Genomic DNA, 60,948 nt, shown 5'->3' with positions numbered 1-60,948 from the left:
ACCCATCCAAATTCAAGGAGCGGGGAAATAGCCCCCAACTCTTGATGGAAAAAGAGACAAAATCAATTGCAAAGGGATGCATTCGAATGGAAGTAATTATATATTAGGGAGACTTTGCAAACAATCTACTCTAGTTTCCTTAAGTCCATTAAGTCTTAAACAAATTTAATTTGGTTTGGTGCAGATAATTTTCCCAAAGAGGATTCAAGAGAAGAGAAGGAGAAGTTGCACTGACAAGGACAAAAGTTAATCCTGCTTTTTGCCTTGTAAGCATAGTCTTCTCCCTCTAGTCTTTGGAGTCCCAGAGCAGGGCAAAAACACCGCCTGAGAAATTTCCATTTAACTTAAACAAAGAGGAAGAATCTCCTCTGGCTGGATGCTATTTGCTATGGTTTTAATGGTGTCAGGAGATAAGAGGAACAGCTACAAAATTTGCAAAGCACAGTGCAAAATTAAAATGTGTGTTGTCAAAAATGAGGAATTTCATATTAACTCTCAATAAAGTGGAAAAAAGTTAAATATTAAGATGATAGCTACTGACCATTAAATGAAACACCTTCCCTCCGAAGGGTAGGCCCTGGAGTGGAGTTCAGCTCGTGTTACTGAAATAGGCATCTCTAGGTATATTGATCATATTGCTTATTCCCCTCAGACACAAGCCAGGAAGGAAGTTGGTGAGACTCTTCAAAACTTTCCTTTTTATTTTCCTAAGGAGTATGTAACTGAAAGGATTATATTACTGCCTTCCATTCTCCCAGACTGAGACCATTTGGCTGAAAATTAATTTTTTCCTTACAAGGCACAATTTCTTACCTAAAACAATATGTCTTTATGCTCACAATGGATATGGCTCTGCATAATAATTTGAAGCAACAATGTGAAGTGCTGACTTCACTTTTAAGGAGATGCCTTAAAAATTATGAATTTAGGTTTGAATTGTGCTAGCCCTGAAAATTAATATTTGTCCTTGTGCAGAAATATGTGTGCACATGTGTTCTGTTTATCTGCTGGGCAGAAGAGAAAATGTAAATGTCCATCCGCTCTTACACAGCCCAGAAGTTCCCAAACAATAACCGGTTCTGAACACCTATGTCCATCAGAGACTTTCCTGAAGAGTGCTGGCTTCCTGGGTGTGCACACTCTGCAGTGCACAAGACCCCACACTTGCAAGGGCTTCATGCTCGAAAACTGTATATTATGCTGTTGTCCCTGTTCTGCTAAGATACTATGAATCCAAACATCCCTAAACAGCTCCCCAGTCCTTTCTCAAGCGTCACTTCCAGTGTTCACACGTCAGAGGGATTATATCTATCCTAATGAGGCCCCTGAGGAGTCAGTCTACATCAGTGATTCTCAGAGGGGGCAATTTTGCCCCCCTGCGCTGGGGACATTTGGCATTGTCTGGAGTCATTTTGTTGTCAGGACTGGGGTGAGGAGCTGGGGGACATGGTTGAGCAGATTGCAGCCAGAGATGCTGCTTAACATCCTGCAGTGAACAAGACCACCTGTCAGGACTAGAATCATCTGGCCCCAAAGATTCATAATACTGAGATTGGCAAACCCTGTCCTAGATTAACTCACATTTGCAAAATTGTTGGGACAAAGGGGAGGCAGAGATTCCGAGGTAAGCACGAGCAGTGAGTGGGTAGAGCTGCTGTTCCTGAGAAGCAGGTGAGGGTAACACAATGCATGGCAAGGTGCTGCACCACAGACCTGTGCACAGAAGGAGGAGGCTGGTGACGTGATATTCGACTATGCATGTCTGGCCCGGATGGAGACAGGAGTGCAGCACGCTCTGTGTTTACCAACAGTGGGAACTGTGATGAGAAACTAAGCTCTACCTGACACCTGCCGCTGCAGGTTTTATTTCATAGTGTTACTAACCATCGTTGCAGCAACATAAAATAAATAAAAGTTGAGTCCTCTTAGGATGAGTGGGCCTTAGGAATAAGCTCCTTTGTTATCTGCAAAGGGGATCAAATTGACTCTTCCTTTTCCTCCTAAATTCTGAGCAATTCTGAATGAAGACAAAAGGCGGTGGTAGTCAGGAACACCAGTCTGGTATTACAAGCTGGCTTCTGAGCTAGGAGCTTGCGACTCCTGACTCTGGACGCTGGTGCTAGAATGAAGTGTCTGTCCATCACAGCAGGGCTGGGTGTGCAGAGGACAGAATCGACAGGTGTAAACTCTGTGACTTAGAGAAGCAGAATGGAGGGTTCTCTGGGGGTTCAGCTCAGGTTGGAAGAGAGGGGGACTGTGTGTGAGCCTCCCTTACTCAATCCATCTGGTCACCCTTTGCCTGGCAGGAAGGAATGTGTAGTTCAAGGACTGACCTCCCTCCATGGGGAAAGAAAACAAAAAGGAGGAAAAGACACCCCCACCCATTTACTTTGCAAACTTTATCAGCAAGCAGCCCCTGCCCTCCAGCAACTAGACAATCGATTGAGTCCTTGTTGTAGATGGTGTTGATAAGGCGCCTTCTCTTCAAGAATCTCTAGTTTTATTCCAAGGGTAAAAAGCACACTTTAACTTACTAACAAACATAGGACATTTTTTAATTAGAACACTTCATTGATAGGAGAAGGTATACCGACTTACTCAAAAGTTGTGAAGTGTCGATTTCATTTTAACAATTGATATTTACTTTTTTCATTCGCCTAAGACTAATGGAGGGAGTGGGTTGCTTTGCTTTTACACTCTGAGACTGTCCCCTCTGCCTTAGGGAAATTGCTAGTGGGGAAATACTAGTAAATACTAGTAAATACTGTTTTACTAAAAAGCAGCGTTAATGCCTCACTGTATATAAAGAGTTTATTCTATAACCAAAAAAAAAAGCATCTAAATGCATATTATTCATGAAGACATCATAAATATATACAACTGAGATACTTGATAAAACAGATATACTTGAAATCACTAACTGCATAGAAAACATTTTAAGTGAATATGCTAAAGTCTTATTTCTATTTCAAAAATATCTACTAAAGATTTTTTTTTTTAAACGCGATCTTAATGACTTTGGAATTACATACAATAACAGTTTATTTTCCCCTGGGTCTCTGGAAACTGAGAGGAAAGGAAATAGGCCCCTGGGATATTAAAATCATGCTCAAAATATGTTATCAAAATGTGATCAATTTATAAAATTCATCAAAATATTTTCCTCCGGTTTGCACAGAGTTGTATCTTGATTGTCTTTTTTTCTAGATCAAATGCAAACTACAAAGGAAGCACAAAATTAACATTTACTCAAGTACAATTAAAGGGGAAGAGAATAAACCTATCATTTATCATTTTCTACTGCCCAGATCATTGAAATAGGTCCCAGGAGCTCTTTTCCAGTTAAATATGAAGTTCATTTTCTTCCATCAGGTATCACCTACGATCCACAATTTCTGAAACGGAAGGCGGCTAGAGTAATATGCACAGAAGGAGCCAGGAGGGACCCTGACAGTTTTCCTGGAGAGGGAGGCCGTCTTAGGATAACCAGGTTCTCAACATCACAGTGGGAGAACAGCAAGAATTTTCAGTCTTAAAACTTCTGGAACAGGTTCGTGTGATGTAGTGGGGTGACTAGCAAGATCTTTGCAAGGAGGGAAGCATTTTTCTTTATGAATCGACTGTTCTGACAAGAGCACATTCAACAAAATGGCTTTCTGAATGAGAATCACCTTTATTACAGAAATAATATTACTCTTTTCTGAACCATACTCATATTTTGTATTCATATAAAAAATACAGGGATAAGCAAATACAGTGTCCAAAATTTAAATGTTGACCCATTATTTATGGAATACAGACTTTTTTTTTTTTTTTTTTTTGTGGGACCCTCGCGGCCTGGGAACGAACCGGCGCTGCAGAGGCTGCGGGCAGCCTCGCAGCCCAGTGCTCAACCGCTGTGCCACCAGGGGAGGCCTGGAATACAGACTTCTTAAAATAGAATATGATAAAAAAAATTTCAATAAATGTTCACACTTATTTCATTCTAAAAAAATGAAGAACTTCTCATTTTGTTTCTAAATCAACAAGATATATTGCAAGAGCTTGTAGTATATAGATACTTAAAATGTGCTATATGCCAAGGACAGTAAAAATGCACAAAACAGTAGAGCTAACTAGTACACTTAAAATTTAAACTGTTATTTCACCACGTTACTGGGTATCCTCATAGTCACTTTTCCCCCATGGTTAGCATATCTTAATGTGAAATATACTCTCTGCAGATGAAATAGAAAGTTTTGATCTTCATGGTATTTGGAATTAATATACTGCTTTATCGGTACTGTAAGAAATTCTGCAATAATGTTGGCAGCTGGAGTTGTGGGATAAGGTGCAGTCTGGGTCTCCCGATGCAGCTTCTGATACAGAGTCGACAAAGTTGGCAGAGAGAGCTGGGGGTCGCTGCAAAAGACACCAGGGTATTTTTATAAGTCCACATGGATTTTTGTAAGTTGTAAGATACATGAAATAAAAGTATAAAAAAATTGCAGTACTTTGCAATGAACTAGGGTACAGTGACCACTATAACAGGGACATTTATAGGATCATTTATATTGATTTGATTTATAAATTCTTATTATAATTGAGGTATATATTTTGTGCATGGTCTTTAAAACTATAATCTTTAGGCTTGTGAAACTGCTGTGGTGTTTAAAGTCGCAGATATGTTTTGTGCTTTATGAAGAAGGTCTCAATCAAAGGCTCTAGGAAGCACTATGCCATGAAAGGAAAAAAATGTTAAAAATAAATATACATTTCTCAAACTAAGTTTACTATTTAAGCCAAAGCAAATTTTATTCTAGTCTCTGGACTACACTTAAGAATTTCTTTAAGAAAATTTTTAGTGTGATTATATTTCTAGAATATGTTATGGAAGGGCATGCTCTGATAAAATGAGGAATGTTTTCTAGTACTGATTAGCAGATACTAAACAAAACAACATATTATGTGTTCTCAAACCAAAGTAAGTATAGTTAGCGTCATCAAAAAACACATAGTTTAGGTAAGATTTTTAAATATCACGCTATCTTTTTGAATTATACATCTAATGTTAAAAATTAGTTACGGTCATAAAAATATTCCAAATTATATGTCATTATCATTTTACATGCCAACAGAAAAAGCCTTTAAATTTCATCTACTTTAGGCAAAAGCATTTGGCTATTTAAAAGAGTACAGGTATTCTTCTCACCTTCGTGTTGAAGCAATAATCTTTCCACCAAGCTGCTAGAAGTAGCTACATCTATAGGTCGCAAGAGCTCTGTATTTTTGGCATTGATATCTGCTCCAAATTCTAGCAATAAGTTTACAATCTCCACACTGGATTGTTGAGCAGCAGCATGCAATGGAGTATCCCAGTATTTGCCTTTTTGTACATCAGCACCTATAAGTAAGTAGGGAGTGGGGAGAAATACAAATAAAAATTGTTGGGTTAGTTACTGACATCAGTGCAGGAAGGAATGAGAAGGGAAAAAAGAACACAAAGGGACCTCAACTCTACCTGTATTGAGGTACATCTTTGTAAATGTTTATGAACACACATGCATGTGCATGTTTCATAGACACATATATTAGATAGTAAAACTTGGTATATGTGACTAGAGTGTTCACACACTTTCCTCTCATTTTTCTGTGTCCTTTAAAGGTCTCATAATAAAATTTCTTCTTAAATTTGTAAAAAGTTCTAAAAGTAATCATGCTAAATAGTTGATAAACAGTGCACAATTAAATTGACTGATAACCATTTTCATCATGATTGATCGCTCTTAGGATTATTCAAAAGCTTAGTGTGCTGAATCTTTTCATTGATTTTAAGGCAACAGAGCTCTGGTTTTTTGGAAAACTCGTATGTCTAGATATGTGAGCTCTTTAGATAAAATATATAGAGATTTTCTTATCATTCTTGTAATTTACTAAGTAAATCTATAAAAGCACTGAACTTCTTAAAAGTGAAGACACAAATTTCTGTATGCAAAGTAAATTATTTTTAAAGTTACTATTTTTAAAAATCTTAAATGTTAAATTACCTATCACATAGTTATTTTACTTTAATGCAAAACCTGGCTCATGGTGGTCATTCAATAATGTATAATAAATAAATGTTATTTAATAATATAAATAATAATAACCCCATTTTCCAGCACAAAGAGGGTTACAACACCAAAAAAAAGTCTATGGATAAAAATGCACTAACCTTTTCAACTCCACTTTCAGATACTATCAGTAACACTGATGTCTGCAGGAAACAGTACCCTGAAGGGTCCTCCAGCTATTTTCAAGTTTCAATAAATATAATTACTTTCAATATTTTATTTTGAACCAAATATAAATGCTTAGAGGGAATATTATATTCCATGACAAAATTTCTGTAGCGCTTAAGGGTATAGACAGAATGAAAGAGGATTTCAAGGGCATTACCTGCATAAAGAAGCTTCCGGACACAATGGAATTGCTGGGACATGCAAGCCACATACAGAGGAGTTCCCAGATGAGGAATGTCTTGGTCAACATCTATGCCCCAGGATATGAGTATTTCCAGACATTCATGGTGACCTGCCAACACAGAGCAGACATGAATTTCCTTTTCCTTAATGACCACCCCCTCACACACACACACACACCTTAGCCCATGTCTTTTTTTTTTTTTTGCATAGAAGAACTGGGGTGTTTGCCAGAGGTGAGGGGGTGAGAGGATTCACCAGAGACAGAGCGGGGAGCAGAAACAGGCTGATGTACTGAAATACACTACTGAAGGGAGCAGCAGGCGAGATAGGAGAGGCCTGCTGCACCATGTGGGTAGCTCCCTGGCTGGGGATCGAACTCAGGCCATAACGTTGATAACGCTGCGACTTAACCCCCAGGCCACCATGGAAGCCCCAGCCCGAACCTCTTGCAGTGTTAATCATTGAAATATAAATGGATACCTGCATGTTAGTGAAGGAACTTTCTCTGCTGGTCACTTAATCCCAGATTAAATTACCTTTACTGGCAGCCTCATGGGTGGGAGAAGGAAGACACGACTCCAGCTGGGCTTTGGCGCCATATTCCAGGAGAAGCTCCACACAGCTGGTGCTGCCTTGTGAGCACGCGTTGAACAGTGGGGTCACGCCATCTATTGTGATTGCGTTTACCTGAACCAAACCCACAATCTAAGAATTAGAGTCACAGAATGATTAAACTAACTTAGGCATTTTAAAAGTTATGTGATTTGCTAAAGGAAATCCTTGGGAAAATGTGCACGGTAGATAAATAAGTAGAGATATATGGCAGGTAATTCACAGCAATGAACATATAACTGGTAAAATTCATGAAAAAAATACTCAGGAAAGACGTGAAAAAAGTAATGATAACGAAAATTGTGATGAAGCAACTTCGCTAAGTGGCAAAATCATTTAGTAAAACTGGTAATTCTAATTCTGAGAACTTATCTGAGGAAATCATCCAAAAGATGGACAAATGTAATGAGAGAGCAGTGGATTCAGAAGATGTGCTATATAAACACAATAGAGTAAGAAGCAGCTATAAACAGAAGATGAACTCATGTCATTTGTGACAGTATGGATACAGCTGGAGGGGATTATGCTAAGCAAAATAAGTCAAAAGGAGAAAAACAAATGCAGATGATCTCACTCATATGCAGAATACAGCCACCAAATAAAGGTAGAGACAAAACTAAGCCAAATCAAAGTGAGGGGGGATCCAAGAGGTTATGGTGGAGGACTGTGGGTACCCTGGTGATGGGTGTGGTGTGTTCTCACACATCAGAACAGGTGTGACCCTATACCTGTCAATCATATACAGTATTGCAAACCAATGTTACCACAATAAAAAAATTAAAATAATGATAATAAATGAAAAGATAGCAAATGTGACAGGCATAAAAAGGCTCATCTATTGTTCTTTGGTGACATGAAAGTGGAAAAATAACCTAGAGAATATTCTATATTATTATGCTACACTTTTCTGCAATGATTAGAAGGTTTTCTTAGCGCACCATGAAAAGGCTAAGACAATTTGAGTTCTATTTTTATTACAAGAAAGAAGGAAAGAAAAGTTAAAAGAAAACTTTGCTTGATTTTCTTAGTAGATGTGAAATTGCCAATGTTTTTAAAAGGTACTTACATTTGCTCCAGCTTCTAGAAGGGTCCTGGCACATGCCACATGATCTCCCAGGCAGGCTTCATGCAATGGGGTGACATGGTCTAAGGTTACTGCATTTACATTGTAACCCTAAATGTAATAGGAATAATTTTGAAAGGAAGCAAAGGTTATATAAAATCATCTCCCTAAATGTCACCTGGACATTTATGAAAGCGTTCAGACACTCTTAGGCAAATCAGTTTTAAGTTTAGCAGGAAGGATCAATTCAATTGCCAAGTCAATTAGTTATCACAACTCTTTAGACCCAGAATGGAATAACCATCATATATGAACCTGATACTGCTTCAAGTATTCTGTGCAATTTTTTTTAATGTTCTCTTTGAAATTTGCATTAACTTTTTCTGCCTTAAATTTTATGAGTTGGTTTGGTTGTTATTGTCATCTAGTTTTTGTTTTCTAGAACTGAAGGCTGTTCACAGTCTGGATCACTTGATTGGATCTGTAAAGTACAGGTCAGGCCAGACTGGGGGTGGAGGGAGATAAATTATAGCAAGCTGCTTTGTGAATTTTCATCACTAAGTAGGTATGAATAGGTTAACTACTGCTAATAATTATAAGTTCTGTTTATGGAATCAGACTGGAGTTTGAAGCTCCTTAATGCAACAATTACAACAATTTGGAGGAATATCTTAACCCTTAAATTTTAGGATTACCATGAGAATTAAGTGAAATGATGCTTGAAAAGTAATATGATCAATGTATAGAAATGTATCATTTTATTATGCAAGCAAACAAAATAAACACTTAAACATTTTATTCCAATTGAGCTAGTCATATCAGACTAAAATAAAACTTATTAGGATGTAAGATTATTAGCCTTGGTATTTCTGGTAATTCACTATCTATTGAGAATCACATGAAGCATTAACAGAAACACTTCCATGGTCAAATCCCCATGACATAAACAACACAATCACCATGATCACCAACACAATCACAACAACACAATAGCAGAATGGACATGAGGAATCTTAAAATGAAGACAAGAAAATAAGCACCCCAGATCTTTGTTGCCCATGTGGCAACTCATAAGATCCCTCAAATGATCCTTTCAGTGATTTTGAACCTGTGAGCAGCAATCAGGACTTGGAGAGCTGGTCCTAACTGGTCCTCACTGCACTGCACTGGAGTGACCAGATGACCTAGTAGCTGCGAAGGTCAAGGTTCTCTTTCAGGTCAAGGGAGGGGGTGCTGGGGGGTGGGCAGCCTCTGACCTGTTGGCTGGCCAGTTGGTGGATACGAGATAGATACATGTTGAGAACTATCCCAAGACTGGTCTCCTCTCAAGGAAATGCCTGTCACTCTCAGAGGAACTGCCCTTTAGAAATCACTGACCTTTTTACAGGCTGTTGTTTTTTTTTTTTTAAATATCAAGAGATGAACCAAGTAGTCCTATGGTCCTCTTGGACCTGGAAGGCTGGAAGGGAGTGTCTCATCCGACACTTCTTTTCCAGATGAGGCCAGGGAGGCTCAGATAGACCATGATTCAAGTGGCAACATGAATCCAGGTAGCGTTGTCTAAACTGAATGATACTATCCTTCCTTCTGTCATACCCACCTGGGAAAATCCTTTCCCCTCAATACAGACAAGCCTCAAGTTAGTGACTTCTGAATCTGAAAGCCCATTTGGCATCACATTGGGAAATTTAAAAATTCACAGGCCAAGCCAGACTGCCTTCTACAAGAAATCTGTGTTTTCTATTTTTCCTCTGGTGTATCTGATGAGCAGGCAGCTGTAGAAGGAATTGCTCCATAGCTTTCACAAGCAACTGTCCATCACATGTGATGGGTTATTGTAACATAAAAAAAGATGTGTTTTTTTTAATGCGCCTGGTCTGATGACCCCCTTTTGGATGTTGTATACCCCTGACTAAGTCGCCATTAACTGTACATGTCATACAAAGTTAAACATATTTAGAATGACTAATAAATTAATGTCTATTGACAAGCAACTATACTATATGAGGAATTTGAAATTCTAAGCATTTGAAAGACATTTCAAAGAGAAATGAGAATTTCAGACTTGACTATGGATGAACTAAAATAAGATAACTAAAATGTATGAGACAGTTTTGATGCTTGTGAATGGAATTGATAATTGACATTCTTTGCTCGTGGGGCAGGGACAGGCTTCAATCATTGGGCCAACTCACCTGTGACAACAATGTCCTCAGAGCTAGGAGACGACCTTGGCTTGCTGCTTCATGCAGTGGGGACCTGTCTGCCCAGGAACCTGCCAGAAAAGAAAGACACAAGAATCTGAGTCAAAGTAAACCCTAACAGGCACAATCAAGTCCCATGGTTTATAAACAGTGCAGATTCTGTTGCATCAGGGGACCAGGTCACCTATGCCAGATACCAGGAAATTTGGGTCTTGTTTAAAGGAAGCAGGCCACTTCCTCAGGCCTGTGCTGCATGACCTAGAATCAACCGACCCAAGACTCCCTGCACCTCTTGAAATATCCTTCAAAGAAGAGGAAGATTAAAATCACCAGATCTTCCTCTTTCCCCCAAAAAATAACTGAAAAATAACCCTTTCTTTCAAGGTTTTCAGACAGAAACCAGAAAAAGAAAAAAATATGGTGTGTTTTTTGTTTTGTTTTGTTTTGTTTTGTTTTAGCAAGGGGAGCAGCAGGAATCCCCATATGCCCCATCCACCCTTTTGATCCCCTTGCTCTCTGCACCCCCAGAATGCCCTGATCCTGAAGTAGAGGACTGTGAAACAAAATCAAGGAGGATGAGTAGCTGATCCCCAAGTCCTAAAACGTGAAACAGTCCAGGAAGGCCCTACAAAGGGGGCATGATAGGCTATAAGAGACAGACTGTCATTGATGTTTGAGATGGTGCCAAAAATGCCAACGACTTATCCACAGGTCACTGATATTCTGCATGCCAGGATTGGTGGATGGTGGCACAGAAACCTCCAGCCCCATCCTGTGCTCTGGTGAAAAAAACACTGACCAGCCATAAAAGACACATCAGAAGTAGAGGAACTGACACTCTAAGTTCCAGCTCTGAGCTGTCATCTCTGTTTTGCCCTTTGGCTTTTGCAGGATGACTTCAGTGCAGGGGACGTATGAGCTGCTTCCTGGGACAGTGACAACACCTGACTTTAACTATGACGATATAGCAATAGCATATTCGTGGGGATGTGGGGCTAGGAGAACCACACTGAAGACTCAGCATTTTGCTAATGTCACAAAGTTAGCATAGATTGTATTTATGTTAAAACTGGTAAAGAGCAGCCTTTCAGAATGTAAACTGTCTTGAAACATGCATGGATTCATTCATGCAGAGACTCAGCTGAATGGCGCTGAATGTTGCCATGGTGTCTTCTAAGCATTAGAGTTTTGAGATATGTGTTCTCAGAATCCTCCTGGCTCTCCAGATTTCATTTCCAACATCTGCAGTCTGTGCTTTTTCCACAACACTATTTTCTGTTCTTCCTTTAATCTCAAATACATTAAGTTTCATTTTTTGGGGAAAAAGTCAATTTTCCTATCATTTTGAAAATTCTGGCATCTGTAGGAAGAAATTGGTTTGTGCCATTAGAGCTTACTTTCAAACAGCGGGATTGTGTCCCCATCACATGGGCGTCTCTGGGTCAGAGAGACCCGACTGTGAACAGACAATACAACCAGCCTCCTCCAACAGAGAGAAAGCAGAGCTGAGTACATTTGAATTACTATTTTTCAAAGATAGATGGTGAATAAAATATATTCCTAGGACGGATTGTTTTATTACGATGTCTTTTTCTCCTTCAAAAGATACTGAAACTCGGGGCCACCCTGCTGGTGCAAGGGGTTAAGTCACAGCACTATGAAGCTATCAGCAGACTCTGCAGCATGAGTTCAATCCCTGGCCAGGGAGATGCCCCACATGGTGCAGCAGACCTGTCTTGTTTCACCCACTGCTCCTCTCAGCCGTGTATTCAGTAGACTTGTCTGTTCTGCTCCCCCAATCTGTCTCTGGCGAATCCTCTCACCACATCCCACCCTCACACCTCTGGCCTGTACCCCAGTTCTTGTATGCATAAATAAAAAAAATAAAGTTAAAAAAAAGACATTGAAACTATAGCTTCCATCACCTGAAAACCCTCAAACTTCTTTAAAAGGGGACCATCATAGACAGTGCATAGAGGTTGAGAACCAGTGTTTAAAGAAGCAAGTGCTACTGGAAGTCTCTGGAGAGACAGTGGTGGTATTGAGAAAAACTAATTTTTTAGTGATAACATGTTTGCTTAAATAAAAATACAGATCCTTAGGCAGTTCTCACCATATGTGAGGTCCTGTACTAATGGTTGCATTTAAGTTTAGTTGTTTTGATCCTCACAATGATCTTTTGAGGTATGGACTACTCTTTTCTAGCAAGAGACCGAGACTCAGAAAGATGAATTAACGTTCCTGTGGTAACTTAGCCAAAAAGATCAGTAAATTCAAACCCCAGACTCAGCTTCAGAGAAAATATTTTAAGCTCTGCAATCTTGTCTCTCAATACACACACACACACACACACACACACACACACAAATACACACACACAGAGTACTCTAAGCATTTTTGTAAATGGTAATGCAATACATTTCTGTAGGGAACTACTTTTGCTGCTATCAGTTATGCCATTCACATATTTTCTTTTCTAATACACTTCCAAAATAACCCCCTCTAATCTGAACAGTGGTGTATTTCATTTTTTTCTTAGCAACTATAGGCAATTGCTGTGACGGGGTAGACTTCCCGTGATGGGCACTGAGTGATAGTGTAGGGAAGTTGTGAAATGCAATAACTCAAGTCAGAGAAACTAAATTTACAGGTGAGTCTCAAAATCATCATTAACTTGGTGGCATAAAAATGAAAAGTTATTTTTCTCATATTTAGTTCTGTTTCTTAGCTATTCCTAGAACTGTAATTGTGCCCAGTCCTTATTAATCATCTCTTACAATTTTCTAAGCCTATTTCATTCACTCAGATTCCTCCTTACCAGATTTTTTTTTTGCACTTTGATTTCCAGAGAAAATGGCAATGAAAAGGAATCTTATCAAGTATTTATAAGAATTTAAAAAATACCTGCCAGAATTTGCCCTGGAGATGGTACAATTGCCACCTAGTTTCTTCATTGTGTTTACCTCTACTCCTAGAACAAGGGTAATTGACTTACAAAATTGTGAGCTGACTTCCACTCTTGCTCCACCCTCATTTTCCCTAGCTAAGCTAGTTAAGGTAGCATCTTAAGCCACATGGGCAAGTTACTCAGTCATACTGGGTCTCCAGGTATACAAGAGGTATATATGTTATTGTTAAGCTTCTCCATGGCTTCCTCACTTAAAAAATAAAATTATGAACAATTTAAGCTCAAAAGAAAACTAAATTGTATCTCCCACTTGCCTTCTCTCTATATATGTCCCTCTCTGTATGTATCTTTCTATGTGAATATATAAAAGATACACATATATATGATAAATACATAATATGTATACATATGAGAAAGATATAGGTAAGGAAATTTCTATAACATATATTAAACTTTCCAGCTAGCATTATTTCTTGCTAATTCCAAAAAAAATTAGTAAGCTAGACTTCAAATTCTTTAAATGTTCAACTGAACAAGAGCTATGGTTAGTAGTTCTTGTGTATCTGTTTTTTTTTAATGCAACACTTATTATTTTTAAAAGCAGAATTGAAATAATACACATCAATTAATATTTGTTGGCAGGACAAGACTTGGTAGCACGAAAGTATTGCCATAAAATTGGAGTATTATGTTTTCACTAAAAAAAATGCAAAAGTCACATCATAAATATTGTTTGGGGAGGCGACCATATTTTGAATCCCAGCTTTTAAGATAAAATTTAATGCTTTGAAAAATCACACACATCTGCTTGTTTTATCATGAAACAACTTGATTGTGGAGTGAAATGCTGGAGGACTTCAGAACATATATCAATTTTCATTGTGAATATTTAAATAAGGAAATGATGACAGTAACTATCCAAACAGATTGCATATGTGAAACCACTAAATTCAGTTTAATCAGCACAGCAGCAGTCAATTAATTGACTTTAAGTAATCAATGCTTAAATATATGCTTGAATATAAATAATCATTTATAATATTTATAATGATCAGATTCCCCCCCGAATAATGCCTTAATACATTTCATTATCCTTAATTTATCTCTAAAACATGTATGCTGATTATGTGATGCCTGTTCATTATCACTGTTCTGTCACTGTCACTGAATAACATGGCATTTAAACAGAGGTTGGGATTGCAAAAATGTCTAGAGAGATGGCCTCTTGGATTCATTTTGGATGCATTTATTGTATATTATGAAGACCTTTGCAGGGCAGTAGAGCTAACCCTATTTGCAGCTAAGTATATTCCTGTTTTGCATATTAATATGGCCATCAAAATGATTGCATTAGTCTTCTGAACAATTTCAGAGTGACTTGCTGGTGTTCGAAGCAAGAAAAAATGAGAAAAGGGAGATGAATCATTTAGAAAACAGGCCACGCATGGGCCAGATTATAGAAATGTAAATATTCAAATTTACCACCCCATAGCCCATCCCCCAGATTTCTCCCCAGACTGTCACATAGCTTTCTGTCCTCACTGTCGTTTTCTTTATCACCAAGTCTTCTTCCATCATGGTGGGGAGAAAAAAGCTGAAGTCAGATTCCATGCATGTGCATTTGCCATTGTTTCTATTAACATGACCTCCACTGGCATAAAAGCTATCTGCAGGAAAGATAGCTATCACAGCTATCTGCAGGAAAGCGTGGGTGGGTGGTCAAAGAAATAACCACTGAAAACACACAATGTTGGATGAAGGATTCCTTGGCCCATCAGTCAGGGGAGAGGCTTTATAAAAGTGTACCTTCCTCGGTTTTGCTTGGAGGAGCTCAGCTCCCCTCACCTGCCTGGGATCGCTGCTGGGCCATTATGACTTAAAGAAGGAAGAAGCAGTAGGAGGAAGAGGAAGGAATAGAGACTAGGAGGAAATAAGAAATGAGATGGGGTCTAGAGCCCAGAAGCTCATAGAGAAAAAATGGCTGAGGGGCCAGGCAGGCTGCATTTTCATCTCGACATCATGCAGTCATCTAACCTCTGAGATTCTCGTTCCTCATTAAAATGGGAAAAAGCACTGGATTGAGGGAGGTTTAGAAATGAGTGTGCAAAGTACCCACTATATAAATGCATAACCTATAATACCTGGTATTCTTTGCTAAACACAATGGATAAATAAGGGAGACTTTAATATGAATCTTAGGCAACAATGTTTTACCTCCCAAAGGAGACTTAAGAAATAATAACAAGCATCTATTGACAAGTGTTTTTCAGTCTATGAGCTTAACTAAATAATAAAATAATCGAATGCTTTATAAATGTATTTAAACCAATAATGAACAACTGCTCCTACATTCCTCTAAGTAAGCAATAAGAAATAAAAATATATTACTCTGTTGAAGGAGTCATACTTCAGACTAGTCAATGAAGATATTTTTGTTTGTTTTGAATTCTGCTTACTTAACTCCCAAGCAACTCTGCCTCATTTGCTCCCTTGTAGCTCCTTAGGAGGATTTCTGTAATTAATCTGGTAACATGTGAGAAGTAAAAGATACTATATCATATTCCAGTTTCTGTTTTGACTTAAGTCCTCATCCCTCTCCACAAATTTCTATTCAAATATGTTCAGGATTAAACATCTTATATCTCACGACGGATATGATTTCTATTAGAAAGATTTATGTCTTCCAAGACTAAAAAATCTAAATCTCTCCATATAGAACAACTCCTGTAATCTTACAGTCTTTTTAGACTTTAAATGGATTTCTGAGTTTTAAAAATCAGTGTTCAATTGAACTCTTTAGGATAAATTATTCATTATGGAAATTGTTTTACAAAATATCTGCAGTTCACCATGCTAATCAAATGCCTACTGTTTCGGTCTCTGCAGCTACACAGGAGGTAACTCTGACTATATTTAGAAACAGCCCTGGTTCCCAGACATCCTGGTTTATGATTTACAGGGAAAGTCTGCCCTGTTCCACAAACATTGCATTGCTAGAGTAAAAACATTCACCTTCTTAGATGCATGCAGTTTTATAAGGTTCTATAGCGTACCTAAATCACCATCTCCCCAAGGGGCTTCAAGCCAGCCACTGCTGAGGTAAATCCGACTCATTTCTTTTTTCTATCAGCATAAAAAAATCCCTCGTCATTGGCTAGTTATATTCGGCCATTTTAAGGAGCTCTAAGCTCCTTGTAATGTGATCTTTCACCTCTCAAAGAAAAACAACTTAAGAAAATCTGATTTGTTTTCAGAACTGTCTTTTCTTATTGACCACTCTCTTCTATCTGAGAAATTGCTGCTGTTCACTTATTTTTTTCTCCTGATGTCATGGGTCCTGCAATGAGATAAAAGCATTAACAATAAAGGTCTCTGCCTTGGCTCTGATGACACCATTTTAATTTTGGTGTCTTTTCCTGCCCTTAGTCCGTGGACACAAGAGGGAGAGAGACTCATAGCAAACTCACTTAGAGGTGCTTTCTGAGTTTGGGTCACACCACTTTCCCTAGTCTCTCAAAATGGGAGAGGCTCAGCACTTTTCTCAAATGGAATTACAAGAAAGGGTGAGAACAAGGGGCATCTTCCAACATGAATCAGAGTGTAAACTACTGGCAGAGCTCTCTCAGCTACCAAAGACGCCAACAGTGAAGTGGGTTTGCCATAAAACCAATAAAACTTAAGCTCACAGCCCCTAGCTTGTACGGACACTTTCTAATTTCATATTATTTTTCTTAAAAGAAGGTTCCAGGGGCCTCCCTGGTGGCGCAAGGGGTTAACATGCAACCTATGAAGCTGTCCATAGCTTCTACAGCGCGAGTTCGATCCCTGCCAGCCGTGGAGCAATCCACATGGTGCAGCAGACCTCTCCTGACTCGCCCGCTTCTCCCCTCAGCAGTGTATTTCAGTCAGTCTGCCTGTTCTGCTCCCCACTCTGTCTCTGGTGAATCCTCTCACCTCCCACACCTCTGGCCTGTACCCCAGTTCTTGTATGCATAAAATAAATAAATCTTTAAAAAAAAAAGAAGCAGTGCTGCTTTGGGGAGTGATTACTCAGTCATCCCAGTTAGCCATTCTTGATCATTGGTGTTGTGGACAGAACACGGAGGACAAGGTCAGACAGACCTTAATTCAAATCCCCAGCACAGATACTTACTATGTGACTTTGAAAGTTATTTAACCTCTTGAACCTCAGTTTTTTTTCTGCCAGGAAGCAGAGGATAATTCTATCTACATCATAGTGTTGTTGAGTGTCAAACTCTTAGCAAACAAATTGAAATATGCCAATATAATCAAAATTTCATTTTAAACAGTGACTTTCAGACATCTGCCCCATGAGCTTTAACTACACGTTCTAGCCAGGAGGCAGAATAACTTTGATTCTTGGTTCTTTGGTTATTGCTCTTCCTCCTTGGCTTTACAGCACCTTATAAAAACCCAACAGCAGAGGACGCATGAAATCAGCTTCTCTGAAAAGGTAAGTTCCTGGGGCCGTGGGATGACAGAACAGGGGGCCAACTGGTAGGATGAGAGAGGAAAGCGAAAAGGAGAGAAAGAAGAGGTGGGACGTGAGAGGGGAAGAGCACAAGGGATGGAAAGAGGAAGAGGGAGAGAGGAGACAGGTTTTCAGGCCACTCCTAAGAAGCGGCAGGACGTGGTTCTGCCATGACCACTACGCTGAGGGTCGTGGTGTGATGGAATCTGGATTGGTATTTCATTTTGGCCGCCTGAACCAACCAAGATAGACAAAGTGATTTGCCTCGTTATAATCAGTAAAGTGACAAAAGCAGGAAGCAAACTCAGTTTTTTCCAATGATCAATGAAATTTCAATCCCAGAATTTACAGTGTACCTGGTAGGCTGTTAATCCATGGGTTTAAGTAAATGTTATGTGATTAATTAAACTAATTGACTCTTTTAAAAGTTACTTCCTAAAATGAAAGGAACTGTAGAATTCTGTTTTCTACGTTTTTTGTATATTTGAAATAATAGCAGCTTCCAGTAATACAGCAATGTTAGCTCTATTGTTTTATCTGACTATAAAAGTGGCAGGTGACATTAAGACAATAAATTGTGAAACACAAAAAGTGATAATGCATCTTCATAATGCTACATTTTATTATATTTAAAGTATATCCTTCCCAACTTTCTCCTAAATACACATTTTGAAATCAAGATGTTACCTCTTATTCATATTGCTTATAATATTTTTATTTAAAAATATCGTATGGTCATTGTCCCATTGTACAAAATTTTAAATTATTGCTTTATAATATATGTCATTATTTACCCTTATTTATTTAGTAAGCTCCCTATTAATGACATTTGGGTGGTTTTTACTTTGGGGGGCTCAACATTTCTTATCTTTGTGAATGTATCTAATTATCTGCTTAGGGTAAATTCCTTAACTTTTGATATGTCATCAAATTACCTCCAGCAAGATTGGGCCTACTCAAATTCTCATTAGAAGTGCAAGAAATCTAAATCTAATGAGCGTTAAGACTTGTTCTTTCTTTAAAATCAAAACATGGAGCATCTCTCTTTTCTGGTATTTTCAGTATGGTTAAACTATGTCAAAAAAGATTGAATAAATCTGTTTTTACACAAGATTAGATTTGCAGAAGAATTCTATGGATTATTTCGACCTCCTGGGGAGCAGCGCTGCACTGCTCCCCAGTATGTGATATTCCCCCAGAATTAACTTAGTTTTTGTCACATGATCTTACTCTGTTAAACTACTCAGACCTGTAGTCACATACTTATTTACATATTTTAGTCCTCGTTTTAAAAAATGACAGAAAACTGTCTATTCCTGCAGTAATTGCCTGCATTCTTCCTGGACTTTAAGAAGCATGAGGTTCCTCATGAGTCTAATTATATTGCTTCCAGACATCTGCTCAGTGATTGGGACATAGTAATTGCTCAATAAACACTGCTGACTTGCTCAATTATCTTCAGAGTCAACCACATTTTATCCATGCTGACTTGCTCTTAATTTTTATTGATCATTGTATTAGGAAAAAATAATGAAAAGGAAATATACTTCAGGACAGGGGGGAGCAGGCAGGTTGCTCTCTCAATATTTAAAGAAATGGTGGTATTTTAACGTATTTTAAAATAGGTTTTGTATGTTTCTAACATTTACAGTAAATTAAAAATAATACTTTTCACACTCCCAACTATTATATGGGTAAGAAAACATCATGGAAAGTAGAAACTCACTTTTATCTCTGATTCTGCATTCCCACCATTTAACTCTGCCACCAACCATTCTGGTGGTCTATTGCATTATCTTACTCATTTATAAAAAGATTTCCTCAGGTAGTTCTTATTTGGTACTGTACTCATTCTACTTTACACCTTTTCTATTTTTTTATTAAATTAAAATGAATAACTTGAAGAAGTGTCAGTGCACTTTAAGAAAATTGTTCATTTTCTCCTAAATCATGCTCTTATTTTTTGATCCAATTTAAATGAGTCAAAAGTTCCCTATTTAATTGCTCCCAACCAGCTTTATTTCTTGCTTAATATCATCTTTCCTTGTTTCCATACCAACATAGAAACACCTGCTGAACACAAATGTATACAACCCAGAGACCAATTACCCTCATGTTTAATATACGATCATAAAAGTGAGCCTGCAGAGGCATTTTCCAACACTAAGAGTGCAAATACACTGATGCTATATATTTACAATCCACATTCTGGAAAGCACCCACAGTTTAACGTTAGCATTTGCAAAAACAGGTCAAAATCGTTTATTTCAGGCTACCAAGAAAGATGGCAAGGGCTGTCTACTAACCTTGACTGGTCAGAATAGCCCAGCTAGCTTTTCGTTTAGAAGAACATTCTTCTACACTCGCTAGCCTTCTTTTGGTGAGGATCTGCTTAATGCAGTTCCCTTCAACAGCAATATCTGCGGGCATAACGTGGTTGATGTTTCTGTCTGCAACACCCAGCTGTCCTAAGAGCCCTAGCCAGGAGCAATATCAGCAACTGGATTTCTACCACCTTTCCCCTTCCCTTCAGACCTTCACAAAGATTGCAGTGTGCTGACTGGCGATGGCCTCGATATTGAACTCTATTCAGAAACACTGGGAGCGAGGCTGGTCGGAGCCAGTGGGGGATGGGCCAGAAATGCAGTAGCCTTTTCTATTTTTAGAACCGTGCTGGCCAGCAGTCGGAAGTATTTAACTATTTGCATGATCCAGAAAGGATAAAAAAAAATGGGTAAAACTGTTTTTCCTACTGGGAAACAGAACAGAAATGCTTATCTTTAAGGTAGGAAAGCCTATTTGAATTATCTACAAATAGATCCATTGTAAAATTGCTCCTTGATAAAAACAGAATGTTGCAGCCAGAAACTCAGCAGTGATGAGAACCTGATGAGTTAGGCTTTTTCCTTCATCCTCAGTATTAGTGTATGTGCATTAAACCTTTTCCTCTTGCAAGGATGGAAGTTGAGAATTAATTTCAGTACAGAATCACCATCCTGTTATTGATGCAGGCACAGCTCACTATGGGGTTTTTCTAGCCCTGTCTCCTATAGCAAAGGACTTCAACAGTTCATTTAAATCCAGCTAACTTTTTACCCTAAAAGGCAGAGGAAAGAGTGTCTGGAGAGAGGGGAGGAAAAACCAAACGTGCGCCTGGAATTTCTTGCTGGCATGCGGAGCTAAGGGAGGTAAGCCACCCCAGGGTTAGTCAACAGCAGCACCAACAGGACTGCAGGGCTTAGCTGGGCTGGTGATCCAGTTACATGGTGTTAACATACGGACCTGGAGATCTGTCTTGAAAGATGGCTACACATTCATTCTCCTAGTTTCTATCTTTATTTTTTTAATCACTATTTTTTAGTCTCTATTTTTGGTTGGTATAGACAGTATAAAACTATTGGGGCATTATTTTGTAGAACAAGCTGGGTAAGAGAAAAAATATTTCACAGGTACAGTTACTTTCTGTACATTACCCTGTTCACACTGCCAGCCGTACTGCATTGCCAGTGGGTACCTCAAAGTCAGCACTGATGAGGGCCTCCCTGGTGGTGCAGGGGTTAAGTCTCAGCATTATGAAGCGCTCAGCAGCCACTGCAGCATGAGGTTGATCCCTGGCCAGGGAGCTGACCCACAGGGCACAGCAGACCTCCCCTGTTTTGCCCTCTGCTTCCCTCAGCAGTGTATTTCAGTCTATTTGCCTGTTCTGCTCCCCACTCTGTCTCTGGTGAATTCCCTCTCCTCTCCCCCTCCACATCTGGCCTATACCCCAGTACTTGTATATATAAATAAATAAAATGAATCTTTTAAAAAAAAGTCAGCGGTGATGAATACCAACAATATCACCTCCTTGTCTTGTATTAAATTCTAACCCTACAAACTGCAAACTACACAAAGCATAATAAACCTCTTTGCTTTTCTCTAAAACGAAGTACGTGGATAAGAACTCATTTCTGGTTCTAGCAGCCTCTGTTTCAGAGTCTGTGGCCAACATTCACTGGCCAGGTGGTGCTTGAGCTTCAGGCATATTCTGTTACCAAAAGGAGGACAGGCAGTCCCAATAAAACTGGAGCTGGGAGCCAGCTCAGCTGAGGCACTTGGTAAGGGGGTAGGGTCACATTTCTAGGTGACTTTAGAAAAGGCCAAGTTTGGTCTGTGAAAGGCCTATCAGTCCAGTTGCTCACATGAGCCGGTTGCCATTAACCCCTGGCTTCTGTCCCCAGTTTGTTCCCGTAGCGTGAGCCACACAAGCCACAGAGTAAAGGTCACGGTTAACTTTTGCTTTTAAAAGAAATTTCAATTTTAGGCTTCTTTAATTTTCAGCTTGTCCCTTTCCTTTTGTTAGTGGAAAATAAGCATAAGATGCTCTGCTACAAGCATGGGGACAGATTTGTTCTTAAAGCAATCTTGGACTTTTTTTTTTTTTAAGATTTATTTATTTATTTATACAAGCACTGGGTACAGTCAGAAGCGCGGGAGGGTGAGAGGATTCACCAGAGGCAGAGCAGGGAACAGAACAGACTGACTGACGAAATACACTGCTGAGGGGAGCAGCAGGCACGGCAGGAGAGGTCTGTCGCACCATGTGGGACCCTTGCCCTGCGGCCAGGGATCGAACCAGCGCTGCAGAGGCTGCAGGGCAGCTTCGCAGCCCAGCACTCAACCGCTGCACCACCAGGGGAGGCCCAATTTTGGACATCTTATATCAGAATTGTCTGCTTCTGTGACTGACTCCTCTGCTAGTTGAGCGCCCTGAGTGTGGAGTCTGAGTACAGATACCTACAACTTCAAAGGTCAACCACAGCGCCAGTTAAAGAACAGACATTCAGAAACAGTTAAAGAGTAATTTGCATGTGGAAGTCCCATGATACTTCAAAACAGCATTCTATGGCCCTTGGGGGGAGGGGTGACAAACATATTTCCAGTATAATGGGGTGGAGGGAAGCCGTTGCATTTGACCACAACCACATACTCAGTAACTGAGTCATGTGTGGCTGCAGAATACATGTAATAGAACACACAAATAATCAGAAGGACTAAGGAGATAGTAATTACTTCTTTAAAACATTTCAAATGCATCAAGAGCAAAAGTAAGTTTTAAAAGTTACTCTGTGGAAGTGAAATGTTGTTATGGTTAATTTACTAGAGAAAGTAATAAAGCTGAATCGATCGAGTAGGCTTGTCTGTATAATTTCATATCAAAGAATGCACAATCAATGACTGTTTGGGACAGAATCACTTGAATGCTGGGTAACTATGATTATGTAAACAAGAATGCATTGTGAAATCTCTAGAGAGATAGAAGACTCCAGCATCTTCCTTAGTATAAATATGAAAGTGGATTGGATAAGTGGCAGGGAATCATTGGGTCCTGTGAGAAGGCAGAAGTATTAAAGAGAACCAATATCAGATAAATCACTAAGGGAAAAATATAAAAATAATATTCTACAGAAGATGATGGACTCAACTCATATATCTCAGAAAAGCATCTGAAACAGAATGGAGATGGTATACTATTCCTACCCAGGGAGACAAAAACATACTTTAAACCTTGTAGGAAGGATACAGATCACGAGACAGGGGGATTCCATTCCCAAGAGTAGTTGTAATCCCAACACTAATGTGTCTGAAAACACAGGCATCTCTGTTTGGTCTGGTCACCAATTCAAGGTAAGAAAATGATACAACTTTCAAAGGAGGACACTTGAAATGATCAAAGAAATGGAGGAAAGAAATCCTAGTACTTTTAGATACTTCAACATGGAAAGTTGAAATCTAGAGGATTCCAGTAGAAATCTACATAATCATGCAAGGCAAAATTAGAAGCAAATAAACTTTTTCAAGAAACTCTGGGGGAAATAAAGGTAGATCGCCTGATCGTTTATAAGCTAAATTTGGGACACAAATCTAAACTTCTTTTTTAATTCACACAAATGGTTCCAAACTTAAGAAGTTCCTGCTTCCAAGAAGTGGTATTTAGGTCAACTTGTGAATGAGTAATCCACAGAGATTTTTTGAGGGGCATATTCCTAAGTACAGGGTCTTAGATCATGAACTATTGTTCCTCCGTGAGATGAAATCTGACGTGGATTCAAGTTCATACTTTTGACCACTTATTACTAAGGAAAACGTAGACACATGATTCATCACCAGCTTCAAGCAGTTACCAACTCAGGACTGTCTGGCTTTACCTATAATCCACCCCACTCCCCACACATTCCTAAGAATATTTAGAAGCAAACCTCATGCTATCATTTCAGCCAAAAATATTTAGTATCTATCTCTAAAAAAGGAGGGCTCTTTATAGTCATAACTACAATATCATTACTACAAAAAACAGCAATTTCATAATATCATAAACACAGATTGGCAATTTATATTTTCTAAGGAGTAGTTTGGCTCATAATCTACCTTCTACAGGGATACCTAAATTGATATAACTTTGAAATCCTTTATCTTGGGACAAAGTCTATAATATCTACATTTTCTAAATATCCTTTTAAAAATGTAAGTTTCTCATCCTTAAAAAATATTTCGTTTTCCTATATTGCCAAGGACTCACAAAGAATGAGATAAAATCTTTGCCTTAATCACAAAATCATCACAATAGTATATTAAATTCTCTTTTATCTGTTAGTGCCAAATGTCCATCCTTGAAAAATAGTTTTGGAGTCCTGGTTTCGGACTTCTGTACAAGACCACACATACTTGCAATTCCTATGAGTCATTTCTCAATGCCATTCTCACTCTATTTTTTTTTGTTCTATTTTATTAAACATGAGCACCTAAATCTGTTGGCTTCATGATGGTTCGTGAGGACTGAAGGTCTCTGAGGGCAATCCTGACACAGGAGTATCTTGGGGAAGACAGAGGGATTGTTATTTAGCAGTTAACCTTTGTGTCAAGGGTCATTCACTTCTAATAAAAAGGTTGACATCTGTGGCTTCCTCCTTGAGATAGAGTTGAGTGGTTAGGAAAGGCCTCTAGGCCATAAAGTTCTGAAAATCAGAAGCAGAAAAAATATGATTGGGATCGTTACAAAGTCACAATATATCAGCAGTGCCTAAACACTGTGCTGGAAGTTATTTTATTTGCTTGAGTTGTGGATGGCTTTGAAAATAAATGTTATATAAAAAGGTCTTTCTGATTTTGCCAGCCATCTTTGGATTGATTTAAAAAGCAAGGATAATATAAAATCTACTAAATAAGGTTTGAAATAATATCATATGCTTCTAAAAATATATTTTTACAGTAGCACCTGAAATAAAATGGTAAGGGGCTGCTCTTGTAAGGAAAATTTACCTGTATCTTCCTGGCTCAGGAAACTTTATCACAAGGAAGAGTATGTCTCCTTTAAGTGTCCATAAGGTGCTTTCCATCATACTCAAAATTTGTTAATCTTGAGAGATAAAATCTCAAATTATTTTGTATAGCATTATAAAATAAAAGATGTTGCTGAATGGAATATTTTTAAATACACTGAATAACATAAATGATTATTTATAAGATGCAAATAGGGCCTCCCTGGTGGCGCAGCGGTTGAGCGCTGGGTTGCGAAGCTGCCCGCAGCCTCTGCGGCGCCGGTTCGATCCCCGGCTGCTCCCCGGTCACTGGAGGAGGGTCCCGCATGGCGTGCAGACCTCTCCTGCCGCCCGCTGCTCCCCTCAGCAGTGTACTTCGGTCCTTCTGTCTGCTCTGCTCCCCGCTCTGGCTCTGGTGAATTCTCTCACCCTCCCGTGCTTCTGACTGTACCCAGTGCTTGTATAAATAAATAAAGTAAATAAATAAATGCTAAATCTTAAAAAAAAAAAGTTTAAAAAAAAAAGATGCAAATAATGCCCACATGAAGAAGGAAAATAATAAAATACATCTTAATTCAAAATACCTAAATGATTATACCAACAGACATCATCATAAACTCTAACTAGGGCCTCCCTGTTGGCCTAGGGGTTAAGTCTCAGCACTTTCACCACCACAGCCCACCAAGGCAAAGCGGCCTGAGTTCGATCCCCCACCAGGGAGCTACCCACATGGCACAGGAGACCTCTTCTGTCTTGCTGCTCCCCTCAGCAGTGTATTTCAGTAGATCTGCCTGTTCTGCTCCCCACTTTCTTTGGTGAATCCTCTCATTCCCCACATCTCTGGCCTACATGCCAGTTCTTTCATATAAAAATAAATAAATAAAATCTTTAAAAAAATACATGAACTCTAACTAATAAAGCATAGTCACAGTTGTGTAATGAATGAACAAGGAGGCCAAATGTCATTCACTCATTCATTCACCTTCATTCAGTATTTCTTAGATAGCCACCAAGCGTTATGTCCTAGGGATGTAAAGAATGTACAGTCTCTGCTCACTTGAATATTAAACCTTAGAGAAGCATTTTAAAACTGTATAAACCTTGATCACAGTCTATGCAACCTTTATGAATCTGGGAATCAAAGTTGTTAAAGTCCTGACAGATTCAGGAGTTCCCATCACTGATCTGATGTGGTGGCCCCATACCTGCTTGAAATGACGTAAAATAACTGATTTACATATACCTAAATTAAATAAATTTTAAGAGGTCAGCAAATTCTCAGTACAGAGGATATGATGTTATCACAGAAATTTCCATTACTTTTTATGAAGTTCAAAAAATTTTGTTGAAATTAAGGAAAACATATTTTTTTTTGCTATGTGGCTATTATTCTTAACATGGTATCCTAGAAAGCATTTGGCTAACCTGCAAATTGAGATTAATGGAAAGATAGCAAAATGAAAGATATCTTTGTGAAGGAAAAAATAAACAAAGAAAACTTAATCAAACATATCAATTATGTTTTTGAAAACAAGGCTGAGAATTTCTCCAGATTTCTGCCACACATAGAAGAAAATATATAGTCCATTTTTTAGAAATTCTATTTCTCAACCACAATACATAAAATAATGATCTTAAGCTCACATTGATGTGACGGCTTTTTATAAATTTCATGTGCATCAGCAATTTATTTACTTTTGATTTAATGAATCTCAGGAAAGCCACTTTCTAATAGAGCTACCCATTCAGTACAGTGTGCTGATTAGAAACCTCAACTCTACAACCAAATCTCCAAACCTGGGCTTTTATCCCAGTTAGCCAAATACTAGACTTACTATCTTGAGAAAATTAATTCATGGTGCCCCAATTTCCTTATCTGGAAAAGTGGGATAAAAATTCTACATCACAGGATTTCTGGGGAATTAAATGAATTAGTATATAAATTAGAATCGAGGACAGCTAGTCCTCAAAATTTGTTTTTCTGACATTATTCTTATAAGTATGTACTGTAGACATAACTGTAACGTTCCTGCTTCCCTTATTAAGCTTGTCTTCCAATCTAGGAGTGAAGTTAAAAAAAATAATTTAAATACACAAATCTCAAACACTTCCGCTACTGGTAAACCCCAAAAATATTCTTGGGTCCTAGTTGCTTAGTGACAATGGTGTATATAAAACAGTTGTTGGTTTCTTGGCATCTGGGATATAACTTTGTCACTTAGTAAACAAAACAAAGCAAAGCAAACAACCAAACAATATCAAACCAACCCAAGCAACCCAAGAGAATACAGCAAAAAAAACAAAAACAAAAACAAAAAAACCCCCACAAATCAGAAGGACATACTTAGAAATGCATGGGTGTCTCTGTCATGAGGGCGTCTACTGGCTGCAGAGAGAGACACGCTGACTGATGGAATATGTACGTAACAAAGCAGCCATTTTCACATAAAAGTTGAAAAAATTAGAAATTTTTTTTAAGGGATGATTTTTATTTTCATTTATTTTATTTATTTTTATTTTTTACATCATTTTTCAACAATATTTGCTTACCCCCAACCCCTCAGGTGGAGGGGTTTCCTTCCCCAATGCACCCCTGCACCATCACCTCGGTCCCCTGTGTGCCACCCTCCCTCCCTCGGTTCCTTCCCCTCCCTCTATCCCCCTCCCTGCAGGGTGTCTCTGATTTATAATCGTCTGTTTTTGCTTTGCTGTGCTTTGTACTGTTATTATTTTTTTACACTGATGTCTTATTTGGTTCCCCTCTATTCCTGTTATAAGTGAAACCATCCAATATTTTTCTTTTTCCTTCTGGCTTATTTCACTGAGCATAATTCCTTAAAGGATGATTTTTTAAAAAAGCTTTCTTTATGCATAGAAGAACTGGGGTGCAGGCCAGAGGTGCAGGGAGTGACAGGATTCACTAGAGACAGAGTAGGGAGCAGAGCAGGCAGATCTACTGAAATACACTGCTGAGGGGAGCAGAGGGGGAGACAGGAGAGGTCTGCCATGTGGGTCAACTCCCTGGCTGGGGATCGAACTCAGGCCGCAGAGGTGATAGTGCTGAGACTTAACCTCCAGGCTATCAGAGAAGTCCACAATTTTTTTTTTTTTTAAAGGGGAGAAGTCACAAATTCTTAAGTAATTGGGAACAGCAATAATGTAGAACAAGAAAGTCTCTCAAAGACTCTTATCAACACCTTGGTTGTAGAAGTTTTGTCAGTGGTTGGAGCCAGATTACTGGACAATCCTCAGATGTAGGTCTGTTGGGCCGAACTGAATTCAAGCCAAATTGAATTTTACCTAAAGTTTTTTTTCCCCCTAGGTAAATAACAGCTTCACAAAGAAATGATGGCAGTTCTCAAACATTCAGTTATGTAGTATACAGTCTTACACTGACAGTTTCTTCATAAATTTGTCATGACCTCAGAGTTTTCATGTGTTGACGTGGAAATGCGCATACTCCAACCCATTACTTCACTGTGTCCATTTTTCCTCCTGAATTTCATTTCCACTATCATCGTCTCTCTTGAGTCAGAGGCCTAGACCAGCTACTGTATATTACTGCACTGTAATAATTACTAGCTGTTCTCCCCACATCGATTCTGGCCAACATCCAATTCATTCTTAATAAGTGATATGGCTGGGATTTTCTTCAAAATAAGCCCGAGATAACTTTTACTGTTTTGTGTGCTTCTGCAGAAGTAAGATTGTATCTCCTAATAGGATATTATCTTTCAGCTCAATTTATGGGGCGGGATGTAATTTAAAATAGGAAATCTTATCATAATAGATTTCCTAGAAAGCTGATTTCTCATGCCGGATTTGGCTTGCTGACATTTTACTTAAGGTTTACTTAAGTTTATATTCATGAGTGAAATTGGAGTATAATTTTCTTTACTTGTACTGACCTTTCTGAGTTTTGGTAATGTATCAGTTAAGATTCAATCACTCTGAATGTCACAGAATGAAAAAAAATTAATACCAGTGATACTTTCTACAATTGTGGGTTAAGAAGTCTCTGCTAGGTTGCTGTCTTTGCATGAAGATGAAGCCACAGCTGTTGCGCTGACAGTCGATAGAGAACAGAAGGTGAAGTGGGGAACAGCAAAAATATGGGGGACCTCCAGGAACACCTGAGATCATGGGTCTTGAGCTTCATATCTCAATTAGATCTACCTATTTTAATTTCTTCTCCATGTATACATAGTTAACAGAGTTAATCTGCTTAATTTCTCAATTGCTAAGAGAATTTTATTAAAATGTTCTCTTTCCTTGTAGTTACGTCATGTTTAAAATTTATGTTTTGAAGCAATTTTATTGGGTGAGTAGTTAGAATTATCCACACACACACACGTATATTTATATATGTATATATATATATATATATATAAAAAGAGAGAGAGTGAGAGAGATTCTTGCCTACAGTCTTACCTCATTAATATAACAGTACTTTCAGTTGGGTTCCCCTTGGGTACATCTTCCTTGATCTTTTTATTTTCAACTTCTCCAAATCCCTCTGTTCTAAATGGTTCATTTCTAAAAATACATTGCTGGATATTTCAAACTCTCCACCTGAAATTGTTCTCTTTAAACTAAAGAACTCAATTTATAGTTATTTAAATTATGGATATATTTTGATATTTACCTTATTAGTTTTGTGTTTTGTATTTTTCTATCTTCTTGATACTTCTTCTCTGTCTTTAATTCTTTGATTTGATTAAAATTATTTATAATTAATAAATAATAAATAATTATTAATTATAATAAATAATTATAATAAATTTCCTCCTCTCAAAGTTAATAATGTATTAATTTTTAACACTGTTTATACCCTAAGTTTTATTCACACTCAAATGTTAAGGGGTAAAATTATAGCTGTAATCTTGTCTGCAGAAGTGACATCTTTTGAGCACAAGTTTGGAGCAACACATGCCTTGTATCCAAAAACACAAATTCATTGTTGTCTGGGCAACCCATGGAAACCACATTTGCACCTACAGTTACTTCTCTTTATAGCACAAAATACAAAAATGCTACCTATTAATTGTCAATTATCACTCTAGATTATTAACTATAATTTAAATCTGGAACAGCTCTGCAGAAACAAGACCTCACATGCAGTGCAGAGAGGAAGTCTTCATCTAAAATGATCATCTTGGGGCCTCCTTGGTGGTGCAAGGGGTTAAGACACAATCTATGAAGCATGCCACAGCCACTGCAGCACGAGTTTGATCCCTGGCTAGGGAGCTACCCACATGTCACAGCAGACCTCTCCTGACTTGCCTGCTGCACCCCTCAGCAGTGTATTTCAGTCAGTCTGCCTGTTCTGTTCCCCACTCTGTCTCTAGTGAATCCTCTCATCCCCCACAACTCTGGCCTGTACCCCAGCTCTTGTATGTATAAATAAAAAAAACTTTAAAAAAATAAAATGATCATCCTTTTGATCCATCTCAGTTTTAGCCTACTGTCAAATGAAAGCAGCCACACTGAGCAGTCATCCCAGTTAAAATGATACAGGAGCCTGTCAATCACTACCTATTTTAAATTTTTCCAGGAAGTAAAATTGCCAGCAATGTGACCTTGGGTGATCCTTGACATAAATAGGGGAAAATCTGCCTGCAAGCCCCCAGGAACTGTGCTAAAATAATCATCATTATGTGCTATTTGATGCTTCAGAGCCAGATATTCTGGGCAGTTCAGCTGAGTGCATTCTCCGTGCTCTGCAAGAGAGCAGGTGGGTCACGGGCATGAGACACTCACAAAAAGCAACTTGACTTCTTTGTACTAAAAGCCTCTCTGGTATAAAAGTGCTTCATCAAGAGTCGGAATAACATGAAAGAATCGTAGAGTTTCTGAGTTCAAAGTGGACATAGGTATTCTCTACCTCAGGGATGTGCACATGGTTTCAGAGAACCCCGCGGGGCCCACAGAGCTACCTGGGCCCACACCTGCAAAGCCTGGTCTCTGTCTCCCAACTGGGCAGCTTCTGCTCCACCAGCTTCCCAGACAGAGCTTCCCCATCATCACCAAAATAAGAGGTTGATGGCTTTTAAAAGCCAAAGAAGATTCAAACCCCACTGATCTTGCCTAACCCCTTCATTTTGTAGGTAAAGAAGCTGAGATGGAAAGTGGGCAGGTGGAGTCCTCAGTCACCCAGGTCGCTCAGCAAAGCCAGACAAGAGGAGATTGCTGCCTCCTTGTGCCCTTTGCGTGCCTTTGTGCCCAAGATCGCTACTCAACACAGACAGCAGACGCATCTAACCCAGAGCGAATACAGTGTGGGAGGGACAAACAAATCTAGCAACCAAAGCAGCCACATCATACGGTTCTGGGAATAAGTTTAATGTTGTATATATTTGGGCCTCCCTGGTGGCGCAGCGGTTGAGCGCTGGGCTGCGAAGCTGCCCGCAGCCTCTGCAGCGGTTCGATCCCCGGCCACTGGGAAGGGTCCCACATGAAGCGCAGACCTCTCCTGCTGCGCCCACTGCTCCCCTCAGCAGTGTATTTCATCAGTCTGCCTGTTCTGTTCCGCTCTGGCTCTGGTGAATTCTCTCACCCTCCCATGCTTCTGACTGTACCCAGTGCTTGTATAAATAAATAAATAATTAAATCTTTAAAAAAAATTAAGTTGTATATGTTTAGAACAGCTTATAACAAAGAATGAGGTGTCTACTATTCATCCAAAATTACACTTTTTCATTCTCTGGGCCCTCTGTATTCATGCACGACGCTCTGTTTCTACCCACTGCCAGTTAGAGATTTAACAGAGCCACAATCCATACAGGGAATGAAATCAGCCACCTGTGTTCTCTGGTCTGAGCACAGCAGCTGTTGGGAAGAGAATCTGACAGGCACCACGGACAAGGACTCAGTGTAAGAACCATTTTATACCTAATCCTTCTCATCCCCAGAGTTCTAGCCACAAATAGTTTTATCACCACTGCTGATGGGCTCATGGTAAACGTACGGGCTGGCAACAGCTTGGGTGTTTTATGTTGATATTTTCATGAAAATTGCAGAGATCTGCTGGCATTGGTTTCCACCATGTTGCTGTTATTTGCAGATATATGTCTTAAGAGCAGAGAGCATAGAAGTCAGGAGCCTTGGGGTGCTGACCTCAATGCCAACCCGGTAAGCCAAGGCACCTCACGTAGTCTTTGGGGACCTGCTCCGGGTGACCTGAATTCAGTCTGTCCTTGTCCTCTTGTCCTCAAACAGAGGCCTTTCCACACTCCAGGGGGCTCCTGCTCTCTTTTCCTTATTTTTTTTTTTTAACCTTAGTAGCCCAAGAAAGTTCCTGGCACTGAAGCAGATCATTTATTTCATCGTATGCCTCTGGTTACCTCTGTGCAAGGAAACCAACTGTGTGACAGGCAAAAGCAAGATTGATTATTGCTTGATTTACTTCTTATTTCTTGGTTGATGTCATTCCTACTATTTTGCAAAATAAAAGAGATTCTAGAGAAAATCTGAGCTATAAGAGTAACATACAGATAACTTAAATGGCAAAGAACTGAAGTCCTGATGTATTGTTTTCAGCATGTGCTATGAAGCGGTTTTGTCAAAGGAGTCTTATCCTTCCTTGTAACACATCCTAACACTTGACAATTTCTGATCTGCCTTAGAGGAAAAAAAAAGCTGTCTCCTGTCAGTTATTATTCTGGTGTTCGTGGTGATTTCTGTTTGCTATACATACTTTGAAGTACCATACCAAGCACTCAATTTTAAATGAACAAGAGAAAACCATTTAATGGTGTTTGAAGATTGGCTCAGGAAGTTCTAAATACTAATAAAAAATGCATTCATTTAAGATGAGACATCAGATGTAGACAAGCAGCATTTACTTATCAAAAGGCAAGCAATCTTTGAGTTAGCATAAGATGAAGAAGATATTTGAAGATTTTTTACAGCCATCAATTGATTCCAGCGAAAAAGAAACCTGAAAATGCCTTGTTTTCTTTGGAGGGAGAGCTGATGGCAAGTGATGTGATTAAAAGGAATCAGGGAAAAGGAACAATTAGTTTGATTAAGAAGAAGGACTGGAGGACATGGATTATAGATTTATTTTCTGATTTAGTATTGCTTTTCTGTCTTAATTCTTCTTTGATAATTAACTCCCAGGTTCTATCCATTAACATTTATTCAGTATATATGGATGCAGAACATCGAGTGAGACAAGATTATAATAGGCAATGTCCAGACTGAAAGTAGTAATAAAACCCATTTACTTAAGTTGAATGCCCTTGTTTTCTCTCTTCCTTACTTTCTTTTTCCTTAATTTTTCCTTCTGTGAATATTTATTAAGTACCTTCCACACACTAGACATCCTTCCCAGCTCCGAAGGTGAAATGAATCCCTGTCTTCACAAGGCTTACAAGTTGTTGATGATCTGACTTACAGTAGAGTCAGGGTTGAATTTGTTGAGGATATCATGTGCATGAAGAGAAAAAAGCACAGAAGTTTTGAGTAATCCCGTGTCTACCTAGGATTGTTACAGACTCGGGGAGCTGGACTACAACCCAATATGATTAGAAATAGCCCTGCAAAAAAGATGTTGCTTGTTTCCTAATATGGATCAAAGAGAAGACATCCCACAAATGGTCAGACTGAGTGATGTCAGAAGCAACTTTGAAGAACAAGCTCCTGTTTGGACTTTCCTGGAAGTAGACCAAAAGGCATGAACAAGTTCTTCTGTATTTTTAAACTCTATTTAGTTTCTGTTTCTTTCTTTGCCAAAGAGGTCTAATACTATCTAGCACCCTTATGAGGAGGTAAAGTGGCGGTATATATGGATTTGGGGACAGTACAATAAAAAAAATGACATTATTGTTAGAAATGTTATATATTCATGTCAAGTCAAAGCCTAGAAATAAAATATGTGACAGCGACTCATGGAATACTCTTATTAAGTCAATCAGAGAGAATTTGAGAAACAAAGGGTTTGTTTTATGTTGAAGAAGATGTTTATTTTTCCTTTATCTCATCTTCTCCTTCAACCACATTAACCACATAATAGTGCTAGAAAGGCAATGCATAGATATTCCTCAGTTTAAAAAATGCAGTTTATGAAAAACTTATATTTATAAAATAAATAGTTTTTTTCCCAAAGGGTCTCTTTTAAGTATCAAGTACATGATAAGACAAAAATTTAGTAATTTACTAAAAACTGTTTTTTAAGCACAATTGGGTGCACATTATGGTATATATGTGTGTATATGGTACATATGTGTATATGTATTTTGCCAAGTTTTAAATATAGCCTAAAAAGCACCTATTTTAGCTATTTTGGATTTTAGCTATTTAGGATTTAGCTATTTTGACAAATTACATGCCAGTTAGAATATAAAAATTCTGATATTACAACATGGAACTGATCTCTGTCGTTTCTTAAAACAAATGGCCAGTATTGTATTGTCTGTATGATTCTGTAAGAGTCAGACAGGCTAGAGAGAGCTGCGTCCAGAAGCATCCAGGGCTCATTACATACTGTTGTCTAGTCAGAAAAGCTGCGCTCCAGAATTTGATGTTGCTGCAAGACATTCCGTTTTAAGAAAGGTCTCCGCCCATCATTGCACGCCTGCCAAACTTTCAGTAATAAAACCTCATTTCTGACCTGAGGTTGATTCACACCTAGTCTTGTGAATCATTAAGGGAAACTGGCCCCTCAGATCTTGCAATTAACAGCCTTAGTATTCCTATCAGTTGGATCCTCACTTGTTTCCCAATGCTAATATTTACAGCCAATGGTCTCATCCTGAAGAGAGAGGACCAAATCATTATTTGTGATCTATTATTTTTTGAATAGAGGCTTAGTCACTCTCACACAATACCTGGTAGAGGAATAAGCGTTCCTGGAAGCTCTTGGAGGAATAGCTTGCTAGTCTGTGCTTAGAACTCCAGATAATATAAATAGGTATCCATTGATTTTGAGGTCTTGTGATGATTCAGTAAATAATTCTACATCCTTATTTCCAGATGATATACTTATTTTAAAAATGTTTTTTTTTTTAATCTCCTTCCTCATGTGGAAAAAAAGAAAAGTTTTTCTGCAAGAAATGTCCAGTGAAAAATGACATTTTGCTTTCTTCCTGGAGAGCCCAGCTGGCAGAAAGGAGAAGAGAAAATAAAGGAAAAAAGCCAAATCCCTGAACTAGCTGGCTCAGCTCCTCACGGTTACTGATTTTCCTTACTGTTTTTTTTTTTAAAGATTTATTATTTTTATTTATTTATTTATACAAGCACTGGGTACAGTCAGAAGTGCGGGAGGGTGAGAGAATTCACCAGAGCCAGAGCGGGGAGCAGAGCAGGCCTCTCCTTTCAGTCGCGTGGGGTTAAGAAGAGAAAATAAAATAAAAGGGCAAGAGGCTTTGAAGAAGGACAGTTTGGTGGAAAATGTTAGTATCATGCTGAAGGTTAAGATGTTTCGATGCTTTCCTTGGTATCCACTATAAAGGGTGATCAGAAATTTGCTACGGCATGCCACTGTACGTGTCCCTACAAATTTATCGTAACACCTTTTCAGAAACACCCAGGTTTCCCTACCAAACAGCCAGAACCACCTGGCTTGTCCAGGAAAACATTTCTCTCCAAAAGAGCATAAAAGAAATTTCTGAGTTTTCCAGGACGCCTACCTCTGAACTAGTTAAAAAGCGATGAAGTGAGTAGGGAGTGAAAGTGGGGCATTGAAAGGCTCCGGGCAGCATGGGTGACACATACATGATCATGGGAGAGAACGTCTGGTGTTAGTATTTATTTCATGGACAACTCCCAGGCAGAATCATTCTTATCTGTGTACTTTCTCGTTTGTATTCCCATTGTTCCTTCTTTAACTTGAGAAAGAGCACTTGCCATGTTTTTAATTATTGGTTATCTCTCTGTCTCTCCCTGGACCATACATACTTAAGCAATAGACAAATATATTTTATCCTTGATGCTTAGCATAGTGCTTTTGACAAAGAAGATAGGTAAGCAAACCTTGTAAGTAAGCAAAAAATTAAATGCCTCAAGGGAGGGAAAAAGGAACAAAAGACATTAAGAAAAATATTCCTAGAAAAACTGATACCTCCTGAGCTCTCATCATTTATGCCAAGCTCTTTAATTCCAAATATTCATGCATTTTTCCGACTGGAAAGAGGGAAGATATTAATATATTAAAACATGAAAAAAAAGTCTCTGCTAACTTGGAACTTTATTCCCAGATTACATTTTTAATTCACAGCATTATAATTGTGTCCTCCAAAAAAGTGGTCTGGAAATTTTGAAAAAATTGAACAACATTGAACAAAATTGAACAAAATTAAAAAAAAAAAAAACCTTAATTTTTTTTCAGAGCACTTTTGATTATTTTATCATATCTTTCATAGAAGAGAGGTCTATTGTCTCGCATTATTCTTACATGGAGTTTTTCACCTAAGTATAGAAATTTATTTAAAAGTTCTCACATCTTTAGGGTATTTTTGCACTTTTACGTAATGAACACCACCTAAGAAGTCATCCTACAGATTTGCCTCTTCAAATATTTGACTGCTGAGATTCTGAAAAATGTTCCTAACATAATTAACCTCTCACACAAGCAAAACAGCAGCACCAAAAAAATCACTTGGAATAAGCTACTCCTTGGAGACAGGTATAATGAATATTACTGCTGCCATTGTTGGCATTTGCTATAAAGTAAAATTCCTAAAAATGTTTTTAAACTAAAATGAACTTTGCTGATGGAGAAAAAATAATGTTATATAATATTTTAGGTATTTTCCAACCCTTCAAAATAACAAGAACTGTTTCCTTTGACTGTGATACAGGTTTATACTACATTCTATTTTCAAGTGTCAACAACTGATTTGCCAAAAAATAAAATAAAATAAAATAAAAGAGCACCTTGCTTAACCCTGAAACCAAATATTTTGAATTCACAAGCACAAATATTCTACCAGAGGGTTCTACATACATTCTATGTCCTGCATAAAGTCTCAAACATGAAGTCTCCAATCCCTGAAGGGGTTAAGCGTCACAAGATTATTTTTCAAGCAGCCTTACAGAGAGACACTACCTAGATGATTTTTCCAGTCTAAAATTTGGTGCCTGGCTTTGGAGGCTCAGAAACCTGATCAGCCAAGTTGGAACAAATACACATCTCAGAGGAGGACTTAAAACTCAAAGAGCACAAATCCTAAAGACTGATTATCAAGAGATCATAGACTCATATAATGTTCTAATGCAACGTTAGTCCAATTTATTTAAAAGATATCAGGTCAATTGTAATCTAGTCTTTTGGTGGTGAGGATGCTGTTGTAGATAAAGACATTGATATTGTACCATTGAAACTTGAATGCTAAAAACTGATGCGAATTTTATTTTTTAAAGCAAAAAAATATATGTATTAGTTTGCAGTGAAAGCCATAAATGTCCTATGGATTCAAATATTTATGAGGGCAATCCAAAACATTTTGTCTATGGACAGATATAGACAGGGAACCAAATTGTAATCAGAAGATGATTTGGTGATGAAAAGGAGGAACAAAGAGAATAGTGAAATAAATCAAATCCAATTCTGGAATTTAGACTCTAGTTCTATTTCCTGATTTGCCTTTATTTTGCACCACAGGTTGACAGGTGCCAGGCTCACCCAGTAGCCCAGGGTCTCCCTCCCAGGTGTGTCACCAGCTAGGAACGGCAGACTTGCCTGTGTGGCTTGGTTCTCTTTCTTCTGCCTGATATTCTTTTCTTATTTTATGTTTTTAAGGGACAGGTATATGAGGAAAAGGGGAACGATAAAGAGAGGCACCTGCAGGCCATAGGTGGGAATGAGAGCTACATATTTTGCTTTAAATATATTAAGATCTAACTGTGGACGGCAATCAGTTTCCTTGAGGTACCCCAAGGTACTATCTGCTCCCTCTGCTGATGCCATTCAAAGGTATCAGGTTCATTCTCTCTCCCCTGTATTTATTTTTTGTTGTCATTCTTTCTTTTCTATCCAAAACCACTAAACAGGTCTAGGTCCCCCATTCTTTATGACAGGGTCTGACTGGCCTGCCAACTTGAAGCCTGTCCTACTGCTCAACACCAGAGATCTCTGCTATAGAAATCTATTCTCATTTACATACACACTATTTGTCATTTCCTACCTTCACTCATACCAAAAACTCAGTAACAACCACTGGCTTCAACGTTTAAGATCGAATTGTTTAGACTGTTACACAAATTTTTCCACACATGCCCAATTTATTATAACTTTTCTACTGCACTAACATTCTATTCCAGTTACATCCACATTCTCTTAATAATCTGTGGGGATCCCTAAATCTATGCTTATATTTACTTCTGGGGTCAACTCAATCTGTCTTCTCCATAAAGCTATCTCTCAAGTCCAGAGCTGAAATTGAACTGTCTACTCTTAAGACTCATCTGATATATAACCTACCTGGAAAATAATTTTTACATATAGCAATACTATCTCCTCAATTAGAATATAAACTACTTACAGGTGGAGACAATGTATTTTGACTTTTAAAATTATGTTTCTTTGATATCTTGATACTGCAGGGTGTTCAAAAACAAGCAGTCTCGCTAGAATTGACCCTGCCCACTCATACATCAAACAACTAAACTTTCTTCAAAATTTAAGACAGAACTTGAAAAACTTGTGTTTAGCAGAGACAGAAGCTGCCTCTTGAAGTTCATGGCTTTTTCCAGGCTCTGTGTGATTTCATGAAATCATTGTGGCCTTCCACAATCTCACGTGTGCTCAGCCCTGTTTGATAATAGAATTGAAAACACCTTTCAGCTCCTGTTAGTCTCACTGTCAATCTCAAAATTTAGTGCTAGATTTAAAAATAGACTAGACCTCTGATATACAGAGATGGTATCATGACATTTATTTGACAGTAAAAAAAAAAGATACAGGAGGAAGTTTCATAGAAAAGCATAACAAATAAGTGCCCTCAATGTGGAGATTGAATTGATAAAAGGCTTCACTACCAAAAAAATCCAAAAGGCAGAGTTGTAATGTTTATTGGAATGGCAAAGGGATTAAGAAGGAAATAATCTGAAACTATTTTAGCTATTATTTAGCTTTTCAGCATTCTTGTTGTAAATCAGACCTTTGTCTAAAGCCTAATTGGAAAGTGCTTTAAATAAAAGTAGCCTACATTTATATAATACAATGAATTGGTTTGCAGTGGTATCTAGAAAGCCAAGTTCCTTTTATTTCACACAGAAATATTATTGCTCATGGGGAGGACATCCAAGATTTTGTCAACAGGGTCTTCTGTGATTATGAAAGACATGAAAATACACATATCATCTCATATTTCATGGAATTTGACCAACTGCACATCAAAAAATGTTGGGGAGCAATCTGGCTTAGCCTTGAAAGTAGGAAGGAGAAACCTAATTCAAAGTAGAATGAAGGTGATAATCTTTTCTAGGAAGGAGGAAATTGCTAGATCAAACAAAGATAATTAAGCCTTATGAGTAAATTATAAATACAAAAGCAAAATTAAAATTGTTTCATTATAGTAAATAAAAGACCAAGCGATGTTAAAATGGATAAATTAATAATTTCCTGTTCAAGGAATAATTAACTCTTAGATGTAGGAGATCAACCAAAAGTTTACAAAGTACTTGTTCTTCATATAATATTGAAGAAAATTGGAGACCTCGTGTACTTACATTGAATAAAAGTTATAATAATAATATATCCTATTGTTTAATATATAGATTAATACAGTCTAGTACTAATTCATTAATATGGCATTAATATATACATGAATACAAGATATTGGAAGGGGGGATTTTGTTAAGCAGATTTAGCATTAAACACAACACGAAACAAACATTTTAAAAATCTTACGTTCCCATTTTACAGTCCCAGGAAAGTGTTTTCTATGAGTGAGTGTTGATTTCTTTTTTCCCTTTTAGGGACATAACCCTGGAGTTCTGATATAACCCAACATGGACTCAGAAACGCCAGCGAGAGCAGGGAGGCCATTTTATGGGTTATGGTGACTTTCCAAATTTCCATCATAAGAACCCTGAGATCAGATTTAAAGAGGGGGCACAACCAGTTCTTTTTATTTGTAAATATGAGCAAAAAGGAGTTTCCATGGTTTCCTCGAAAATCCTTGTCAATCCATCAAAAAGAAAAAAAAGTTTCTTATTTTTAGACAACATTTCTCATTTTCATGGATGGCAATTCTCATAACTGGCAGACAAGATTTGACTGTGAAGTACTAAGCTGCTGTCTACCCAGGAGAATTTGACAACCTCACTGTCACGGTACCTGTTTAGTCTAGTATCTAGAAGCATAGTCTTTGTTGTACAACTAGCTTTGTGTGTTTGCTGTTTTGTAAACAAAATATCCCATTTACTACCTGAATTTTTTATTTTCAATTGGGTCACAGAGTGTAGGTGACATTTAAATTGTTTTGTGTGTTCTGCAGCAGAGCCGGAGGGTAAAGGAATAAATATTACCTGTTCCTCAGGGTGTCACCTCCCTTGTGGAAATTTCATATAGGCTTTTAGATTTTCCTCACTTTGAATGAGCACATAAATGCCTTACTTTACGTTAGAACTATTTCCTTGAGAAATACACACTGTTGGCCTCCCCAGTGGCACAGCGGGTTGAGCGCAGCGCTGTGAAGCTATCCACAGCCTCTGCAGCATAGGTTCAATTCCCGGCCTGCCAGGGAGATACCCACATGGTGCAGCAGACCTTTCCTGTTGCACCCGCTACTCCCCTCAGCAGTGTGTTTCGGTCCATCTGCCTGTGTTTCTGTTCCCTGCTTTGTCTCTGGTGAATCCTCTCATCAACCTCCCGCGCCTCTGACTTGTACCCCAGCTCTTGTACAAAAATAAATAAATCTTAAAAAAAAAAAAGAAATGTACAGTTGTCTACCGCACACACCACAAAAGACTTTCTATTGTTACTCAGCATTTCATGTACCCACAGAATTACCTAGATTTTAAAATGACTTTTTCCACGGATTGAAAAAGATTTGAAGAATGCAGGTTCTCTCCTCTAAGCGCTCTTTTAAAAAAACCCCTGTTTTCTATTCTCTTAATTATGTGGTTCTGTAAATGTTGCTTCTGAAAATTTAAGCCACTTTAAAGTTATCTGGGGTTCTAAAATGTGCAAGCTTGCCTGCTTATTTTCAAAACAGAAATTAATGAAAAGATTATGAGAAATGTAAATGTGACCTTGAAGTCTACCAAAAGAATCACTTTATTTCACAAATTATTGGTCCAGTAGAACTAACTTCAAATAAATTGCAAAGATTCACAAGCTTTAAGTCTTTGGTTTAAATTAGTCTTTCTCATTTGGTTTCATAGTTCAATTTCTTTATGTGTCTACTTGGCTACACACATAAAAATTTGCTAATTCATATTTCTATTCTATTATAATCAATTATCTATAAACTGAGCAAAGCAACAATTCCATTAGGAAAACACATACCATAAATATTTATGTTTGAAAACTTGTACTTTACTTATAAGCAAGTGGTTAATCATGGTAAAATAAAAATGTGAAAAACAAAACTTTCAAATTTCTTTTTAATAACAATGACTATATATTGATAAAGATTTGTTTAAAAATCATAAAAATCCAGGTAGCTTTGAAAAGACAATAGAGGCGCCATCAGTAATTAAAACCTAATTAAAACCTCTAAAACCCTGGCTTGGCAAATGCAAGGCTTAAAGTTTTAAAATATTGAGTAATAGAAAAATATCCTTAATAGTACATTTTCATTCATTTGTTTTTTGCAATAATGTTAACTCCTATTTTCACACAACAGTTTTCTCTGAAGTTGTGAGTTACCAAAGATTTTCTCGACAGAGAAATTTACAAAATCCTCACCATGAAGCAGACCATAAAGAAAACATTCGATGTTTTCTTGGACTGTGGATAAAAGGATAGTCAAACTCCACTGGAAACAGGAGAGCATTACTGTCAACATACCTTGCCCTTGGGTTACTCCATAGAACTCAGCTGCTATCCGGGCTGCTTCCTTGCGGTTGCCTTTCACGATGTAGAAATGACTAAGGATGGCAAGGCTGATTTTCACAAAAAGTTTAAAACAGAAAAGTGAAAGGATCGTAAAGTAGACATTGGATAACTGCTGAGCAAACGGTCGGGTTTCTTCTAACACCGACATTGCTGCGCCAAAATCTCTGAAGTCCTGAGTTCAATCCAAGTCTCAAATATGCCTGGCTCGGCTCCGGGCTGCTCTAGAACAGCTGGTCCTGAGGAAAGAAAACATCAGCTGGTAATGATGCCTCCAGCTCGAAATATTTATACTGTCCATAAAAGTTCTTTGCAAACTCCTATTGGTCTGACCACATTGCACGGAAGCAATTGCAACACCTACCCATTTGGGAGACTCCTGACTTTCCATTCTTAGGAGAAAATGACACGCCACCCCTGTGTTCTGAATTTCAAAATCTACGATTTGAAATCTATATACAGATTATTGCCTTTTTTGCCATCTAAATAATAATTTTTTTGTTAAGACTTGGTGTACTGTACGCCTGTTGTAAAAGGCAATGACATTCATAACATAAAGTAAAATTAAATCCATCTATTCAAGACTTTAAAATTGGACTATTTGTAGACCCTGTGCTAAATCATAAGCTAATCCAAGACTTGGTTATTTTAATGACCACCTATCAAATTAGTGAATTATGTTTCATTGCTATCAGAAAAATATTTGACTAAACGGATAGACTGGAAAGCCATAAAATAAGAACTTTAGATGGCTCATGCAGCCAGTGATCACCTATTAAGCAATTCTGTGTCAAAAACGTTGCTGAATGCAAGGAAGACAAAAAAGAAAGTATGTTCCTATCTCAAAGGTCTCAGAGTTTAGAGGAGCTAAGAAATCAGATAGAGACAGGTGAGGACAGAGTATCATGTAGCACAAAGAGGACAAACCTACTCAGGGTATGGAAAGTTATAAAGGGCTTCCTGGAGGAGGTGGCATATCCCAAAGCTCCAAAATAAGTAATAACAAGGATATAAGAGAAAAGACTCTTGTTGGACTAAAAAGCATGTCAATGATTGGGTGTAATAGGAAGTGCTGAGAGCTTCTCTGCCTTGGTGTATGCTTTTATGCTGTGTATCTTGTCTGACTGCTCTTTTTTACATGAAACATTCCTAAGCCAAAAGAAACATTGCTCTAAGTTAAATGTTTAAAAAAAAATCAGGCTTCTCCTTTCCCCAATAACTGAGTGGCTTCCAGAAAGATTAACTAGGTCAATATATTAGAATGAAATTAACAAGATCTTTATGAAAATGGTTTGGGTACTTTTCAGACTGAACGCAGTGGCCATTCCTTGGATCCCTTGGGCATTTCATATGTGCAATAGAATAAGCAAAAATTAACTTCAAGATATTGAAGAGAAAGTCACTAAATGTCCCTCTGATTCATTGGTGGTGACATAGTGTCAGTTAAGGAATTACCTGATGTTACCCTCCCGCTGTTTTCCCTCCGACACTGTGATGGGTGACTATGCCTGGAGCCAACGTGCCTGACAGCTGGACCATCACAATGCTCTGAGTCACCCACTTGACTTCATCTCAGCACTTAGCATCGGAAATAAAACCTATCTTGTGAAGTCTAAGTGTCTGTCTAAGGTTTCACTCCTTCCTCTTTACCAGTAAGTGCTATATAAATAATAACCTACATCAGCTACTCAGAGCCTGGATGCTTTGGGGTTGAGGAATAGTTTTCTTTAAATAAGGTTGCTATCATTGGTGCATGAATTTTCAAGCCCTGTCTTGTACCACTAGAAAAACACGACTGCCCAATATTGAGGATTTTATATCAAGATGTCAGGTTTTATCTTAATTCATTCCTAGACTTGTGGTTCTAGTTTCTGTGTTGATATATACTCTCCATGAGCAGCTGTCACCATCTCCAATTCTGTTAATCACTAAATAAAAGTGAAGGTTAAATAAAATAACTCATAAGTGACTTCATCAAATTGAAAATAGAGAGCTATGCTTTTCACAATTATTGATCCATACAAATAACACCATGAATAATTTTATTAATGTTTAAAAGACCCCTGAGAAGTATTGTACATTATATTATTGTTGGCCTTCGCATTTTCTTAAAAATAAAATATTGATGAGCAATTTAAGTGATTTCTTGAGATAAATACTTTCATAATTTACCATGTGGAGTGGATGTGGTAGAGACAATAGGTTGATTAGCCCAATACATTCCAGCTGTCATAATCTTAACATCAATCAATTAAAACAAAAAGCAGGGCCTCCCTGGTGGTGCAAGGGGTTAAGATGCAGCATTATGAAGCTATTCGCAGCCACTGCAGCATGAGTTCGATCCCCAGCGAGGAAGTTGACCCACATGGCGCAGCAGACCTCTCCTGTCTCCCCACTGCTCCCCTCAGCAGTGTATTTCAGTCATTGTGCCTGTTCCGCTCCCCACTCTGTCTCTGGTGAATCCTCTTACCCCACCCCCAACACCTCTCCAATTCTTGGATGCGTAAGTAAAATAAATCTTAAAAAAAAAAAAAAGGCAGCAAGTGAGCTCAACATTGTCTTATGAGAATCGGTGATGTGAGAGAAGTTAAAAACATAGAAATAATTTATTCACCATCCATTATATGCTACATGTTTAACCCAATCGTCTCACAATCATACAGCCTCTCAGAGAGGTGGGTATCATTCTTCACATTTTAAAGAAGAGGAAAGTTGGGTTCAGAGAGCCTCAGTGACAAAAGTTATTTGTGACAATAGCACCCTTTGAACATGCCTTAAAAATAGAAGCTCAAGTTACTGCTTATGTTTTCTATTGTTAGGCACTGACAGACTGAATGAGCACACACGTGTTATGTGCAGAGACTGAGAGTCTCACACCGTGAAGAAAGAGATCAGTGTGAGACCATGTGTCACAAGGGAACTATTAGTAGGGTAGGGGACACACTCTTGGCTTATTAAATGAGATTGAAAGTTGTGTGTGTTTGGTAAGTGGGAATAAAGGAGAAGAGGACTGTTCATGACCAAGCTAATGCTTTTGGATTATTCCAACCTAAGAGTTGGTGAGCAGGTCCCTCCCACTGAAGCAACAACAAACACAGAAGCAGAGAGAAAGCAGTTAGAGGAGTCAAACAAGAGAGTAGTTGATGGTTATTAAAAACCAGGCATGAGTGTTCAGTGGGTGCGAGCTTATTCCCCTAAATCGTACATGGTGTTGTAAAACTACGGTCCCTCACTAAAGAAAGAAAAATAAGTGTTGCATGTTATAAGTGTTCATTATTGCAACATGATTATTTGGTTTTTGTCTTTCTCCTTTTGACTTATGACCTGAGCACACTCCCATCCTGTCCCATTCACGTGGTCGAAATGCAAGATTTCATCTTTTCTAATCTACATAGTAAAATAGTATTCCACTGTGTAAATACCACGTCTTCCTAATCCACACATCTGTTTTCTGGCACTTAGATTGTTTTCTATAACTTGGCTGCTGTCAAGAGTGCTGCATGAATGCAGGAGTGCAAATAGCCCTTCCAATGGATGTTTCTGCATCTTTGGGTAGATACTTAGGAGTGAAATTGCTGGATCATATGGCAGATCGATGCTTAATAGGCTGAGAAAACACTGTTTTCCCAATGCACTATGGTGACTGGCTTTGGGAGCCTCGGTGGAAGGTGTGGTGTGGTAAGACACATCTGAGGAGGGGTGACGCTCGTCCCCTTAGTCATATGAAATGTTGTAAGCCAATGCCACCTCAATTAAAAAAAAGAGATAATTGAAAAAGCTCAGTGTTCAAAGGAGGGTCAAAAAAGGGAATAAAGTCCTCACTGGTGGCATAGGGATTAAAGTCTCAGCACTACGAAGCTATCACCAGCTACTGCAGCCTGGGTTCCATCCCCGGCCAGGGAGCAAGCCCACATGGAGCAGCAGACCTCTCCTCTCCTGTCTCACTTGCTGCTCCCCTCAGCAGTGTATTTCAGTCAGTCTGCCTGTTCTGCTCCCCACTCTGTCTTTAAAAAAAGGAATAAGAACTAAAAGGATGAGAATAAAGAAAAGGATATTAGGTCTGATGTTCAACTCTGCACTGGAATAAAATAATACAGAGGATCTCAGGACATTGCATTGGGAGGGTTCCTTGAAGTAACTTCCAAAGGAAGAAGTCTCTTTGGCTTCCTCTTGTCACCTTTCTGGGTATTGTCTCTCTCCTCCCACCAGATAAATGTCAGGGAAGACTGAACAGCCACCCGGGACTCCCTGCCTTTCTTCTTTCTAATCTCTTGTTTATCCTTCTTAGAATTCCGGGGTACTACATACATTGACATTTTTTTGTGGTTGTGTTTCAGGGACTTAGCTTCCTATCTTTCAGATGCTCTGATAATGCCTTTCAAATGTGGTCAGATTGGCCTTTAAATTCTCATAGAAGAGAGAATCTCATTACCAGAGATTATAGGGCTAACCGTTTTGATTTAGCTATATCGATCTGCTTCTCAATTGAAACAGCAGTGGAACATAATGAAAGTTGCCTGTTTTAGTGTTTTCCATTTGATAAATCTTTGCATATTTTTACATAGTGGAAATATGGTAATTCCATTGAAATGGACATTTTTTTTTAATCCTTTGAAATGAACATTTCTTTAAAAAAATACGATCCTTTATTCTCTGGTAGAAATCTAAAGGCACTAATTGACTTTTATATCTAATATGAAGAAAACAAATACTATGGGGATATATTCCAAGTAGCCAGGTTGCTGCTGTTCAGCTCATGCCAGCATCCTCCAGCCTCACAGCAGGGTGCTGGGAAGATTTGTCCACAGTGAAGGCAGACTGAGAAAAGCCATTTGCTGAAAAATCCTAAGGTCAATGGTGGCTGACAAATCAAAGGGGAAAAAATATGCAAATTGCTGTGGGTCTGGTAACAGCTCACTGTTGCTCTTAAAACACCAATGAAAACATAACACTCATTTTTTCGTGAAATTTCCTGAGAAAAAATAAAGACACATGACGCTCTTAGATGTCTAAAATACACTGAAGGTGTCCATGTTTACAATACAGAGAAATTTGAAATGACAACAGAAATGTTTATACTTTAAGTTGAAATTCTGAAAGGGTATGACTAATGGAACTTAGCATTATTTTGTGAAGTCCTTATAAAGACATTATGACGTAGTTAATCAGTCTCCCTTCCATACAACAGATGAGGGAACAGATTTAAAGAAACTAAGTAATTTGCCCAAGATTATACTCTGACCTGCAAGTACTAGGATTCCTGCAACAGGGTGGTCCCCAGGAAAGGGGAGGTTCCCTGCCCCACCCAAGAGAGGGTGGAACTGAGCAGGAAGAGGAGAAGCTGCAGAAGAGACTGAGGAAGGAAGCAGGATGGAGCCAGGAGACCTGGAGGAGGCACATGGAGCCTAGAGACACGTGAAGAAACTGCGCTTGTCTTTTGGTCGTGGACTGGGTGACACAGATATGGGTGAGACCCATGGGGAGGTGACCATGGCAGCTTTTATCTTGATGTTGATTTTGCTCTTTTCCTTCCGGGCTTGTCTGGTTGTTTCTGACCCTTTTCTGTGGGTCCCCACTGGAAGGTGCTTTAGACTTGTGGCAGGCTTTGGGGCCTTGCTCTGGGCCGATCCCATATGGATGGACTTTTACCCACGAGGGGACGGGTCACTTTGGGTGCTTCATTTAGAAACTAGACTCTTTGCCTTTCCTGTATTGTTTCCTAGTTTTATTAAAGTTCCTTCCCATTAAAGTCTCATGTTTTGTGTTGATGCGGCGGATGGCAGAACCCATTTAGAATAGGCAGGTTTGCGGGGTTTGGGCTGCCCCTCTCCCTGTCCTATAACATTCCTACAATGCTTTTACCATTGCAATTCTCATTAATACAGGTTGTGTTGAAATACCCGTTTTGTCTGGTTCAGTCCTGTCCTTGTACCCTACCACATACCTGTGTGCCTTGTTTGGGTTACAACTAGTCTTCAACTGAATACTTCTGCATTTCATTTCACCAGGCTGACTGAAACTAATGGGTTCCATCTAAATCTTCTGTGAGTTATAATTTGACTAGCCATCTGATCTTAACAGATTAAATATTTAAAAGACTAAAAGGCAGTCTCACTTTGACTTGATTATTCAAGATCCAAATCATATTTGGAGTGATATTAATTATCCTTCAAGCACTCCCAGCATGGCATTCTTATATATAAATTTTCAGCAATTAATAATTATCACTTTTGCAAAGATATCAAACATATCAGTGGCCCTGGGATGTGGCCAATTGGCTAACAAAATTGGGGACAGTGAATTACCCTGGCCAGGATCCCAAGGTTATTTTCTTTGACACCATAGGTACTGCTTTGCATGCTCTCCTTTCAAATCTATTTTTATCTTCAATCGTGAAATCCATAATAAAAGAAACTACCTGGCCTGCAGGGAGGTTTAAGTGCAACAATGCATAGCACTTCATGCTTCATGCCGCATTGCACTTCATGCCGCTCAGCAAACATTAGCTATATATAATGATTTCTATTATTTTATTATCTAAATGAGAATAAGTTACATGACAGGAACTAAGACTTTGCAGTTTGCTTGTCTCCTTAAATTCCCTGCCTATAGCAGCACTTTGTATACTCTCCGCCAGCTCTAGACATGTATTTAAGTAAAAGAAATTAATCAGACTTCTGCTGATAGAAATGTGTCCATTTCTACAACCAGAACTCATAGCCAATGTTATACATAAAATGAATGCAATATTTTTACTTCAAGATATAAAGGGTACTTCCATCTTCTAAAGAAATGTGTTCACAAATATTTTGATAAATTTTATTTATTTTTCCAGGCTCCATGACAGAGGTAGTCAACAGCTTTAGATACACAGAGAGAGGGTGGAAACTGACTCTTAATTCCTCTGAACTTGTTCTCTTACTGCAAAAAGGTAATAGTTATATCACTTGTAAGGGTGTATGAGAATTTGCTCTACGTTTTAATTTCATTTAATAGGCAATCCCTCGATTTGTGAGTCTCTAAAGTAATAAACTGTTGCGATAGGAACTTTGTTGCTACTTTGCAGCAAACGCAATGAAGGACATAGCAGTCGTGGAGCAGGTCTGCAAGGCAAGACTCTGCGACTTGAGCCGAAGTTCTTGTGCCTTTTATTGAAAGTGTCCAGGCTAGTGAAAGCTGATCATGCCACAATGGGATATTGAATAAAATCTCCAGGGCAGGATAAGAATGGGGGACAAAATTTAACAAGGCTGAGGAAGGGGACATCGTGACCATGCACCCAGAGACTTTTGCAAAGTATGATGTTATCACAGGCAGTTACCCCGAGGCCACCAGAGAGATAGTTACGTAATCAGTTCAACAGTGCCCTAGGAGTCCCTGGGCCTGCCTTGCCATACAAGCTATACTCTGTAAGAAGTCAAGGAATGTTCTGCTGTGATTTGTAGACAGCAAATAGGTCACAGTTGCCCATGAGTGGCCAGCTCATAGGAACCCACAATAAACTAGCTTGCCCTCCAGCAATAAATCAAATTCCAACTTACCACTGCTAAGTTACTCCAACCTGCTGCTCTGCTTTGCAAGTCAAGGCCAGGGGCCTTCATTCACCGCATATTTCTTGGGTGTAGAGTGTACTGTAGGTTCTAAGGGCACTGGGATATAATCCAGAACAAGACCGATAAGGTCCTTGCTCGCATAGTGTTAACCTCAGTGTAGACTTGGAACAAATATTCAGTTTCTAACAACAAGTTTTCTTTCAATTATGCATTTATGCATTTTTTTCATTCAAGTATGCATTTCTTTGTGTAATGCCCAGGATGTTAAATCAACCAAAAATCTTCAAAGTCATTAATTGACCACCATCCTCAGTGTTAGTTGACTTGGTTAGTTCATTTGTCTTTTTCACTTGGTGATAAACTATTCTCAAGGTTCAATCTTTCCTTAAAGTTGCATTTTGACTTCACTTTTTTCATGGTAATTGCCTCCTACCTTGACCTGGTCAACAATCTCCAAAGAAAGTTCTTTGGGGAGCTCCCCCACCTGGCTTTAATGGAGAATACCATTAAAGGCAATAGTGGACTTCTCAACTAATTTGCAAAGGGAAAGACTAATATGTATCACTTTGAGGCCCATGAAATCAAGACTGGATTGTGTTATAAATGGTCAGGGAAGGCAGGTTCCTCAAGAACACTAGGGGTGAATGAGGGTGGGAGCATAAACACAAGAAATCAGGGTCCTTCTTCGCCTTAAATATTTATCACATGGATATGGTAATTCACAAGTAGAGAAAGATCTCTTCCTGACTAAGTGTATTAATGCTAGTGAGGAGATAATTCAGGTCAATAGGTATTTAAATGGTTTCTTTTTCCCATTTTTGACTTGAAAGTCTCTTCTGTTTAACAGTCTTGCTATTAGATTGTTACTCAAACAATCTGGTTTCCCATTTTCTTGCCCATGGTTTACTACAAAGAACACGTGCAGCATATTTCCCTGACTGGTTATTTACTCTCAGGTTATCTGTGGCTATGATATGGTATCCCTGGCTCAGATATGAACACGTTCCGAAGGGCAGCATTGTCTCTGGAGTCTGATTATCAGGGCTGGGGTGTTGACTCTCCCCGGCCCCATGACATCCAGTAAGTTAACCTTTCTGTGCTTACATTTCTTCATTTGTAAGATGTGAATATTAATAATAATGACATCAATGCGTTGTCAGGATTACTACATAAGTTGATAGTTAAAAGTATTTGGAATAGTGTTTAGCATATGCTAGTAAGAGTTTTATAAGAATCTATTAAATAAATATATTTAAAAATAACAAATAACATGGCAAATAAAACAAACTGATGAAGATTACACAGACGATGTAGTTTGGTGTAAGTATCACTAATAACAAAGAGAGGTGTCTTCAATTTAAATAGGAATGTCCTGTCATTTCCTACAAGTAATGAAAACTCAAAGGATGAATCCTGAAATGGAAATATCAATATGAACCAAAGTTGGAAATAATCCAAACGTCCATCAAATAGGAAACATAAACCATTGTGGTGCATTAACACAATGGAATGCACTTGAACAGGCCATTCTGGTGGATGTGCTGCTATTTCAGTGTGATGATGGGTCCCAGCAGCAATGTCTGCAAACCAGGTGGTGTGGATCAGTCAGAATGAGCCCTTACCATGGGCATCCGTATGAGTGACTCAGGGGTGGTTCATAGAATAGCACAATTTGATCCCCTAGTTTGTGGTCTCAAAGAGGAGAGCCTTAAATTTGCCAGATTGCAGTTTTCCAAGAGATAGACTAATAGCTAGGCCATCGGCAAAAGCCCAAGAATCAAAACAAATATAACAAGACTCATCAAGGAAAGTGTCAGCCAGAAGTATGGGAGTGCAATTCTACCCCAGAGTGGAGAGACCACATTGGCTTTCGGTTGCATTGTTGGCACTGAGTCTGGACAGCAGTGCAGCTCAGTGAACACTGGCTGGTCTCAGCTTAACCAAACCTTCAGTGAACTGGAACTGGGCATTTTGTTCGTAATAAAACAATTGCACACATGCGTGAGTCTCCCAAATATAATACTGAAGAAATGACTCTCTATACCTTCCCTGGCCCCACTATATAATTTCCTTTAAATTCATATAAAGGCAAAATAGAACCTTTGCATTTAGGGATATATAGTTGGTAAAAGTATATCAAAGAAAAGCAAGGCAGATCTCACTAGGTAAATACTAATTTCTGGATTGAAGGACCAGAGGTGTGATAAAGAAGCTGAACATGGGAGGGGGTGGTGACCTAGACCTACTTATTGAACTAGTAATCTGTCAAGATATACATCAGAATCGAGTATTTTCAATGTTGTTGAATTTCACTATGTTAAAGTAGTAAATAAATTGCTTAGCGTGTTAAGTGGCAAGGGTGTTAGATTCCAAAACCAAAAGCTTGCTCTTGTGAGTTACCAGTTCAAAGTAAAAGATATCTTACGTTACAGTAAGATCCAAACATGATTTTGTGAATTTATTGTTCTGGGTAACCCCGCGCTCAGGTCAGAGCTCTTGGGAACCAGGCAGAGTTGGTGAGCCGATCACAGCTCCAGCCTAGACTCTTGCTTGAATGACCGTAATACCCTCAGGGCATCAAAAGTCCTGATTAGCTACTACCAGATCTCCAATGTTGCCCACCGATCAAAACACTAGAGAGAGAACAGGACCTATGGGTTATCCACAGCCCTAGCACCTGACATAGTATAGGAGACAAGTCAAGTCTCTGTTCCTGGCAATTATCCCAGGAAAAGCACATCTACAAGGCAGTATTCATATTGCCAAAAGCCACAACAGAAACTCAACAGCTTCTGAGCAGAGGAGAGTCTCTGAGGGGGAAAAAAAAAACATCTGGGTTTTATCTTTACCAAATTGTCAATTGTGGGTGTACAGTACTCACAACTACAAACTTAAAGAACTTTCTCAGCTAGAGCTTCATTTGCTACTAGGCATTTGTTGTATCTAGAAAGCCCACCCATGTACTGTTCCCTCTCAGATAACTGACATGTGTGACACTGAAGTCTCTTTTTGCAAAGATTCAAAATTTGCAATGGTGACAGTTGCAGTGGCCAGGCCTTGTTTGCGGTGCTTTTCTTCCTGTCCACTAACACTGGCTAATTTCTATTCCTTTTTAAGTCTCGCATCCTGGCACTTAACAACAGTGTGCGTGAGCTCAGTATGGTAAAAAGTGTCTTGTAAGCACACAGTGTTGTCTAGTCCCTTGAAGGTTGTTGTCATTGTCTTTCCTTTTTTCTTTGCATGCAAATTTTGAGATTTTTTCAGGGATTTTTCCCTTTATATATTTTTAAATGTAGTACTTTTTCCATATATCATTAATTTTTGGACAATACATGATTTCTCCCTTCAGGTGTGGTTGCCGTAGCTTTCCCACTACCAAAAGCACCCACAGTTCATCACCATATTCCCTTGTGCTCTTCCCAGCCCCCCACCCCCACAACTACTGGCTTTATCCCCCCTTTTTCCCTCTCCTTCTGGATGCCTCAGAGCTACTGTCAGCTTTCAAGGTGTGTTTTGCCTGACTCTTTGTTCTGTTCTACATTCCACATATAAGTGAAACCATTTGATGCTTATCTTTTTCCTTCTGACATATTTTGCTTCGCATAACCCTTCTAGCTCCATCTATGTTACCCCAAATGGCATGAGTTTATCTTTTTTGATGGTTGAATAGTATTTCATCATGTATAAAGACCACATCTTCTTGATCCAGTCATCCATTTTGGTACATTTAGGTTGTTTCCATATCTTGGCTGTTGTTAATAGTGCTACAATAAATATAGGGGTGCAAAGTTCCTTTTAAATGAGTTTTTGTATTCTTTGAGTAGATTCCTAAGTGTGGAATAACTGGTTGGATGGCATTCTTGGAATTACTGTGACTGGTTAAAATATACTTATTAGTTATAGGTCATAAATTTCCATATCAGTTGCCTGATTTTCCTCTCACATTTGCATGTAGACATAAAAATACATCTTCATAAGATTACAGTAAAAAATTGCCACAATCTGGTCCTTGTCAAATGTAACAGTTTTATTTAATAGTAGTTTAATTAGAATAAATACCACACAATATTCCATTATAGAAACATTTACTATAAAGTCTTGAGGCTTTTTGCTTCCTCAGTTTTATCTCATGATAACCCACTTTACCAATTAATGTCCAGCTGGGCTAAGACGCATTTAAGCTTAGTGGGGTGTTGATTTGTTTCATCAATAAAAGCCTGGAGAAGTTTGCTAATCAGATTTATGTTATAGACTTTGCATATTATGGGAGGTGACCTTGTAAGGTAATTATCTTAAAAATTCTCTTCAACCAGATATGCTTTCAGATAACCACACACCTATATATCAAGATCTGTTTTTAATCCATCTCCTTCCTCTTTTTCAATCTTGTCCCTGAAAAACAAATTGTTAGGGAGAGATCAATTGTTAATTTACTTATTGTTATTATAATTAATGACAACAATATTGTGCTTTCCTAGTATGATAATTACTGTAATAACTCCTGTACTTTTAATAGCACACATGTAAATTCAGACATACTGACACACACACAACACATACGTATACAAACATACACACATACTTTCTTTAAAAACAAGCTGAGCTTAAACATTGTAAACCGAATTAACAAAAAAGTAAGAAAACATGGTTGACGTTTATTACAATGTACTAGCATAGGCTCAGAAGTCAATCATGACTTGATATTTCAGATAATAGACTTGTACAGATAAGTCTAAAGCCACAAAATGTCATTTTAAAAATAGATTTTACACAAGGTCAGCACTTGTGAATGTCTGGAATAAAATAGTAGAAACTAAATAGCCCCAGAAAGATTAGGAATTATTTTTAGAGTACGCTTAGAGTAAGATTTAAAAAATTACAAAACTTTGCCTTCACAATTAGTTTCCGATTAAACATCTAATATATAATATATCATATAGAATCCACCAGTTAATGTTCTTTGTTGCAAAGAACAGCACTCATGCCAGTTAGTTTAAGGGGAGGGGATTATTAAGAGTATCAGGGAGCCACAGAATCATTTAGAAACTCAGATGCAGCAAGTTTCGGTTGTGCTTTAAGGAATACCTCCTAGGACAACAGACTGAGCTGTAAAAGGAATGGCCCCCTCCTGACCTCAGATCTATTCTGCCTCTGCTGTGATTCCAGGAGCTGTCTCACTTAGCCTCAAATTAAGAAACACACATGGTGCAAATATGGCTGGCAACAGTTTTCTCATTGGAGCCAAAAATCAAAGGTTCATAAAGTTAAATGTGATCGGTGAAATGTAAGTCACATGTCTATATCCTTACAGTAACGAATGCTGGGAAATGTAGTTTAGATGCACAATAGGGAGAACTATCGCCATATGGAGAAAGCATTGAAAAATATTTAGGCAGACATGAATGACAGATGTCCACCATAATTAACATTCCAAAAGGTTCACTCAAGCTTCTGCTCTATTGACTCCATCATCCACGCACTCAGTTTTCCACTAAAAAATACATACTGATCACTGGATAATCAAAAAGCTTAGGCACAAAAGAATAGCGGACACTTGACTTAGGATGCTCCTTATGAATAATGATTATTTGAGAACAAACACAGATATCTTCAGTTAATGGAGCAAATGTTAACATGCTTTTGGTGAAGTTAGATATTAAAAGGCTTTCAACAAAACTACAATTGATTATTGGAGCTCACTGGAGAGGGCTGCTGCTTGGGAGATTTATTTATAGTGTGCCAGATTTAAATATGACTAATGAAATGCTTCTTTTATGACTTCACAAGGTCTTCAAATAAGTTACTCCTAGATAAATCGGGGCACTTTTGGGCACCTCCATCAGAAGGCAAGCTCAGCATGTTGGAGTCAAGGGTTTCTATTTTCTTTGCTTCTACAGTTCATTTCTCGGCATATGAAATTTTAGACCTAGATAGCCTGGCGTCAGCCATTCTCGCATCGCTTAAAGCAACTTTTTGGAATTTGTCTGCTGCAGTTTCTGGTAGGAGGCTCTATTCAAATTCGTTCAACAGTAAGAGAATTTGCCTGCTGTTATTCAAATTTCTTTTGAACAGGCTGTCTTCTTTGTTACCAAACATTAGTTTGGGTAGTAATAACACAAATAATGAACAAGTCTTCATTAAAGCAAGTCCCTTATGGAGACAAAATCCCCCTGGCATAGTGACCCAAAGTCAGATGCAAATTAAACTATAGAAACGTCAAACTGGTGTTTTGTAGCCTATAAATATAAATCAGACTGTTGATCTGCAACATGATTGCTTAACTTAAATGTTACATTTGACTAGTGTGATAATATGCCATTATATTTAAATATAATTCGATTATCATGTAAATAATTCTATCAGTGCATATATATATATATATACAAAATACATTTGTGTTTGTGCTTATTACTTCTTCACTTAGGGTGATATTTTCTCCCATCAGTTCCTTTGTTCTCCCTTGCTAAATTATGATTTTTATCAGCATCTTCTTTTGATCTATAAACCACAATCATGGATAGGATTCAAATTCTTTTCCATGACATTTTTAGGTCTTGAGAAAACCAGGAGTTATGACTACACATGCTGGGGTGTCACTAAATGACATATTTGTTCTTACAAAGCCAGGACCCTTACCACAGGCCTGATTTGGGGATGTCTGTAAGACTTCATTCTTATGATTGAGTGGGGCCAGGAAGCTACATTTAAATAAAAATCACAGATGATTCTTTTGCAGCCAACGCATGAAGCAACATTTGGGAACTATTGTACTGGAATATCTTGGCTCTGATAGTTTATTTTGGAGAGTATAAGAATATCTGGTCTAGCATTTGTTATGTAGTTAAATCCTATTTTAATTCTCCATCAATTTATGGAGAATTAAAATAGCATTCAACTATATTACAAGTATGGTTGCTATTTAAAACATAGAGATGATGAATAAGATGAATATAGTTTATGATAAAATAGCAAGATAGCATTTGTCATAATTGTGTCAGCTGCACTCAAGTCACTGAAAAGGAGGCCCACTTTCTGTTCCGAATTGATGGACCATGACAATGATGATTATCTTGGATTATTCATTCAACTAATATTGAGTATGACTTGTATCAAAGATAGGTCTTCTCTGCAATTCATTTTATATATGAAACTGCCCACTCCACCTTGGTTATAAGAACACAACTAAGTCATAGTCTAAGTTTTTGTTCTCTTATTGATAGTATACACTGCAAATTCAGATCCAATAAAAGAACAATTGATTTGAAGAATGATTCTTTAAAGGCCCTTTGGTTGATGATCGACCCACAGCCTAGATAAAGAGAGTTAAAAAGAAGGGTAAGGGATGAAATAAAAATGTTAAGTCTAAATCAGAATATAAAATAAATGCCAAACCAAAAACCTCACAAATAATCACCATAATTACAGCAAATAACATTTATGAAACACTATAAATTTGAATATATTGAAGTATTTCTCTATATACATTTCTATATACTCTAAAATATGAAGAACGCTAATCTACAAAGCTCTATTTCAAGTACTTTTTCTGTAATACCATTCATTACTCACAATATCCATGTTTAGAATTGTATTTCCCCCCAAATTCATATGCTGAAAGCCCAACTCCCATTGTAACTGTATTTAGTGATACAACCCATCAGGACCTAATAAAAGATTAGTGTGGGCATAAGGATGGCCCCTTAACCCAATCGGACTGGTGTCCTTGTAGGAAGAGACATGATAGGGCTCAAACTGGCTCTCTTTCCCTCCCTCCCCCCTACTCCCCGCTTAGCTTATCCTCCCCCCCCCCCCCCCCCCCGAGATAATCTAATAAGGACAAGGCAAGATTGCTTCCCCAATACTTGCATTGTTAGATAGAAGCGCAGGCAGAAACAATCTTGTAGGGAATGTCAGGTGGCCGCAAAGGGGCAGAAATGGGCTTTTTACCTGTTCTTTGAAGTTATATGACCTTAGAAGTCAATTCAGGAAGAATTTTCTTGCTTGAGATAGGAAAACAAAGCAGGGAGTAACTAGAAAGTAAAGTTTGACACAACTAATAAAAACCCAACGTCTGTACTAAGACAAAATGAAGGAAATATCACATTTGTATTCAAGCAGCAGGAAGGAAGAAGGGACAAGAGAAGGCAGAGTCCCTTCCTAGAAAAGTCTATCCCAGAAATGACTTGACTTCTTTCCACTGACATTATTGTATTGCTAAGACCTCGTCCCAGGGCCAGAGCTTGTCATAAGGAAAACTGAGAAATGTGATCTAAAAACTGAGGATAATGAAGTTGGTGAGCAGCCAGCAACCTTTCTGTTAGGGTGACTAGGTTAGGCAGAAAAAAAAGGATTTAATGTAAAATATTATTTCTTTTTGGTTGTTGATAGGAATGCAAGCAGTCTTAGCTAAATCAATCTTTAAGTGAGAGCGAAATAAACTTCTATTGTGTTTGCAACATCTTGTAACCACAAAAAGACCCAGGCTTAAAAAAAGAACTGATACTCCGGACAGCAGAGCAGAAACTAGGACTCCAGTTCCTGATAACACCACTGAGCCACTGACCCAACCCACCAGAAGCCAGCTCTGCCCTGAAAGACCTACTGTGTGAGAGATTTCCTCATTGTTCACACATATTGGTCAGTTTCTTTTTCTTATAGCCCTCCCTAAACACTCAGCCTCTGTTAAATCTCTCTTAGCTGCCTCTTCTTTTCCTTTATAGCACTCACTACAGTTTTGAGTCACTCGTTAACTCTTAACTCATTTAAAATTGTGGCGCCTACTTGAGATCAAGCCGACTCCACCTTGTCTCTCATTGTCATGAGATTCTGGGTGAAGAGCAAGCAGCCTCACCCAACTCGCCATCTGAGACTGTTAAAACTCCTTATCCATGAGTAGGGAGAAAAGCAACCCTCTGCCCCTCCCTCTTCTCTCCTCATCCTTTAAGCCAGGCACAGGAAGACCATCTGCCCACTGTTACAAAGACCTCGCAATGCAAGGCCATTGTCCACGAATATTATTAGAATATCTTTGTCTGAAGACTTCTGTCCACCAATCCAGAAATTTCAAACAAATGATCTAAGCTTCATTAGACCACACCTTTGTGTGGCAACACACTTGAGGGAACACACTTTGGGATCACCCCTGGATGTGGACTCGGAGTATGATCCCTATTCTGAACAAGAGTTTTCTTGACTCTGTGGCAGTCTGATCACGTCTACATTGACAAAGTTGACCTCCACTGAGCTGTAAGCTCTGAGTTCTGGCATGAGCTCTGCTTTGCTCATGATTGTCTACTGAGTGAATGAAATAAAATGGCTAACACAATGCTTGGCACACAGTAGGCATGGTCAAATGGGAGTGATCATAAAAGTGTGGATTGAGAAGACTCACTCATTAAGAGATCCCCAAAGTGGAGCCAGAACCACTTGAAGTAATGGGGAGGCTAGTTTGGGGACTACTTTACTCTTCAGGTTTTGCTACAAAAACCTGAACATCTGTTTCATAGCTTTGATGTGACCTCAAATTTGAATATTGGGCTACTTATAGCTCTGGCTTGCTTGAAAAGGAGTGGAGGCTGGGCTAAGAGCACAGATGAAGGTCACAGCTGCAGCTTCCAAGGCTGTGCTGGTCGCTTTTCCTCAGGCATCACGCGTGGTTTAACAGTTTCTGCTTCTGTCACATCACGACGCTGAAGCAATGGCTTTCCAAACACTGGAGACATAGACTTGTTAGCAGATGGCCATACACATGGAGCCCTCAGACACATGGATTTCTTCCTGAGGATGTGTTTCTGGACACATTTTCTGCTTTTTTCCTATTATACACTCCATTCCCTAAACCTTTCTGTTATTCTTTTACTTCGGGTAATTTCCTGAATGATACGCAAATTTATTAGCCTGGCATTCAAGCCTTCTACCATTTACCCTTGGTCTATGCAATTAAGTCTTGCACTTTGTCATTTCATCACTTTACACTTTGAGTATTTGTTACTCAAGCATAACATATATATACATTTTTTTTTCATGGCAGTGTCCAAAAACATCATGATTTATGGATTCAGGGTATCCTAGTTCCTTAGAAATTTACAAGCATTTCCTTTGTATAAGATTCTGTCCTGGATGCTAAAAGAAATAGAAAAATGCGTTGGCCTCCATGATGGACAGTATAACTTATAAAACTCAGAAAGTTCCTTTCTGAAAAATATTTCAAATTGGATTAGAACTATAGCTTATTCCATGTAGAAACTTCCTTTGGTTGTTTGGTGTTTCAGAGACACTTTTAGAAATCCACGGTTAGAATGTGTCTCACTTTAGGATTATCTCCTTTTATGAATTTTAGTTGTTTATGTGTATTGAATGGCAGCCAGTTTAGTGACACATCATACAAGTTAGTATTATGTAATTTCCTGTGATGTAAGTCCCAACTCCTTGGCCTGGTTGTCTATAATAGGCTCATTTACCTTTCCTGTCTTTTCTGCAGCCTAATCCCTAATTTATTAATTACATTGTTTAACTGGGTCAGATACTGGGATCCTCTTAGACATACCTATATTGCAGTTCAGTGTCTTCTGGAATATTCCTTTTGGACATTATCTGTAATAAGCATCCTTTCTCCAAGTTATCCTATAATAAGAATGCATAATGTATTGTTAGGCATTATGCTAAATATTTTACATACACTGGCTTGTCCCACTTCAACAGATGTGATCTCTTCCTTCTTTGAAGTTCATATTATTCCGTAACTTTCTTGGTATTTATGGTTTATATTTCTGTGTTTTAATTGTATCGATTATACTGGATTAGAAGCCTCAAGAGGGTAGAAAGTAATATACATTTCTATATCACTTGCAAGAATGCAGGTGTTCAGTAAATATTTACTTTATCAAAAGAATTGTGGCTATCTGGAAGATGAAAATTTAGGTTTTAAACTCAGCTAAGGATCTCTCAGTTAATAGTTTATCCCTTTCATTTCTTGGCCCTATTCTACATGAGTAGGGTGTTTGCCTTATTATTAGTTTGACTCTCAAAGCCTGGAACTCTGTCTAGCACATAGTAGGCACTGAACAATAAACTTAACTAGCATGGTTGTATGAAAATTAACTGAATAATAACAACTAACAGAGAAGGACCAGCTTAACAATAGTCATTAGCCATAATCAGGGTCAGAGTACCAATTTCTGGTTTGCAATGATCATACTCTTCTAGGACACGTGTTCTTAACCTCTTTTGGGTTAATCCATACAAAAATAAAAAAAAAATAATTTCAAGTGACTACTGGACTCTCTGAATCCCATTCTTCTTATACAAAATCCCTAGCTGTGAAAGCAACAAGGGAATAGGCCAAGGGTACATTTAAGAGTTAGGGATTGA

General features: G+C 38.3%; 1 protein-coding gene across 3 annotated transcripts; it reads right to left on the bottom strand.

The window, feature by feature from the left end:
* Nucleotides 1-4,273: 4,273 nt before the first annotated feature.
* Nucleotides 4,274-42,326, bottom strand: ASB5 (ankyrin repeat and SOCS box containing 5; the record flags this gene model as incomplete). 3 transcript variants are annotated; one of them, XM_084231533.1, is made up of 7 exons in its annotated part: nucleotides 4,274-4,401; nucleotides 5,192-5,383; nucleotides 6,418-6,552; nucleotides 6,980-7,130; nucleotides 8,122-8,229; nucleotides 10,314-10,393; nucleotides 41,981-42,326. In XM_084231533.1, the coding sequence occupies 7 exons, from the start codon at nucleotides 42,174-42,176 to the stop codon at nucleotides 4,274-4,276; spliced, it is 990 nt and encodes a 329-aa protein (XP_084087659.1). The 3 variants fall into 3 exon arrangements, with proteins under 3 accessions (XP_084087659.1, XP_084087661.1, XP_084087660.1); XM_084231535.1 differs by lacking the exon at nucleotides 41,981-42,326 and adding an exon at nucleotides 20,029-20,161; XM_084231534.1 differs by lacking the exon at nucleotides 41,981-42,326 and adding an exon at nucleotides 16,284-16,344.
* Between the last annotated feature and the right edge of the window lie 18,622 nt (nucleotides 42,327-60,948).

This window comes from Talpa europaea (assembly GCF_964194135.1).
Source record: "Talpa europaea genome assembly, chromosome: 4".
Lineage (NCBI taxonomy): Eukaryota > Metazoa > Chordata > Mammalia > Eulipotyphla > Talpidae > Talpa > Talpa europaea.
Note: the sequence above shows the minus strand (reverse complement) of the source record. Positions and strands in the feature narration are given on the sequence as shown.